Source organism: Citrus sinensis, chromosome 7 (assembly GCF_022201045.2).
Source record: "Citrus sinensis cultivar Valencia sweet orange chromosome 7, DVS_A1.0, whole genome shotgun sequence".
In the NCBI taxonomy this organism is placed as follows: Eukaryota; Viridiplantae; Streptophyta; class Magnoliopsida; order Sapindales; family Rutaceae; genus Citrus; species Citrus sinensis.
In genome coordinates, this window is record NC_068562.1 from 4,765,583 (window position 1) to 4,835,993 (window position 70,411).

At 35.0% G+C, this 70,411-nt stretch overlaps 8 protein-coding genes and 1 long non-coding RNA gene across 19 annotated transcripts; 3 read left to right on the forward strand and 6 right to left on the reverse strand.

Annotated features, from left to right (window-relative positions):
* Nucleotides 1-5,892: 5,892 nt before the first annotated feature.
* Nucleotides 5,893-7,602, forward strand: LOC102613011 (homeobox-leucine zipper protein HAT22). The gene is made up of 3 exons (XM_006466345.2): nt 5,893-6,656; nt 6,751-6,830; nt 7,011-7,602. The coding sequence occupies exons 1-3, from the start codon at nt 6,138-6,140 to the stop codon at nt 7,291-7,293; spliced, it is 882 nt and encodes a 293-aa protein (XP_006466408.2). The 5' UTR covers nt 5,893-6,137; the 3' UTR covers nt 7,294-7,602.
* Nucleotides 7,603-18,411: 10,809 nt separating this feature from the next.
* On the forward strand, nt 18,412-21,910 carry LOC102612512 (uncharacterized). 6 transcript variants are annotated; one of them, XM_052445020.1, is made up of 13 exons: nt 18,531-18,549; nt 18,695-18,757; nt 18,900-18,969; nt 19,135-19,205; nt 19,486-19,564; nt 19,639-19,713; nt 19,834-19,948; nt 20,040-20,097; nt 20,209-20,280; nt 20,732-20,862; nt 20,943-21,066; nt 21,547-21,621; nt 21,701-21,910. In XM_052445020.1, exons 5-13 carry the CDS (start codon nt 19,511-19,513, stop codon nt 21,705-21,707), a joined length of 711 nt encoding a protein of 236 aa, XP_052300980.1. In that variant the 5' UTR covers nt 18,531-18,549; nt 18,695-18,757; nt 18,900-18,969; nt 19,135-19,205; nt 19,486-19,510; the 3' UTR covers nt 21,708-21,910. The 6 variants fall into 6 exon arrangements, with proteins under 6 accessions (XP_052300978.1, XP_052300976.1, XP_052300977.1 ...); XM_052445018.1 differs by lacking the exon at nt 18,900-18,969 and having other exon boundaries at nt 18,412-18,549; nt 19,480-19,564; nt 20,732-20,829; XM_052445016.1 differs by lacking the exon at nt 18,900-18,969 and having other exon boundaries at nt 18,424-18,549; nt 19,480-19,564.
* A 2,073-nt stretch (nt 21,911-23,983) lies between these two features.
* Nucleotides 23,984-25,694, reverse strand: LOC102612213 (probable xyloglucan endotransglucosylase/hydrolase protein 6). Its single transcript, XM_006466342.3, has 4 exons — nt 25,381-25,694; nt 25,108-25,208; nt 24,777-24,973; nt 23,984-24,652 (listed from the first exon to the last, which is right to left on the reverse strand). The coding sequence occupies exons 1-4, from the start codon at nt 25,559-25,561 to the stop codon at nt 24,268-24,270; spliced, it is 864 nt and encodes a 287-aa protein (XP_006466405.1). The 5' UTR covers nt 25,562-25,694; the 3' UTR covers nt 23,984-24,267.
* An 8,967-nt stretch (nt 25,695-34,661) lies between these two features.
* Nucleotides 34,662-37,020, reverse strand: LOC102612002 (uncharacterized). Its single transcript, XR_008056375.1, has 2 exons — nt 36,545-37,020; nt 34,662-36,354 (listed from the first exon to the last, which is right to left on the reverse strand). It is a non-coding gene; the product is annotated as an uncharacterized LOC102612002 (long non-coding RNA).
* A 13,221-nt stretch (nt 37,021-50,241) lies between these two features.
* Nucleotides 50,242-52,093, reverse strand: LOC102611712 (cysteine desulfurase, mitochondrial). Its single transcript, XM_006466341.3, has one exon. It carries the CDS (start codon nt 51,990-51,992, stop codon nt 50,619-50,621), a length of 1,374 nt encoding a protein of 457 aa, XP_006466404.2. The 5' UTR covers nt 51,993-52,093; the 3' UTR covers nt 50,242-50,618.
* Nucleotides 52,094-52,675: 582 nt separating this feature from the next.
* LOC102611240 (uncharacterized) lies at nt 52,676-56,237 on the forward strand. 3 transcript variants are annotated; one of them, XM_052444365.1, is made up of 3 exons: nt 52,676-52,962; nt 53,881-55,456; nt 55,613-56,237. In XM_052444365.1, exons 2-3 carry the CDS (start codon nt 53,902-53,904, stop codon nt 55,987-55,989), a joined length of 1,932 nt encoding a protein of 643 aa, XP_052300325.1. In that variant the 5' UTR covers nt 52,676-52,962; nt 53,881-53,901; the 3' UTR covers nt 55,990-56,237. The 3 variants fall into 3 exon arrangements, with proteins under 3 accessions (XP_052300325.1, XP_024952858.2, XP_015388598.2); XM_025097090.2 differs by having other exon boundaries at nt 53,872-56,237; XM_015533112.3 differs by having other exon boundaries at nt 53,881-56,237.
* Nucleotides 56,238-58,686: 2,449 nt separating this feature from the next.
* LOC102610939 (cytochrome c oxidase subunit 6a, mitochondrial) lies at nt 58,687-61,731 on the reverse strand. The gene is made up of 4 exons (XM_006466338.4): nt 61,561-61,731; nt 61,100-61,206; nt 60,923-60,965; nt 58,687-59,005 (listed from the first exon to the last, which is right to left on the reverse strand). The coding sequence occupies exons 1-4, from the start codon at nt 61,670-61,672 to the stop codon at nt 58,965-58,967; spliced, it is 303 nt and encodes a 100-aa protein (XP_006466401.2). The 5' UTR covers nt 61,673-61,731; the 3' UTR covers nt 58,687-58,964.
* Nucleotides 61,732-62,743: 1,012 nt separating this feature from the next.
* LOC102610208 (agamous-like MADS-box protein AGL61) lies at nt 62,744-66,328 on the reverse strand. Of its 4 annotated transcripts, none has more exons than XM_052431536.1 (4): nt 65,993-66,328; nt 65,824-65,910; nt 63,565-63,648; nt 62,744-63,487 (listed from the first exon to the last, which is right to left on the reverse strand). In XM_052431536.1, the coding sequence occupies exon 4, from the start codon at nt 63,483-63,485 to the stop codon at nt 62,910-62,912; it is 576 nt and encodes a 191-aa protein (XP_052287496.1). In that variant the 5' UTR covers nt 63,486-63,487; nt 63,565-63,648; nt 65,824-65,910; nt 65,993-66,328; the 3' UTR covers nt 62,744-62,909. The 4 variants fall into 4 exon arrangements, with proteins under 4 accessions (XP_052287496.1, XP_006466399.2, XP_052287495.1 ...); XM_006466336.4 differs by having other exon boundaries at nt 63,565-63,653; XM_052431535.1 differs by having other exon boundaries at nt 63,565-65,910.
* A 1,986-nt stretch (nt 66,329-68,314) lies between these two features.
* Nucleotides 68,315-69,905, reverse strand: LOC102609906 (uncharacterized). Its single transcript, XM_006466334.4, has one exon. It carries the CDS (start codon nt 69,606-69,608, stop codon nt 68,478-68,480), a length of 1,131 nt encoding a protein of 376 aa, XP_006466397.2. The 5' UTR covers nt 69,609-69,905; the 3' UTR covers nt 68,315-68,477.
* Nucleotides 69,906-70,411: the final 506 nt, after the last annotated feature.

A 70,411-nucleotide genomic window follows, 5' to 3' on the forward strand; every position in this document is an offset into this window, starting at 1 on the left:
GTCAGTTGAATAGACCAAGAATAGACATTTTTTTTTTCTTTTTAGTTAAGATGAATGTTAAATGCTGTTAGGTATTGTCCTAACTTGTGAGTTAGTTGGCTATGTCTTATGCTTACCAATGCGGTGTTTTACCATTGTATTTGACTAGTAAGTAATGTACTATGTTATTTGGCCAAATTAGATTCATATTGAACGGGAGTTACTCACTTTAAGGGGGAGGAAAAAAAAGAAAAGAGTTTCAAAAACCAAAATACTTAAATCAAGGCTTAACTATATTACATATAACACGTAACATATATACAATAAACCCGCGAATTGTCATCATAACAAATCAATTGTTTTATTTTTAAGTGATAATTCAAGAGTTACAATATACTATATATAATGTAACGTAGCATTACTCTTAAAATCGAATATCTTGCATTCATGTTAAAAAAGTCAGTAATTTTATCATCGAATATATATATATATATATTTCTAACAAACAATCGTTGATGTTTTGACAATAATGGATGGCTAGGAAAGCGTACGCGAGAGCACGCTGAATAGGTGAGGAGCATGTGGACTAACAGCCACAACTCGAGAGCATGATTGATAAATAGAACGCTTTGTTTGAAATTGAGGGCATAGGAGGGGGAGGGGCCCAATTGCCTTAACTTTCCGCCACATTATAGAGCCGGCAATGCTTCAACTGTTTTTGCTCCTTAGGCGAGAACCAGCAAGTCAAATTTAGACCAAGCAACAGATACCCGAAAATGAATTCCTCATACAAGTCTCGTTAGTGGGTCCACGTAGTTGCAAGTCGCCATAATGGGGGTGATATGGGGTCATTGCTTTTTCGCTACTTTTAAACGCAAGCAATGATATATATATATATATATATATATATATATCGTCGCTGCTTATTGTATTTGAAAGCTTCATTTCGAGAGTTCTAGTGGGGCAAGCTAATATAACACCTTTTTTTTTTCCTTTTTTTTTTTTTTTTGTGCTTTTAGTGAAAGTCGGTGCATTTGTTGATGCTCTCTCTCCCCTTGCTCCCTTTGTTAAATATATATATATATATATATCGAAGAAAGTTCAAGATGATATTAATAACAATAATGAGTATCTTACGTCTTTCTGACTGGACACATTGGCTTGTTGTCGAATGCCAAATGATTCCATTTTTCACAAATTCAAACCCTAACAGGGTATTTGAAAAGAGAGAGATTTGATACAGAGAATTCAAGAGAGCCACTTGTTTTTCCGCTTTTCTTTTTCTTTTTCTTTTCGCGGGGTGATATTCGATTTTCTCATGGTTCTCTCGGCAATATCGATAGTGATATATACATATATAATTTTTTCAAATAAAGGATTTTTAAATTTCTCCTTTTTCGGTTCTACCTTTTTTTTTTTTTTTGGGGTAATATGAACAATAAAGATTGCGTACAAAGGGGATGCCCACCGTTCGCACGTGCGGCGTACGAATTCTCTCTTACAAAGGTTATATATATATATATGTAGATATATGTATGCCCATGCACCAGATTTTAGGTGCTTCTTCTAGAAAGAGGCCTATGATCCATCAAAGTTATGATCAATTCTCAAATACAATGTGATTAACGCATGGTTCAAAGATTCATTTTCTCTTCAATTAAATCAAAATCGAACGATTTAATTCCTTTTGTCAACTATGGGCCGTATCTAGAAGACTAGAATATTATTTGTTTTTTCGGCTACTTTAACATTTGATTTATAGGTATATATATTTTTTTTAATTAAAGTTCTGTTGAAGAATTGCTAATTTCAACATGACAAACACACACACACACCCACCCACACATATATGAATAGCACAAAATAATCATGAGAAAGTATTAACTCAATTTCGCTACTCAAGAATCAAGATCCCATATCTTTACCATAAACTTAGGTGGCAATTATATTATAATTTTTCTTTTTAATAAAGTTACAATAATATCTAAACTAGTGTGGCGAGATAATAAGACAAATAATCACTTAAAACATATGTATGATAGATTTTAATAATATCAAGTTATATGTAACATTGCCGTTAAGGCTTTGGCTAAGCGGTAGCCTGTGTCTTCCACTTTATTGAGAGCATTGGTTCAAGTTTATATGAGAATTCAAGTATTTTCTCTCTCATCAATGTGGATAGAGGTAGATATGTTTAAACTATTACCACTTTATTTATTTATTATTTTTTTGAAACAAACTATTACCACTTTATTGAGAGCACTGATTCGAGCATTTTATCTTTTTTTTCCCAAACTATTACCTCTTCAACGAATTATTCAAGGCATTAAAAGTCAATAAAATGCTTCTCTTTGGAAGAATTTTAGAAGACATCAAAGCTTACTATATAAATCATACAACAAACAAATGACCATGCAAGTAGGAGTTATATTAATACATACATTAATTAATTGTATTATCTATGATGTATTTTAGAATTTCTCTTCTTTTAAAACACTGCTACACATCTCAAATTTCTACCACCTATGGTTTATTCTAGAATTTATTCTCTTTGTAGAGTACTGCTACACATACTAAATTTCTATTAAAAATTTTATCCTAAATAATGTGGCATTTATTAATTAAATGGTGAAATAATGTAATTGATTCACTTAAATCTTATGAAGAATTATAAAAATTTAAGACGTGTAGTGATCCTTTTTGTAAATTTTAAGTTGGGATATATTGGCTGCTAGCTAAACAAGGAGAATATAAAGGGTCGTTTTATAAATAGTAATGCTACTGTTAATTCACCCCGGGAATTGGAAATATTCCTTATCCTCCTAACAAGTGGAGGAGATCTTGATTTCGGTATCTGTTCTCATGCAAAGAATGCGCAGCAATGTAGACACAACTACCACAATTCGGTTTCCTTGATTTTGACGGTTGGTATAGTGAGAAACTAACACAAAAAAGGCACAATAAGTATGATTTTTTTAATATGTATAATTATAATTTAATCACCCATTAATTTAATAAAAAAAAAGGAATAAATGTAATAATAAGCAGACACGAAGCAACTTGGTCGGCTAAGCGTAAAGGAAGGAAGACAAAGGAACAGAAACCTTATCCCCTCCATCATTGCCAAATTCTACGCTCCATAATCATCAAACCCCCACGGAATCAAATGCCCATCATACCAAATCATTGGTAGGCCCCACCTGTCTCACACTCCTCGCCTCCATTCCTATCTCTTGCCACCTGTCCAATTCCCTATTCTTAATCTACAGCCTCTGTAGTAGATACCAGATAGACTGTCCCTTGCTCTATCTACTCTACTGTCGTTTTGTTGTGACGTTTTTCAAATTAAATAATAAAAAGGGGAGAGAGAGATAAGGTGCAGATTGATTGGTGATGACCTGAAAACCACTAATTAAAATTATTTGGTCCCTTTATTGTACGGACGAGATTTGGAGATTGATTAATCTGATGGCAAATTACTTTAATACGTAATGATTCCCAATCATCTGTTAGAAAGTGAAAGTTGGAGAGGACACCACAACAACAACAACAACAAAAAAAAAAACATATACATACACATACATATATATATATATATATATATATATATATATATTGATTTTCTCCACTGTGTCAAAGTCAATGTCTATCTATTTAGCCCCAACAAATAATTAATGGTTATTATGCCATTTTCTTTTGACATTCAGCCACTCACAGACAGCAGATTTGGATAATTCCTTTTTTAACGCCCAACCCATTACACTTGTTCTTTGCTTTATGATCTATATATATATATATATGGGGAGCCTCTAAGTTACATTTAATGTAACATACATAACTCATCTCAATCACATAAATTGCGGGTCCCATAACGTGTATAACTGTAATAACGTGTCATAGTTACATTCAGTCATTTGATGCACTTGAATTATTAAATTTTTTGAAAAATCAAGTTTTCGATTTTCCTCAACCGTACGTACATATTATTTGAAATCTTGAATGGTGCAGATAATTTGCCAGGGAAAGTTCCGGCTCGGGTCAACATTTATCGATCATATAAAATTGGGTACCTAATTATTTTCCAATAAGCACACCGTGTTGCAGATTTCTTCCTGCCTGCAATTTCTTTGTGGTTACGCTCGTTTGTTTATTTAATTATGAGGAAGAAAAGGGCAAAAGTTTAGAATTGAAGAAACATGTAGCGTCGTTATATTTTCTGTACCGGCAATGATGTTGTCCAGAGAAATGGAATAGGTGGAGAGGCATTAAAAGCCAAGCCAAATTAGGCCCAAGTCGTAAATCATGCTTCTCACGAAGCTTAAAACAAGTCGTGATTGGCGTTCCCTTCGGCCTATCAATCACTGGCGCGTCACGGCGCATATGTACCAAGTGCACATAAGCCAAAATTAAAACCAATATTGCTGGTGTATTAAGACTTCTCAATTTCTAATTATGTAGAAATTAAAATATTAAAAAATAATGTTTGATTAAATCTCGTGGAAACAGGTGCGCCACACTTTTCTGATAAAATAATTAATGGGTTGGGCAGGGGACCATCGAGGGATCGATCGATGGTATGCTGTAAGTGTACGTACATGAATACAAAGAAAGGAAAATAAATGTAGAAGCTCGTGTAATTTGTTGATTTTATTTTATTTGGTGTTTATCATGTTTTATGGGTGACCTAACTTCTCATCAAACATTGCCGACAAAGCATTATTGGAAGTGCTTACACAATGTGTGTGTGCGTGTGTGCGTATAGAGTAACTAGTGGGTCCCATTAATACTCCACATCAACTTTCTAGTTAAGCAAAGATGAGGATTCTTGCTGATGAATCATATTCTGGCAGCACCATTATAATCTCTTTGAAACTCCAATGGTGGCTTCTACCTACTTTCCTGTTTCTCTCCCCTTCTTTAATTTTTCTTTCCCATGAAACAAACAAAAATTAAAGAAAGCCACTACTCATGCATCGTGCATCATGCATCATGCATCATGCATCATCATCTATCATAAATGAAAACCCCTAGATAGTGCACATCCCTATCTAATCCTCACATCCATAATAAGCAAGAAAAAAAACTACCCACCATCCTCAATTAATAAAAAGAATATGCAATTGCAATATTGGTAAGCAAGGTGACATGATAACCCATCTCTAGCCACTTAAAACCAAGGCATGGAGTGGGAGACAGTTCATGTGGTCTGTCGTAAAGGGAACTTAATTGTTAATATTCAATGATGCCTTTCTAATAAATAAAAAAAATTTTCGATAACCCTTTTAATGATCATCACGTTCGCATAGTACACATGCCCAACTTTTAACCAAAATTATCAATATAGGCAAATCTTTGAGCGCATATTGCAAAAAACATGGGTTAGCTATTTATTAATGTTTCGAGAAAGAGTGACCAAAGAATAAATTAAAGATGATAAATTATAGGCGAATATTTCTAATAGGAAAAGAATATTGAGAAATCAAAACTATCACTGGCGCCTACTGGAACAAGTCACAAGAGCGAGATAAACAAAGCAAAAGTTGGCCAATAATTGAATATATATTTAGTGTGAGACACGAAAAGTAGAACTGTATGTATACAGAAAAAAGCAATTTTAAAGGTAAAAAAAATGTAAGTGGTAACAGTTAATCTTGGTACGTTAACGGGTGGCCAAGAGCTGACGAATCATGCTCTTGATGTGTTTCCCCACTCCCATGTGAACTGTAGTAGAATTCTAGTGAGAGAGAGAGAGAGAGAGAGAGAGAGTTGCTTTTGCTTTTTTTTTTATAATATTTTTCTTGATTAATTTGTTGTGATGATGAGGATAAAATAGTAGTGGGGTTCAATTGGTCAACCTTTGCAAGAGAGAAAAGGGGCTTTCTTAAATCATAATTTCACACTCCCAGATTCGTTTCTCTACTCAATTCATTCCTTTGATTTATAATCATAGCCACCCACCCACCAAAAAGAAAAAAGAAAAAAAAAACAAAAAACAAAAAAGTCTTACTCATTCTCTCTTCTTAATAAAGAGGCCCGTTTGCTCCCCCATTTCTCTCAAACTAAACTCTCCAAATTTCCTCTCTTTTTTTCTTTATTTTTCTCTCCTTCGCTTCAGAAGTCCCGAGTGTTTCTCAAGACTCTCGAATCTCATATCTTAAATGGGTTTTGATGATGGGTGTAACACGGGCCTCGTGCTAGGGTTAGGTTTCGCATCAGCCATAGAAACTACTCCAACAAATAAGGCGAACAATATAAATATTGTCAACCACCAGCAGCTGCAGCTGCCTAAGGGTACATGTTTTGAGCCATCGCTTAGTCTGGGCCTTCCTGGTGAGATTTACCCTGAGGCTGCTACTGCTACTACCAAAAAGAATAGTAATAGTATTGATGTGAACAAAGGTTATGAGGAATCCGCAGCAGCAGGCGTCGCCGAATATCAAATACTAAATCGTCAGGCTTCTCCTCACAGTGCTGTTTCTAATTCCTTCTCTAGCGGTAGAGTCGTCAAGAGGGAGAGAGACCTTAGCAGTGAAGAGATAGAGGTTGAAAAAGTTATTTCCTCAAGAGCCAGTGATGAAGATGAAGACGGTGTTAATGCCAGAAAGAAACTTAGGCTCACCAAAGAACAATCTGCTCTTCTTGAGGAAAGCTTCAAACAGCATAGCACTCTCAATCCGGTAATTATCTCTCTCTCTCTCTATTGATGGTTTTATTATGGTTTAATATTAATCTTCTTTTTTTTTTTATTAATAAATTGTGATGTTTCAACAGAAGCAAAAGCAAGCTTTGGCAAGGCAACTAAACCTACGGCCAAGACAAGTTGAAGTATGGTTCCAGAATAGGAGAGCCAGGTAATTATATTTATTATCCAAACGGCCCACAAGAATTATTCATCTCAAAAGTACTTGTACCTGCAATAACCGTGAACATAATAGATGATACGTTATATATATATATATATATATATATATATTTGATTCTTAATTCTAACTAATGATGATTTATTATTCTAAATTTTTCACTTTTTACAGGACAAAGCTCAAGCAAACAGAAGTGGACTGTGAATTCTTGAAGAAATGCTGTGAAACACTAACTGATGAAAACAGAAGGCTGCATAAGGAGCTACAAGAACTCAAAGCTCTGAAGCTAGCTCAGCCTCTTTACATGCATATGCCGGCAGCTACCCTGACGATGTGCCCTTCTTGTGAACGGATCGGCGGCGGCATCGCCGATGGAAACTCGAAGGGCCCGTTTCCCATGGGTACTAAGCCTCACTGCTATAGTCCCTTCACCAATCCTTCAGCAGCTTGTTGATTGAGTTGTTAGATAGGATTAGGAAAAGAAAATCAGATTAAATTAAATTATAAAAATTATATGGAACACTCCAACAAACCCCGCTATTTTTTTTGGGTCAGGGCTTGTAGTGATCAGAGATATTAGTGTGATTAATTAAACTGTAGAAATTATTACTAGATGCTACAGATTATATATAGTTTTATGTTAATTGCTAATTAATCTCCTTTTAAAATCATCTTCTTCTTCTTTTTTTTTTTTATATGTTTGTAAATTGTGAAACAAATCAAGTTATATCTATGAAAGCAGTTTTAACTATGTTTCATTTAATTTATTTTCCGTCTTCATTCTTTCTTTTTGTGACTTTATCGTACTTTGTTTTTTTTTAAAATAAAAAAAAAAAAATAGAAATAGAAATATCCTTTTAATCATCTTTATCCCCTCAAAAGTATGGTGTTTGTTTTGTATATCGGATGATTGGATTTGTATGGACAGCGAAAATAGCATGCACATGCGTTGTCTAAAGATAACGTTGTACCGGTTTGTTTCTTCGATCTTCAATACTGGGACAGCCTTATTAGTTTTTCTTGCATGACATATGGATGGAATCCGTATAGTTGTTGTAGCTTTGTTGCATAAAGCATGTGACCACCTCAACACAAATGAGAAAACGGGTGGTCTTAAATTTGACTTTCAAAATCAAAAGTTAAAGATCTGCCAAGTTTTTTCGTGCGTTCAACTCAACTTCTAGATATGGCCCTAAAATTATTTAATAGATAACCAGGTGCGCATAAACATATGCATACAAGTCCATTCACTATTATTGACTCCTAGTTATTCAATCCGTCTACTCAAATTAAAAAAAAAAAAAAAGATCAACCCTCTGTTGCTTTGAACTGCCAAAAATGTTTTGATGAACAACTGATGTGTGCAGCTGTTGAGTAATCATATAATATAAAATCAAAATCAGAGGGAAAGTCCTGGAAACTTTCTATATAATGAAAACAGTTAAAAATAAGTAAATGCTGAAGAATTAAAAATGGGTTGATGATAAATCAGGTGGAGGTTGATTGAGGGAGAAAAGGGCGTGGGGGAAAGGAGGTTACCTCACGTGTATTGCCTTTTAGTTCAGTTGTTTATTGAAAAGAGAGGTTAGAAAGAAAGAAAGAAAGAGTCAAGAAGCGTGTAGACAAAGAAATTAAAGAGTGGATTATTATTATTCCCCCCCAAAAAAAAAAAAAAGAAAAAGAAAACTAAAATGAAGGTGGTCACGTGATGCGCCCAGTGTTTACTCTTTTGGGGGAACTGGTGGGTCAAGTCCACGTGATGGGCCAATGGCATTTCGGGTCCCTTTTACTTTCTCAAAATTTCATCATGGTCATAGGGATGACATTTCTGATTGAAAAATTCCAAAGACAATTCAGAAAGCTAGATATTCTACGCAATAATGGAACGTATCTTAGGTTGGATAATCATTCATCAACTCCAACGGACGGTCCAGATTGATGAGGATTTCTGAAAGCAACACATCACACTGATCATGAATCATGAACCATAGTCCTCGTCATAATTTGATGCCCTGAAAGTATGGTGTGGAGTGTGGACCAATAAATGATGAGATATGCTTTCCATTGAAAAGGCGAACTTTCCGGGAAACTACTCAACCTGAATAATATTTTTATTTTTATTTTTTTTATTTTTTTATTTTTTTCATCATCGCTTCCATCATCACGTTTACCATCAGCATCATCCTTATGAACTCTTCAACCTCCTTTCAGCTTTTAATTTAAATTAATAATGACAACCCAATTGCATTTTCTTTCTTCATTTGGTGTCAAAGAGGCGACTTTTGAATTAGGGAAATAAAAAAGTAGTGGTGGTGGTGGGAGGAGGAGAATTCAGATTATCAAATTGTTTCTTATAATTAATTCATTAGGGATGAAAATAGGGAAAATGTTGGTTGAGGAAAGGTGATTTCCAATCTTAATCTGCCCTTTTTGATGATTACAGAGTTGGTTTACGTGTGCACCCACGTAATTATGTTCTTAAAAAAAGAAAAAAAAAGAAAGACGTGCCTTCTGTTGGCTAAATTGTCGGCCTGCTCCGTTTTGTTTTTATACCAAATAAGATTGGATGTGCTATTATGCATCAGATTGCCTATTATTTATTATTATTGCTCTTTGTTTGTCTTCATCATTGAAGTTTTGATATTGAAAGCTACCGAAACTTAAAGAGCCGATACTTCAATTTTACTGCCAAAAGATACTATTACGAGCATGAAGGGAGCACATAAAAATTACGTGTATTATTTATGGTGAGTGAAAACAATTAATTTTTATTATTTTCATACATATTACACGGCTGAAACCAAACTAGTCCCCCCGGAGAAAAGGTCTCAATCAAGATAAATTTTGTGATAATTTAATTGATTGTATCCGACGGTTAACACAATTTGCCTAAATAACGATTTAATTAGTGCTTGATGAAAGATCCAAAAAACACCTTCAATAATTCTGAGTATATAATTGACAAGCAACACAAAAGATATAATTATACTCGATTGTGCTGTTAAATTGGATTTTGTTCTTTCTTCTTGAGAATCCTCACAAATTAGGCACTTCAACACTTTTGTCAGTACTTGTTTTATTAATTTTATTAATTTAAATTTTAAATTTGTCTTAGTCAAGTGAGAAAATAACTAAAAGGTTCATTCTCAATCATTTTGGCCTGTATTTGTAGACCCAAAAAAATAAAATTGGTACAAAATTTGATTTCAGATCTAAATCTCCAATATCCATTCTTTTATTTCATTTTATTCCGTTAGATTTATTAACCATTTTTGTTCGTGTTCAAGCTTTTGGCACATGATTCCATTAGTAATCAAATGATGTTTATTACAACCATTCTGGATTGGATCAATGATCTCTTCAAGACTTAGATATTGGCTGTCATGTGATGTGTTATCATTTCTCGAACTCGGATCCAGAGTAATGTGAAATGTTTCATCACGTGTTTTCGTTATATTTTTGAACACGCTGCATGGTGTAAGTGGCTAAATAGTTTGGCGCTTACACTTGATATCAAAACATTTGAATTTCAATTCATATTCTAATCATACTTGTCACTTATCTATTAAATAAATAACCCATTTGAAAATTAATAAAGTTGCTATTCTATTATCCAACAAAGTGAATACCACATTAATTAAGTTATAAATTGAAATCCAAACATTAGGATTCCTAGAATCATTCTCTACCTAAGTGGATTTGCTTTGCTATTCGAAATGAACTGATATTTAATACAATTCGCCTAAAAGATCGAAGCACTGGGCGATTTTAAATTTAATTTTTTGTAGGGTGGGCTTTATTCCCTTAGTTTTCTACACTTTTGTCTTTTAATTTAATTTTCAGATTACGTAAATATATATTTAAAAAAAAATGAATAAGGGGATGATGAGGTATCATCTCCAATTGTTGATTGAATCACTTTCAAGTTTTTGAATGATTTGTCCCCCCCCCCCCCCCCCCCAAAAAGGAGTATAATATAACCAAAAGCAAGCAATAACAAAATGCATGAAAACGCTATAATTTTATCGGAAAGTAATTCTCATAGAATTACTTGTACAAAGCACACATATTGAGCGGCACCAATTGTGGCTTGTTTTGTTCACAAACTCGTGCTTAGACCAATTACAGAACGTCACGTAGTCAATTATGAAATAATTGTATTTAGTTGGACAAATTGCTTGAACAAAAAGGTCATTCACCTAATTAATTAGGTTGTTAATCACGCTTGTGGACTTGGTATCAGCTCATGTACAATAAATTAAAAAAATAAAAATAAAAAAGTCTGTTGTTAGGTGCGATTAAATCAGTCAATAAACTAGACTTTGGGCAATTTCTAATAGGAAAGCTGACCTCTAACGACTATTCGAAGAATATTTTTTCTAGAGTACATTCTTATTTTAATAAAATGTAAATAATATTAATAGATAAAAAAATATAATTTTTATATATTTTTAGTAATATCAATTTAATAAAATAAAAATATCTTCGATAGAATAAAAGTCATCCAAAGAAATCATTTGAAAGAATATAATAAAATAATTAAGAGCACAGTAGATTTCTATTTATGCACAATACTTTGGCACAAAATGTCAAAAGCAATTATGGAAATGCCCATTTCCGCTTCAACAGTCACCGTCATACTGAGATCAGATCATTGTAGATTTGAGTAATTAAAGCAGAAGATATGCATAGCATGTGCCTTTGTTGCCTTTGTTTGGGACATAATATTGTTCATGATTGACTTCGTCTAGTCATTCAAGGACGTAGTCATTAGCTCGTCGGCAAATACACTGTGGCTTCAACTTAGGTAGGTATTTCTATCTGAAGCTTCCGTACCCTAAAATTTCTAGTCAAATTTAAATAAATTTAGGGGTGGTTGATTTGCATTATTGCCCAAAGCTTTTAGACACCTATGATGTTAAATAAGGGTTATTTTTATTCGCGGTCTGGTTTCTTTTATAAGCAATTTTAATAAAATGACTTCCATGAATTCTTCTTTCTGAAAGTACTACTTACATCGTTCCAATCGTCAAATTATGGCCACGATTTCCCTTTGATTGTCGCTTGGGGTAAGAAAGAGAACCAACAGACTAATTGAGGTGTCAACCTGTTTTTAGTTTTTTTTTTTCAATCATACAACAAGCACATAATGTCACGACATGTGTGCATTTATTTTGTAAACCATCATGCAAGTGGTTGCCATCAGTTTATAAAAAAAAAAAAATTGAAACTAATCAGTTTAACTAATAAATTTTTTTTATGATTATAAAAAAAAATTGGAATTCGAGCAAGTGCGGGCCAACAACGGCCATTGCCTCATATACATGCATATGAATTGGCCAATCATAGTAATTTTAATACCTTAATATTTGCTTTCTCCCTCTAGACTTGACCATGAAAGATATATATCTGCGATCCCCACCCCATCCTCACTCTATTTGAAATTTTAATACACGGAGGAGTAATCTCATCATATTCAATTGGAATGACATCATGCTGCTGGCTAAGAGAAGGCAAAATGACATTATTGTCACCAAAAACAGCCCCTTGAAAATCATGATTTGGTCCATTTCGGACCGCGAAATAGTTTAAATTTCCCTTGACTGCAACCGACACAAATTAACACTCGAGCATCCAACAACTTGAACAAGTTTCTTTGAGGAAAAAAGGACCACACGCGCTTGACGAATGATGATTGTCCACAAACCAGAGATGTTTGGAACGGAAGGAAGTTTCACGATGTTTTGTCAGCTTTAGAGTTTAGACAATGACTATTTCACGGTTCGTCAGACATTTTCAGGCGGTGTTTTAACAGACAACTCAAGGTTTGACCCACAGCATTAATTACTTATGGCTTCATTATGTATGCTATTAAATATACCGGGAACTTATTTTTCATTGTACGAGGCTTCCTGAGATAAACACTTACTTTTAACTTTTACCATTCCGATTCGGAACACTTGCGAGCGGGGGCCGATTAGTAAGTACAACTCTACAGTGATGGCAGTGGAAGCAGTGGAGGCCCATTTATCCCTACAATTGGTGGAGCCGAGCATTAAAATTGAGACTGGAGCTTTTATTTTTAACGCCAACATCCTTGTCACGCCCCTTTTAAATGTTATTTTCTAAAATATGCTTTTAGTTGAATTGATAAAATACAAATTTATATATATATCAAAGTTAACCATCTTCTCATAAAATAACTATCTTCTCATAAAATTTTATTCCAAAAAATCTTTATTTTTAAATTACATATAAATCTTAAAATCTTGAATTTAGTATATCTTTTTTCTTATTATTATATATAATTTTTTTATCTTCATAACTCTAAACTTTGATAGTTTTCTTTAAAAAAATAATTAAAATATTAAATATAAATTAAATAATGAAATGGGGTGGCTATTAAAAGTTTATTAAACAAATGATCTATCTAAGTGTTTAATTGAATTTCTATTCAAAATAATAAATAATATAATTTATTTAAGGTTATTTAAATAATTTCAATTAAAAAAAGGAGTTTTATGAGGAATTGTAAAGTGTCAAGAGGCCTATTCTAAAGTTGAAGTTATTAGCTGGGCTCTGGGTCTGGCTCATTAGTTGTTATGACATTCATAGGGATGGCAATGGGCACCGCCCGCAGCGGGTTTGCCATTACCAAACCCAAACCCGCACAAAATTTGAATTACCAAACCCACCCGCAACCCGCAGCGGGTTTTAATTTTTTTAAAAAAACCCACCCGCAGCGGGTTTTAACAATTACCAAACCCGCAATGGTATCCGGCGGATTTTTTGCGGGTTTCCGTATTTAAAATCACAAATGTTTAATATATAAATTTATAATAATAACCTCAAATTTTATATAACATACTCAATTTTATATTTAAACAATGTAAATGAAAAATTAAAATTTCCACATCAATTCAACACAAATTCTCAAATTTAAGTATAAATTATACAAATCCATTTAAAAAACACAAACTAGTATCTAAAAATAATAATTACATTTCATATTATCATTTAAAACAAGCTCCAAGAGAAGATATTCATTTCATTCACCACCATAAGCACACATCCAACACAATGCCTATAATAATAATTAAGATTAATATTTTCAAACACTAATTCGAAGGGAAATGCCTTTAATTTTCTTTAGGTTATGACTTTAGAATAAGAGATGGGTCACATACACACATATACAACTTTGAGTCTTTAGCTATTTGGTAATTTGATTAATGACATTATTTTCTTTATACATTTTTATATTAAAATTAAATTAAAAATATTTGGAAAAAATATTGCGGGTTTGGTGGATATCCATGCGGGTATCCACCGGGTATAAGGTTAATACCAAACCCACCCGCATCCATGTGCGGGTTTTAATTTATAATACTAAACCCGCCCGCAACGGATAAAATTACCCGCAACGGGCGGATTTTGGCGGGTGGGTTTGGGCGGGTTTGCGGGTTTGCGGGTACAATTGCCATCCCTAGACATTCATTCCTTGCATTATGAGATAGAGATCAGATTAACAAATGACTTTACAACTTTGTTAATAACCAATGCCACCTAAAATATAGGGATACTATTTGTAAGGGTGATGCTATTATTTTTTCTATGACATTAATATCGTAATAAATGTATATTTTTAGATTTTAATTTGATCAACCGTGTAAAATATATGTATAAATAAAAAGATATAAATTCTTTAGAAATATTATACTAGTTAAGTTAAGAAACTGATTAAAAAGATTATTAATAATTTTTAAAAAAGAATTATAATAGATTACAACTTCCCTCTTTTGGTGTTGAACTCATAAGTATCTCTATTTAATTTGAATTCATCAACTTAATTTCAAGATTATCTATTACTTACTAAATAACTTATTATTTATCCATTTAATTAAAGTAATAGTAGAGATTAAAATATTTAAATCCAAGTATCTAAAAATAACCCCATAAAAATTATACCACACCATTGAAAAATCCTACTTGTAAAATGAAGGACTTCTCTTAAGTTTTAATGAACCATGTTTTACAAGTGATAACAAGGACGGCACCAACACAAAGACAAAAAAGCAAAGCACATATCAGGGTTGACTTTAGAGTATCTAGGGCCTTAGGCGAATTTATTTTATGAGGCCTCTTTTTATTCAGTAACTTCAATACTCAAATAAACGTAAAGAAACTCAAAATTCATTTCATCTTTAATTCCTGAATTTCAACAAATAATCAAGAAGATCCACAAAAAAAAAAAAAAATTGAACACAAAACCTAAAATTTACTTCCTTTAGAACTTTTACAAAAATAAACAAACAAATAAATGAGAACAACACTATTTTCAAATAAAGTATTTAGAATGGTAACACATAGAAAGTTAATATGATGAATTGATAATCAGATAATGGATATGAAATTTGTATTTCAAGAAACCAATTTTTACTTTTTTGAATGAACTAATACATGTAAAAATTTTCTTTGCAACAAATAGAGCAAGAAATTTTTTTCATCTATGATTTTTTAGATTATAAGGTTCTTAATAGAAATTAAAAGAAATACTCAAAGTTAAAGATTCTAATGTTAAATAATTAAGCTTTTTTAAGAAATTGAAAAGGTAAAAATTTTATTTATTTTTCTTGGGAAAACTAATAATGATTGAATCAATGGCTATACAATATTATTAATTATATCTATTTAACAATAAGATTACCAAATATATATATTTTTTTATAAAAAAAATAATTCTTAATTATAAGATAATCATTAATTAGAGAGATGTATAATAAGCTTTACTACCATACATACATATATATATATATATATATATATATATATATATATATATATATATATATATTTTAAAAAAACTCTTATTAATTAGAGAATTATTAATGAAATACTCAAAAAATAATTTCTTTCTAAAATTTGAGGTATGAGGCGACCGTCTTATTCTTCTATATTTAAAACCACCGACGGCACATTTTGAAAATTCCATTCGTCTTTTTTTTTTAGTGGAAACCCATTTTGTCTAGGGCAGAAGTTTATGAGTTTGTTTCATTTATAAATCAACAAAACCAACACGCTGCTCGGGTTTCATCTGTTGTCCATAAAGACGTAGCAATACCCGTAGCCTAGAGATTGGTGATACCGTTGGAGGCTCAGGCAAGTATCATTTGATTATTAACTAGCCTCAGAATATATGATCATTAATTCACTATAATATATGTTATGTGCGAATGTGCCCATTGATCGACCACTTTCTCGCCAGTAAGATTAATAACTAAGCTAATACCAGATTATATATATATACACTCTGTCCAATAAACTTGTAGACAAAACACATACCAGACGTCAAGAAGCAAGACGATTCCTGTCTCTGTACTTAAACAGGAGGTTTTTCTTCTGCATGTTATTCGCCTGCTAATTTATACAAAACTCTCTCTCTATATATGCATCTACCTACTCTTCTTAACTACTTTCCGTTGTGCACCGGGCTTCTCTCTCTTTATTATATAGTTCCATCCCAGCTCTCTTGGCAATGCTCATGATTTGCTGGTAGCATTTTTGTTGATATCAGAATTAAGTTTTTTGCTTGCATGTTTCACCAAGTAGCTAGCTAGCCACGGTGGCAAGAATTTCAAGCCAGGTGTTTTAATTGCTTGGTCAGCTGGGGTCGTTTCTTCTCTGCCACTCGTCTTACTGCGAGGCATTAATATGGAATTTGAAGGGTTTCAGTAAATTAAGGTTTAACAAGTGATTCAAGTGAGTAGTCGAGTTGGTAAATATGGGTGGAGTGCTAGCTGTACTACTAATGATTCTACTTATTATTTTTGCAAACTTTGGAGCTGTTCTTGCTGGTGCTACGAGGGTTTCTAATTTTTCTCAGTTTGATTCTTCTTGCAACACTTCTTGTAATACCCCTTTGGAAGACAAGAGAGGTATTCCTACAGGAGCCAATCCTCTGCACAACAGGTAGAATATCAGATTGATTAATTAAGAAACACTTGCTTCAGTTTTAATTAAGATCTTTTTTTTTTTTTTTATAATTTCAATGGAAGGCATATGATCATTTTGTATTCAGTATACAAAGATTAAAGATGATCCTTTTTCTAATTTATTAATTAAATAAGGTTCTCTGACATCTTCTTGCATGAGTTGTCCCCCTGGTTTGTTATCATCTTATGAAATTCTCGCATGCCCGATTTTCTTCTATTAAATTATATATTAAAGTTTTTCAATGATGAAATTAATCGTCATCATGTGCCGGCATGCATGTATTGGTTGATGTCACGTTTTGCAAGTATGCTGAATAAAATTTTATTTTCGAATTCGGATAACACGCGTGGTGATTTGTCAATTATAAAATATTGTGCATGAGATAAGCCCTCTGCAGTCGAGTTAGCTGTTGTCATGTTGCTGTGGATGCTTCCATATGATTGTTCACTTTAGCGTTGGAGTTGTTCAGATGTTGTCTTTCATTGTCTCATTTGCTTGTCCGATTTTGCAGCTGGCCAATTCTACCAACTCCATCATTTTTTATTTTTTTTTTTGGTCATGCATGTTTAGGAGGGAAGTTATGAGAGGATCTTATCTTAACCGCAAAGTTAACGGCTGATTCATTTTAGGCGCAGGCAGGAATCTTATATTTTCAAACGAAACTGAGCGGAACCGACAATGCGTTACCATTTCTTATTTTGGAAAACAAAACATCGGACATAGATGATTCAAGAAAAAAAGGTCTACATAACAATTCAACAATAATGTTCCATCAACTCTTATGGTCAATATACTTCAAAAACATATTTAATTAGATGGTGTTCAAATAGCTTTCTTTATTTGTTGGCTGCTAGAATTCGAATCATATATATTAGCGTAATGAACTGAAAAATTGACATCAGTTTTGTCCTCCCATACATATTACAAAAATTACTACCATTCTTTTTATTTGAGGTTTTATTAATTCAGAAGCTAAAATGTAATATGAAACAGCAGACAAAAAATAGCAGAACGATATTTAACTTTTTAAATTATTTAAAAGTAGTACTAACCAAATTCACTTTATTTGAATGTTATTTTTAGTTGCCTCTAAGGTAAAATAAAATAATGAGAAGAACTAACAACATTGAATACCTTATTAATATTTAACACTTTATTGCAAAAAAAAAAAAAGAAAAAAGTAAAAGTTAATTATTATATCCAAAAGGAGCAAAATATTGATAGAAGTACACTTTACAAAAATATCTACAATTATTCTAAATTCAAAAGTAATTTGCTTTATACATACCAACTACCAAGTGTAACATCTCCTAAAATTAAACGAATCGATATAATACAAACATAAAAAAGGAATGAAAAGAACTAGAATGTATAAATCCAGTGATAATATATGTAAAACTGATTTACCTATACATCATTTTTACATTTAATTTAATTATTTTTCATAAACAGAAGTAGAACTCCATGATAGAAGTAAAAATTAGACGAGTTTGGACCCGGCAAAAGTTCAAGGAACCGAGTTCAACCTAATTTTTAGGGGCCGGATAAAGCAAGACCATCTTTTAAAGACCAAATCCAAATTATGCCCGACCAGGCCCGACCCATTTCCACAGTGAGAGTGGGAGCTTGATGGCAAAAAGGAAACGCCAGAATGCGGACCGAATCTACATTTGGCAGCCGGATTGTTTTTCATTTTTTTTCCAGCGGAAATCAAATGGTACAGTATCCAATTGAAGACACTTGGTTACTTCACTTCGAATTGGTCACATTAGCTGATTATCGTTGGTTTGTTTATTATTATATAATTTATGAGAATGTACATGTAGTCACTCAGATCATCATCATTATTCTTTTTCTCTCAGGAGCAGAGTAGATGCAGAGAATCGGCCGATTCCTCGTCATTTAGCCGCTCGGTCTACTCTGAGGTGATTTCAAGTGTCTTCTTTGCAAAATAATATCAATGCTAGTATCTTCAATTTTTACTTGTTGAAACTTGAAATTTCTTCATTTATTTTGTGTGTATTTTATTTTATTTTATTTTTGCCCTCATAACATCTTTGAACGTAGATTAAAATGTTCCGACTACTATGTGTGATGTGTCTTCGTCGTTGCATCACGCCAGCCAGTACAATTGATTGTAAAATTTGTGTTTAGTTTTTCTTTTTTTAAATCTTATTGGATATAATTGATTAGTGGTGGTGGAAATTCATAGTACTTGTTCAAGTTTGTCATGACCAGGAACTTCTTCTTTCAATGATGATTGTGTTGATGCTTATGAATTTCAACTATTTCATGCGTACAGATAGAAGAAGTTGGATGGGAACATCTGGTGAGGTTGAGCGAAGATCTGAAGTTCCTTAGTTTTCGTGTTATGTAAGGTTCTCTTGTTCTGTTAATTTATTTCTGTGAAAACAAAAGAGCTCGGGTTATGCACATGACATTAGCATATAGGAACTTGTATTTTTGCAGTACACCGTTCAGCTGCAAAAGTTTATATATGTGTCTGGCATTGCAACAATAGTGTGTTCTTTTCGGATACTTCTGTGTTGGCTCTTTTGCCTATCAATTGTGAATTGTTTGTTAACGTTTCTTCATTGTTATAGTATGCTTTATCTTTGTACTTGACTCGACTGTTTGTATAATTGAGTGCCAGAGATAAGAAGGGAAGAGTGCATTGCATGGAAATTCAATTGGATAAGAATTATCCTAGAAGCCCTCCTTCAATTTCGGCGGTGGGTATAGAATAGTCTCTTTGATCTTTTAACTTGCCACTTCAGCTGCAATGTCTGTTTGAATTTTTCCTCAGGACGTGCCATATATATTTAATCTAAAATGGTCAAGAAAATCAAGATTGAAAGACTTGCTGCAGCAGTTCAGGGAGGTATTTAACAATTTAACAAATTTCTCTTTCTGTGCCTCCAGTTACTGCTAGAGGCCACGGTTTATGTTTGTGAGTCATTGCTTTTAATAAGGTGTGTCAACTACTTACTCTCTTACCCAGCATCTGGAGAAGCTTCAGGAAATTTGGAATATTTTGGATGAGATTGATAAATCTCTTTGGGTTATTGACCTGAAGAACCCATCTCGTGCCAATGTTTGTCGCCAAGTTAATTTGGGTGGGTCATTTGTTGATAAAATTTACTGAGCTTGTTTCATATTTTGGTCTGTACTCTTTCTGGTTTATAGATCTTTTTTATTCCCCTTCAGGTTATAATTGCATCATCATGTTGTCTATTCACATTGATGATCCTAGTTCCTTACCTGAGTAAGATTTTTTTCTCTTTTTTTTTTTTAATTAAAAAAAAAATCCATTTGTTATTACTCTGCTGTTGCTAGCTCCTTCTTTTCATTCACTACTGAATTCAACTTTTGCTAGATGCCGTTTTATGGGTTCTGATCCGATGGTGAATTCCTTGAGAAAGACGTGGCAAAGAAATAGCAAGAGATGGTATGTCTGGCAATCTCTATTTTTGGACATATAATTCTCTATCCGGTACTTATCATGTAAAGTTATGTAAAGTTTGTTGATGTATTTTTCAAGAGAAACAGTCCTTTTGATGGATATTTTGGCTTCACCTGTGTCAAGTATTTGTTTCTTCTAGCGCAAGCTCAAGCTCATTTTGTCTCTTGAGGGTTCCGATTGGCCTCAGATTAAGATGTAGACTTTCAGTAACTGAGGGAGAATGCAGGTGCTATTGTTTCAATAAGAAAAAGACCTCCACCCTTCCCCCACCCAAATGTGAGACATATTAGTTATATTATTATTTGTCCTGATGCCTGAATGTACAACCATATTATTCCAGTAATCTTTGTTATAGTGGACCTGTTTACCTTATTTTCTGGAAAAGTTGATTTTGCTTGATCATCCATTCATAATTAGGTTGTATATTTTAACATAGGAACAAGGACAAACCATTTGTGGAAAATGTTGCAAATCTTCTGGAGACTCAACTACCAAGACCCCCAGAGCATGAGAATAATTATCAGCAAGTTGAATGTGGGATTTGTTATGCTCAATTTCTTCCTATTGGTATTGCTTTGTACATGGGATTAAATGCTTATGAACTTATACTTTATTGATCTATCATTGACCTTGTGATGTCGATGTAGATGAAGAGCTTGGAGCTAAGAGTGGAGGCGGAACTGATTATACATGCGATAATTCCAGTTGCAGCAAGGCTTTTCATAGCGTTTGTCTTGGGGATTGGTTGCGTTCCATCACAACAACAAGACAGTACGTTTACTCTCTCTCTCTCTCTTACTCTTCTGTTTTTTTTTTTTTGGGGGGGGGGGGGGGGGGGGTGTGGAATTTGGAGTGTGGGCTTCCTTAGAATACGGGGACTTGTGCTGTTCATATGGTTCACACTGCACAGAGGAATACCGATTTGTTTGCCATTTGTTATTGTGACTAAGAGTTGGGAGTTGTAAGTTGAGCTTGTTTGTGCCATTTCCTTGGTCTGGCGTAGTCTCTATTGTTATTTCCTATTTCTTGATTGTGTCTTCATATACAGCACTTGTTTATGCAAACAAACAAAACGAAGCATTCAAGTTCACTAACCTCATTTATGTTGTAGTGAGGAGTTAAATAAAAATAGTTTGGAGGTTTTTGGAGTCATAAATAGGACATGTCTGTATCTCCTTTGAAAATTATATATTTTTCTTGTCTTTCTACTAAGCTACTTGTTTTTGGATTCGGTGTATGTTTGTTTTGCAGGTCATATGATGTTCTGTTTGGGAATTGTCCATACTGTTCAGAGCCGGTTGCTGTCAAAATCAGTATTGCAAGGAAGTAAATTCTAAGTTCCATTATATTCTTGCTGAAGTTCTCCAGATGATCCCATTACTCAAAAGGTCTTCTTGAATTCCAGGGCATGATAAGTGATATTCATCAGCATCATGGATTGTGAACAGACGAGATGGATTGTGAATAGACGAGGCTTGTTATGTCTTGTTAATGCAGCTATTGGAAAACAGCAACTGATGTACGAACATACTCTCCCCACTTGTTTCAATTCTGACCCGTGTGTGTGATTCAACAATAATATATTGGTTTCTATCATAATATACTTTTGTTCCAACCTTATCCATTGCCGTATGCTTTGATTGCTGTTTTTCACATCTGATGGGCCCTCCCAAAGAAATGGAGGTTATCTCAACTCTATGATTTATATTATAGGATTTTAATTTTTCTTGACCACGCATCTATATCTTTAAGAGTAAGGTGCGCGATTCTGCACGTGGCGAGCTGTGGGGCCCACAGACCCCACAATCGGAGCTCGCCGCGCGCCATTTCACGCACTAGAACAGCACCCTTCTATATCTTAGTCGATTTATGCACTCTCTGCTTGAAGCTTTCAATGTGGGTAGCTGTTTGGTTGAGTCATCATTGTGTGATCCGGCACTTGTACTTATCTCAGAATGACCTTTCCTTTATATCTCATTGTTTTGCTATCCCTTCTGATATTTATTTATTTATTTTTTCTGAAGTGAATTACGTTTGAAATAATTAACCAACTAAACATAATTCAAGTCTTGAAATATGTTTACGCAAAGCCACACTTTTAAATGATAAGAGTGTGAGCCACACTTTTAAATGTTTGAGTGAGATATTAGATGATATAGAGTATTTACTGTGCGCGTTGAGCCAATGTATCGTGATTTTATTAGTCATGTTGGAGGCACTAGTCAATGAAATCGTGAAATGTGACCCGTCATGAACAGTTGATCAAAATTTATTAGATATTAAACAATGTTATATTTATAACTGTATCACTTGTCTTAAATGACAGTGGCATATAATATGAAATCACTCAAATATAAGGCAGTTTCTTATTTATTTCAACGTTAGTACAATATTTTTAAGCACGAAACAAGTAAGAAAGCCACGTGACAATATTTAAAAATAGAGCACTGATATTTGAACGCTATCAAAACACCATCAGTACAAAATATGAAATACTATTCATGTTACGATAATATTTTAGCACACAAAACAACAATTACAAAGTTGTTCACATACAGTGCAAAATTTCATGATAGTATTTTGTTGGCGGCCAAATATCATTTTTCCTAAAATATTTTGATGCTGGTGGTAGTTTCAGTGGATGCTCCCCGAATTTTAAAATATCTCAACTCTAGCAATTTGGTGAATGGTGAGTGGGAGGAGGAATTGCCTAACTTCTAATTGCCCGTTACATCAAGCTCCTGAGTCCTGCCCACGGCCATGCTTACATTAATGAAAAAAAAAAAAAAAGGAAAAAAAGAAAAGAGAAGCAAGTCGGTGTACAAAGCATTGCTTTCTTTTTATTTCAGAGAAGCTTTTTTCTTTTTTTTTTTGGGTTTAATATTATTTTCCTGCGTACGGTGTGTTTCATTAACAAAGAAATGTCATCAGTTCGCTTTCTCTTCGCAATTTGCCTTTTCTGTTAAGCTTTTTAAGAGCACGTACGTACGTATTTGCCCTCTTGCAAGGCCTTTCTACCCGGTGGTAATAACATCCATTTCCTATTTTATTGTATGAGAGAAAATGACATGCCGGTATATATGGGACACATCTTGCCTTTTCACCCATCCTAAGAAGTTAGATTGTAATATAATTTTTGAAAAAAGAAAAAGAAAAAGAAAAAAACAACAAGTACATAGTAGTTCGAACAACAAAGCCATTTGAAAAATTGGGACCCCATTATATATAGAAACTCTTCTGGGCTCTTGCAACCCAATTCTGTCCTTACGCGGGCAAGTGCCAGCTCTCTCGCAGCCCTTGGCTCGTATCTATCCCGACGGGACCATTTCCTTTTGGCGTGTATATATGTAAGTATCAGCTTCACAGGATTGAAAGCAGCAATAAATAGAGCTTAACCATGAAGGGACTATTCACAAAATACTAAACGTCGGTCGTCGGTGACAACTAATTCCTTTTTTTAAAAAATAAAAAATTCTTTGAACTCCCTATTGGCCGTAAGTAGTAAGAATTCAAATAATTATATAAAATTATTAAAAGCTTTTCTTTTTCCCTCCTCCTCATCTTCTTATTATTGCTTGCATCATAATGTAGCGAACAGTAGACAAGACTTCTTTCCTTTGTTTCAACACCCAGCAGACAACACTAACCAAAGTTTTGAAAATGGAATCTGAATATATGCGAGTAATCATTTTCACAATTATGAAGAGGCTTTTATTGGCACAGAATACTGTGCATCAAATTCAGACTTATATATGGTACAAGCGGAGCAGAATACCCACATATTTCCCACTCCCATAATCACATTTAAAAGCACACAATGTTTATTTTCCCTCCTGCCCCTCCCTTGATATGCGTATAAGTCTTTTCACACGAATAGGGAATAATACAAAGGACGTGTACGTGAAGTAATATACATGATATGATACGGATATGGAGTACCGTCCAACTGCTTAATTAATTGGCGGGTTGAATTTATATGCCGGCAAGGCATTCCGGTGGGGGTACTGGGTATCTTGATTTATCAGTGCAATAATCATAGATCATGTGGTTGAGACGAACCCATCTGTATCTTCTTGCTTCCATGGCGGTGAGGGCTTGATAATTATTTGCCTCCCACCAGTTACCTGGGTTCGAGGCACAGTTTGCTGGTCCAGGAACTGGGCAGCCCTCAATATCAAAGTCTCTGTAATAAGCATAAAAAGGAGCTTTGCTCCAATCTATTTTCTCTAGACCACCTCTTGTTGCCCAGTCATCTGCTTCCCACAGCGTCGAATACACCCCCATGGGTTGGTTCATTGGAAATGGAGCCCTTCCACTGTTTTTGTAAACCCTGATGGGCACATCATCCACATAGAAGCTGCAGTACAACGAAATAATTCAGTTCAAAATTATTACTATTATTATTACGAACACATTTTTATGCATTAATAACATATGTATAGAGAGAGAGAGAGAGAGAGAGTTCAATGATAACAGCTTACACAATATGGTGATGGTTCCAGAGAATAGTGTAAAGGTGATAATCTGCAGCAGGGTCAAACCAGAGGTTCACTCTCTGTTCTCTATCGCCTTTTCCATTTGCATAGATATTGGTCTGGACCGTGTAAGGCTGACCCGTTCGGTTTCCCAGGAACTCAAAATCAAGCTCGTCTCTCACATTTTCGGTGTTGGAATTCATCTTTTGAAAAATTAATTAAGAAACCAAATAAAATAATTAAAAGTTAGTATCTTTCATGTGCCAAAATTTCAACTTTTGAAACAGAGAATTGCACAATAAATTAAACGCTAACTATACACAGTTAACTAACACACATAAAATGCAGTGACAGTTCCAGCAGAGTCTCCAGGAACGAGCTTGATCTTCATGCTTACACGCCCGAACAAGTACTGCCTTTTGGAAGCAAACCCACATCCTAAAAATGCTTTTCTTTTTAGTATGTAGCACGATGATCAATCATATGCATAATTGGAACATAGTAATTATATTCGTTGATCAATCATGTGCACGATGAACAAAAGAAATAAAGTTGCTAGAAAGCCCATATTAAAATTTACTTGAGATATAAAACATAATTGGAACCCCACCTGAATTTTGGTCTAGAACTAGCTGGATGGCCCTCCCTCCCTCGATTTGCCTGAGATGGGCATCGGACCATGTGACTTTAAAATCCTCAAGAAAAGTAGCCGGTCGCCCTAAAACGCAAGAGCAGGATACAAGACAGTAAAGCAACACAAATAATGCTATTGCATTTCTTAGGATAGCCATAGCTGTAAAACAAGCCGTACAATAAAATATTATCTGTTACTAATTAGAAAGAGAACTTTAATTATATGTTGTGGTTATGTATGCCGAGTGTGGTTTAGAAGCGTCGTGGGAAGTGTGTATTTATATATACGCGGGAGATCAACGAGGAGAAATAATTTGATGTGGACTGCTGAATTCGATTCAAATAGAAAGCTCCATTCATTTCACTGCCCACTGCCAAGCTTTCCATCCAGCTAATCACAAGCCGTCATTCGGCCCCACCGAACCCTACTCTCTTGTTAATTATTTTCCTCCCAGGCCCCTCCATTCTGATTCTTTGTTTACCATCTGCCGTATAATATTAATTCCGCTCATCTTTTCTTTAAATGAAATAGGGATCTACTTTTTTATGTGCACGCAATTCTCTTGATTCTTCTTACATTACACAGAATAATATCATCTCATTTTTTTTTTTTGGGGGAGTTACTGCTCAAATACATATGTTCACATACTTACAATGCCTGCCATTAATAAACGAATAAAGTAAAGGGTACATGTGCATCTCTATATATCTACATCTAACTACTATTGTTGTTGTCTGGATGCTAAAGTTGTCTAACTCTTTCAATCATTCGCAAGAAATTCCAAACATTGATCATAGTAAAGTTGATAATTGAGGTTTGTGGAGACATGATTTAATTGATACCCGAAATAAAATTTTACTTGCACCTAACAATCTCTTTATGTAGTTAAAAAAAAAAAAAAAAACTCGTATTTCATAGTGAACCAAGCAGTTCCCGTGCTACAGTGTACTGTTGTCAAAATAAATTTGGTCAACTAGCAATAATTGGGACTTTTTTTTTTTCCTTGTTAAAAGCTTCAATTGGGAATTTAAGGTTACAGCTAGCCATCACTTTAAAATGGGAAAAAAATCATTTTTGTTGCTAGAGTTTGATGCAATAATATATTTCATTCTTAGTGACTATTTGGTATGGCTTATTTAATGACTATAAGTATTTATTTAATCCCATAAACTCTTATCATAATTTTTGTTATTGTATAGTTATTTTTCTAATAGAGCTTTTGAAGGTTAAATAAGTTATTTTACCTCTTCTAGCAAAAACTCAAAATTTGAGATTTTGTGAGTAGAGGTTGAAAAGTTTTTTTTTAAACATCAAAATATCTAAAATATCATCTACTTATTTAACAATCTTATTTATTGTTTTCATAGTATAATTTTAAAAAATTACCTATTAAAGTAATTTCATAAATTTTTAATAAAAACTCTTATTGACAATCAAATAACTAAACTTTTTTTTAGTAAAAACTCTATTACAACAGCTTTACTAACAAAAACTCTACTTAAATAAGCTATACTTGAAAAGCCGTACCAAACAGACTTACTACTTAAATAATAAACAATAGGTTAAAACACACTTCCATTAATTTACCATAGAACAAAATAAAATTTTCAAATGAGGAGATACAAACTATTTTAAAATAAAACTTCTGAACACAATTAAATAACATCTTACTTTATGCATAAACTTAAAATTTAGGGCTAACTTAAAAGTAAACAATAATAACATTAAATAATATATAAAATATATATTTAGGACAAAATTAAAAAAATCATAGATTTCAAACATACATGAGTATGTATGTGTATGTGTGTGTTTTGTTGTCTTTTAGTTTGTCCTTAACTTTAATATGATCATAATAAACAAATAAATAATTAGTTAATACTGTTATTTTATCAAAAGTAAATGCATACCCCTTCTTTTATTTTAATAAAAAAATAAAAGATATAAAACTACATATTTAATATATTACAGGATAAAATATATCGTATTAGAGTGGATTTTTTTTCTTTTAATTTATCATAACTCAATATGTCAACAATCCCTTCTTGAAAACTTATTATTTTTATGTTGTATATATCTATTAAAAAATTTAGTTGACTTTGTTAAAAAAAATTAATAAACACAAACAGATGTATATATTGTGCGTTATTTAGTATTATTTTTATTTTATTAAGTTATTTTAAAATTTTAAATTTATGCAGAAATTAAAATGTTATTAATTGTACTTGAGATTTTTATTTTAAAATAATTTACACCTATTTAATCGAAAATTTTATTTTATCTTTAATAAATTATACCATAAATTAACTATAATTCATAAAAATAATCTTTTAAGTTATTATTAAAAAATATAGATGAAATAAATTATTATAAAGAAAAAAAAATAAAATAAACTATCCCATCAAATTATATGCGTGGAAATGGCCTTTCTTAAGTCTTAACACTAAGTCCAATCACAACTCGCTCTGTATTTGCGGACAGCCAAGAGAGTGTGATTGACATGGATCGTTTGATTTGAATCTACTGCCGCCGTGGGGAAATTTGTGGGCCCTGGTTTACAGTCTGGATTGACGCTGGAACTCCCTAATGAAAAAGTCCGTTAAGTTCAAGTTTAATTTTTGGCCTTTTTCTTCTCCTTCTCTCTCTCTCTCTCTCTCTCTCTCTCACAATTATGTCTTTCACATTCGCCTGCAGCTAGTTTTGATGTGTCTGAAAATTGAATCTCACAAATCACAATGCCTAATGGCTAATTTTAGTTATGTAGTCTTCTTTATATATGTTGCCTGTAAGTGTTGAGCTATACTACTTTTTTTTTTTTTGTAACATACTCATGTCAAGTTGTCAACTCTATTGAATAACACACGGTGATATTGAATAAGATTTTTTTGTTTTTTAATTCTTATTCACTATTAAAATGAAAAAGTTGTTAGATTTATTTAGTACTTTTTAAAATTATTTTTTTATAATTTTACTTTTATTTAACATTAGAATTATGTCAAGGGATCAGGCTACGGTGCAACAGTGGCATCGTGCCACAGTTGCACCTAGCCGTTGGATACAGTTAGATTGATGGGATCCACTGACATCTACATCCAACGATTAGGTGCAACTGTGACACGGTGCCACTGTTGCACCTAAGGGGAATCCTATGTCAAGACCTTAACTATAAATCTATATTATGACACAATCTAAATAGTAAAAGAAAATTTTCTCTTAGAAGACATTTAAGAAGTTGCTTTGAATCACTCCCATTTGTGAAACACAGGAGTGTTTTCAACCAATCAAATTAATACGTGTGGTTTCCGATAACAAAAGAAAAAAAGAAATAAAATAATGTGTGTGGTTCCAGCTTCTGTAATTCTTGATTTTTATGTATCATTTGACTTTTATGCTTTAACTTATTGAGTCGTACGGCATGCAAAATTCAGAGTGCAATTGAGATATGCAGTGGACACGTGGCTCATTGAAATGCCAATCAAAGACACAATCGGTTTGTAATCATTTAGCTTGATGTACTTAATGTGGACTCTGTGTAGAGGAGTAGGACCTAGGCGTAGAAATTTTGTACAGCACCAGTAGGGAATCTGGTACTGTGGGGCAACTTAAGTCGACCGGGCAAAGACTCCAAGATTAAGGACAAACAAATCGCTTTTATCCTTAGCATGATTGAAATGTGTCAATCCCTCCGTCAAGCCCAGTAATTAGGTGCCACGTGGATGTCCTGACCAACTTCAGAGACCAAACTGACCACGTTATCTTGAAATTCGAGTACCCTAACAGCTGAGCCTAGTGTCCAGGTGGGGACCAACCCGTTCTACTCGTGTTGGAATTTGGCAGCACAAATCAATAATGGCCGTGCTTAGTTAATTGTAAAGGGTGTTGATGAAGTCATAAATTTTGTTTTAATTTTTTTTTATAGATGTAGAGAATCATATTGATTAAAATAAATTTTGTGAGTTATTAAGTATTTTTATTTAATTAATTTTGCAATATGACACTAATTTACACAAAATTTATGATTTATCATTATTGAACTGTAAATTAATTCTTGTATACATGTGTTTTTGGAAAAAGTCAAAACATCTTATTTTGGCCTTTTTTAAAAAACAAAATGGGATAATGATAATTAGCATGTTATGGATGGTGAAGTCGGATGGACAATGGTCTTGTTTTACCTCTGTGTATGTATGTATTATTACCAACACATAAAAAGAAAAACAAAAAACTTACTTTTGTATGTTCTCTTCTTGTCTATGTAAACTATGAGGGAAAAGAGAAAAGATCTTCTTGTGATTGCTCATCAATTCATGCACAATATGATGCACCATTAATTTTAAGCAGATATATATAGGCAATGACCTAACAATATTATCAAAGCTGAATATTAGCAAATTCTCTCACATGAAATATAAACTAAGATTAATTTGAGAGGAGAGGACGTGGATAGTTTGAAAACAAAATGTTCAAAAGCAAAATAAGAAATTAAAATAGAGTTTGTAAGTGGAGAATCGAACTTGAGACCTTAGATTTAATGCCATGTTAGTTAACAGCTCCAGATATTTCATAAATTGATATGCGAGGACTTAATGGTAGTAATTAATATGTATATTGACTAAAAAAGGAAAACTACTACCCGAAATCTTAAATGGCAGAAGAAACCATACAGATGTCAGCATTTATTTATATCTTGGAAGATACCTTAATTTCAACTTCATGCACGTACATCTCAAATATTTTACCTGATCTTTATAAGATTCCCGTAAATGGCCATTTAAATTTTACTTGTCTATAATAATAATGAATTAGTGCTTCGGCTAGAAACAAATTATCATTATTTATTCAACAATTGATTTTGGGCTATCAGTTTGCTTTAGTTCGACCATCAGATGTGTCTTCTTAAATGAACAATCTGTATAGTATTTAAGGGTGGCTCGATCATTAATTAGAGATGGGCTGTTCCGTAAGAACACATCATAATACTCTACTTTGTGATTACTCTTATAATAATGGAGGGTAATTTTTAAAAACCTCTCCTGAGGTTTGGGCTTGTTGCAAGTAGATGGCGATAATTTATTTATTTGTAAAAAATCCCCTACCGTCAGTTAACTTTAACATTGACTGTTAGTTGACTGTGCAAAGACAATATTACCCTTAACAACAGTTTGTAGACAGAAATAACTAAAAAAAAATTAAAATTGTTGGCGCAAAAAGCACAAACCCTATTTTTTGACAATTTTATCTTTGTCAATTCCAAAGATTTATAATATCATAGGTAAAGATTATAACTATTTCATTTTCAAGTTTTTAATTTTATATTTTTTGTAGAAACTTTAAGAAAATATCAACAATTTAAAGAAGATTTTTCAAAATTTTAATTTTATTTTTTTTGTAGGAACTTTAAGAAAATATCAATAATTTAAAGAGGGTAAAATAGCCAACAATTTAATTTTATTTTTAGTTATTTCCGTCTACAAACTGTTGTTAAGGATAATATTGTCTTTGCACAGTCAACTAACGGTCAATGTTAAAGTTAACTGACGGTAGGGGGTTTTTTACAAATAAATAGATTCTCGCCATCTATTTGCAACAAGCCCAAACCTCAGGGAAGGTTTTTAAAAATTACCCAATAATGGACAAGTGCGTGGTAGGCTTTTGTGGTAGGCTTTTGGTTATTAGTTGGTTATAGAGTTCCTATCATACTTGGAAGCTGGGATTAATGTGTTTTGTAGCCTTTATGTGCATTCATAGATTTCTTCAAATAAATAAATATTTAATGAACAAACAAACATTCATAGAAAGACGGGAGAAAAAGAAAAAAAAAAAAAACAACAGTAACTACTACGGCATCGACAATAATATGTAGAAATGCTCATCGACGGTCCTTGATTATATTTTTTTATCTTTGTTCTACTTCTAGCCTGTAAGGAACTTTTACGATATATATATATATATTCATAACACTTACCTGACATCGTACTGTTACAATTAATATATTCTGTAAGATCTTTTAATAAAAAATCTCTTTCTCTCAACTAAGTCATCACAATTTATTTGTCAAAGTTAAGTAATTTAGTAAATAGAAAACATTATTAAATTCATATATTTGGCTAATTGCGTACATTCGCAGACAGCCATCTTAATGTTTATCGAGTTTGCCGATAATCGGGTGATTGGATTTGACTCAACCAACAACAATTAGACACATCAAAGACAGCTGAGTTGATATCTCATTGTTAGAATATTTAATCACGTTTTAGATCTCAAATGATAATAATAACACAAAAACTTTTGCTTGTAATAATTCTTAGATTTAAAAGTAGCTTTTAGGATCGTCCTTCAGTCAAGCTAATTGAAATAATCTAAAGTACAATCATCACTCAATCAGCCAGTTATATTAGTTTGAACAACGTGTAATTAAATAACCACCCAACTTGCCTTGTACATCTTGTTCGTCGGAGCTTGCTAACTTACAGATTCTGTAAGTTACAGCTCACTCACAAACTTGGCTGTGGATCCCATACGAACCCACAACCAAGCACTATTCATGTGAGGGGTGTACCTTACAGAATCTGTAAGGTAGCCCTCTCCCTTGTTCGTCTATATGTATATAGAAATCAGGTCGTGAAAAATGCCGTCGACGAGTACGTGGAGTTTAAAAGAGTAGACATTGGGAGAAACGTATATGGGTACGAGAGAATGAGTGGAGGGCATTTGCCTAGCCGACGTGGAACGATAAACATTCGCAACTGGTACGGGGTTAACGTCGGCCAGCAGGTCAGGTACGCGAGTGGACTAGTGGTAGCGATCCATTGATTTGGCGCACACAACAAACAGATCCATTGATGTGGAGCACAGTTTGGAAGCTAGTTCGTTTCCCATCTTTCCCTGTCCATGCGCCAAGCTGACATGCAGACCCACAAGAAATAGAATCATTTACGTGGGGGGTTCTTTATTTTACACATAAAAGCAGAAAGCAGCCGACAAAACAAGTGAAATTTTGAAAGCCCTAGACTGATTTTGCAATTTTTGTTGTTTCATTTGATTGTACCTCCTAAATCGAAGTTAAAACCGATGACCCATTATTCACGTTTTCCTTTCCGATTTAATTAATGTATCTAAATTATTTGCTATTAAATCATGCATGGTGTGCATATATAATTATATATCTATATATATATATATATATATATATATATGATGACGGATAACCACCTTATATTAATTTGATTTATGGTTTAGTAATAAACGACCGACAAAATTTGTGTTAGCAATCTAATGAATTTACTTCGTTTTTGGTAGTTTGGCAAACGTTACTTTAGATTATATTGATGACGATGGTCAAGCTAGATAGCTATGTTTAGGAGGGAAGCATTCAACGGTTAGAAGTCAGTCCTGTTAATAATTAAGCAGCTAGATAATTGTGAGTTTTTCTTATCCCTACTCATTAATGGATACTCTCTATAGTTAACAGCCAGACTTTTGAATATCAACAAGACAATAACTCACCGCATATACGAATCCAAATTCGCTCATTAAATCTCCTTTCGATGATTGATGTAGTCATTGTGAAATCTAGCACAGGCACATGCTGTGCATCCACGTGTGGCCACACGCTCTGAGAGAGACTGCCTGAAAGTAAAATATTTCTTCAGAATCAATTAATTCTAGATAGCCGATACCGACTCAATTATGTCAAATTAATTCAAGTCCTCATCGCAAAACGAAAACTGCTTTCCACAGTAAGTTGATCCAGATAGCCTAAGTAATTATTTGGTTTTATTTTTCACAGAATAGCCTGCGTGATTTTATAAGGATTCAGGGTCTGGTACTATAAAATAAACATGTAAATAACAAATCATATGACTACATATTTTGTGAGCAATGTGGTCTAAAAATTACAACTAATACTTTTGAGTTACTTTATAGTAAATTGTAGCGGTAGCAATAAAGAATTAGACTCCGTTTGATATAATTTTTCAAATATAATTTATTTAAATAGAGTCTTCATTAGTAGAAATTTTACCAAAATAATTTTAATTATTTAATTGTCAATGAGAATTTTGATTAAAAATTGTTAAATTACTTTGGTGTAATTTTTTTAAAAGTTATGTTATGAAAGAAATGAAATAAAATTATTAAATAAGTAAAAGATATTTTAAATATTGTAACATTAAAAAAAAACTTTTCAATCCCTACTCCTAAAAACCCAAAATTTAAACTTTTGCCAGCAAAAAAAAAATAGTTTATTTAATCTTCAAAAACTCGTCAGAAAAAACAACCAACAATAACAAAAATCTTGAAAAGAACTTATGAAATTAGATAAGTATTTTTTATCATTAGATAAACCATATTAAACAAACAATTAATCCCACAGCAGGAGTAGAAAGAAAGAAATGATTTTAACAAAACCAAAAATTATCATGTCGCATTGATCAACCCAAGTCACCAAGACACCATGTAAATTCAAAAATTGAGTGGATAAGAATCATATATCTTAATCTCCAATTCTCCATTATTACTCTGGACCTGTCTATGGTACAGATTCTGTACCTAACATCTCCCGTCATCCCACCGTCCCATTTTCTATGGTTTAATTTCTCACTCCACATCCAACCTCATCCAACGGCTGATGCTGCAGTCTGTCGCTTACAGATTCTGTAAGCTAGTCGAGTCCTATTACTCTATTTTGAAATTGCGGCTTCAAAAATATATTACCCAGCACTTTAAATGTACCATCTAATTAACAACTCTGTAGATGCTTCCCATTTGTAGTTACCACCGGCTACGTAACATTTGAAAATATTTTTGTGGCTAATAATGAATTCAGATGACTATGAGCAAGGAGTCATCTAGAAGTTTGAAGATTGTCAATGTCATATTATGCAACATGTGTAATTTTACGACATGTACGCTGTTAAGAAACTTAATTATAAGCATTGGATTTAAACAAAGTATAGCTTAATTAATGCACCAAGGAAAGTAGTTGTATACACTCACAAACTACTCGATAGGCTGACACTTGTTATTTACTATAGAGGTATTGTGATAAGATAAAAAAGACAATATTTGTAAGCATTATCTACTTCGCAATTCCAGGACCACACGACTGAGATAGAAGATTAAGAATCTTGACTGCAATTAGTTGTAATTAGTATCAGTCATCATTATTATATTGTCCCAGGTTTTCCATTGTAGTTGCCATCTGTTTTGTCTAATCTATGATTATCCTGCATTATAGAGATGTGCAAAATAGGAGCTAATAAGTTAATCAGAGCTGTAGATAAACAAAAGATGTGAATTACTAAATGAGTTCACTTCTGTTATCACCAATTCAGACTTATTTTGGGTTCTCAAAGTTACTAGCATAAATTCAAACAATGCTCTACGTGTTGCAGCAACATAATTCAGAACAACGATGCAAAAAATCTGACTGTACAATGTAACTATTGAAGCAGAGAGAAACACTGTAATGGGCAGAAAGCAGCTACAAAGATACCTCTGAAGAATATATGAAGATCTGGACTACGATCACTGCAGTGTTCCATCATGCAGGTTAACTCAAGGCACATCATGAAAAAATATATAAACCCACATGGAAACATACGATGAGAAGATGACAAGAAGCAGTGAAAGGTTTCTCTTAAAGACCAAGGAGATTTGTTTAATTTTGTGAATTAATAGGTTTCATAGTTCTGATATTTGATATATGAAGTCTTAAGAATTTGTTGACCACTTGTAAGAGTTGATTCAATCTCTTATAATTAAGTGATCTCATGTTCCTTCAGTAATCAATCAAAAAGAACGATGACTTCAAACATTTTTTTCAACATATAAATTTCTCCCTTCAACTAAAGTCTTTTATCTTTAGAAAAAATTCTAACTAGTATTGGTCACTGTACATCTTAATAAAGCATAACCTCCTCTGCAAAAGTGATAAAGAAAGAGTAGAAAATATCCAATCTCAAACCTGCAATCAATCCCTAATAAGATTTTCTCATATGATCATAGCCATTTTTTTTTTTGGGTTCTTGTACACAGGACATGAAGTTGTACAACAAAAGTTTAAAGAAATCGGGAGTTAGCCAATTATGAACATTAGGATTTGAGCTTGTTTCCAGCAATGTCACATCACATTCCGGTGGTTGATCAAGCCCAAGTAATACTAGAACTTCGTTGAGCTAATTGCTTCCAATAATCAAGTCCTACAAAATTATATGTATTCTAATCTCATGTAGTAAAACATCTCTGTAACTGAAAATTCTTCTAACAAAATGAAATTTATCTTAATAAATTTGGCTCTTACAAAATAAACCTGATCTTTTTCCAAATGGATTACATTTTGACTATCACAAAACACTGTCATAACCTCTCAGAAATGTTGAATTTATTAACTATAATCTAAAACAAGTAGGTTTCCTTCATAAGGTCTTTGCCATCCATGACAAAGACACAGAAGAATATGACATCGACCTTTCTCCACAGAATCCCAGTTAGTATAGACATAAGATTGTGCCCGATATACTTTTATTAAAGACAGCATATGATCTGAATCTACAAAGCCAATAACCTTCCCATGAGATTCTTAAACATTGTTCATCTTATACATCAATACTATATTTGGAGTACCAGAGCATGCCAATTGGGGATTTGTCGGGATGATGTTTTAAGACAATCCTAGTACTGTTTATCTGAAGCAAAACTTGGATCATCAAGCCCATACATTCAAGCTTTTAATTTCCAAAAAGCAGTCATTTTTAACTCAACTTTCTTAGACCGTATAGAATCTTTAAATTTCCATTTTGGATGGAACCCACTGTTCTGCAATAGAACCTCTCGAGAGATTGACTCAAAGTCTGAAGCAAAAGAATGTATGAGAAGAATAAAGTCATTAGCCACCCAATCACCATTTAAAATTGGAACAGGAACAGGAACCAGAACCAGCAACTACACCTAAATATAAATGCAATTCAGTATGAAGCAGATCAAAATTAGTACAAGACATAAAATTTGACACGCTTGGGTTAGAAATTCATAACTCAACCCAAAACCTTCCAAAGGAAATCCCTAGAGTTTAAACACGATCATAGGAAATACAAATAAAATTCGAAAGTTGGGCTTGCCATAAAAATAGTAAGCTTACCTCTACTCTCTAGAGAACCGTCTGCTGTGGCTAATTTGGCCAACGGCTAGTTCTTTCCCGCCTGCCTTTTCTCTTCTGCTCTAAAGTCGGGGCGGAGTTTACCACAGACGGTTTTAATCGTACAGTTTGTTAAGTGATGGATTTGTTTTGGGCCGTAATGGGCCGCAGAACCGCACCCAGCTGCATTGTTTGAAAGATTGTACTGTATACTTGAAAACTGCACAGTATCAGTAGGGACGGAGATTGCCGCTTCCAATTTTCTTCATGGAGGAAAATAAATATTTCCAGATCAATCTAATATTGTAAAGGGATATATAATAATTATATGTTCTGGATATTTTCATTTTGTGAAATTAATTTTTCTTAGAAAAAAAAAAAAAAATCTAGTAGTATATTTTACTCTATTTTGAAGCCACGTTCTTTGTAATCAACAGATTAAGTTCGATACACATATACACCTATTGCTTACTCCTAAACTCCACTCTCTTTGGGTTCTTGTTCTTGCAATCGCTGGCTTAACTGCAGATATCTTTTCTCGGAAATGAATTTCAAATATTCCCGTGTTTTCAAAAAGAATAATGGTGTTGCTGAGTGTTTAGTCAATCCGGGTCTTCATGGCTTGGACCTTTTATTTGCTGGTTGTCACCTCAGGCAGCTGTTATATATATATGGAGTACACACACACACACACTATTGGCTTCCCTATCTTTCGCTTCTGGTATTTTTTATTTTTCTATCTTTTAATTTCTTTTCCACTCCATGTGTGTTCTCAATTTTGTTGTGATGAGACTCATTTTCATAGGACTATTAAATAAATAACACGACATATAACATGTTGCTTGAAATTAAAATTTTATAAAATCAAACTATAAGCATATCATTGTGACCGTATCCAACCGAGGAAAGAAATTAAAGTTCATGTCCAAAATAAAGTTGAAATATTTGTTGAATCAAATGGTAAATTAATTAGGAAAGTGATAAATAAATGAAGAAATTCTCACGTTCAAATATTTACCCTCACGAATATAGAAGAGATATTTATTCCACTTACGAATTAATGAAAAGATATCCACTCCTAACTAAATTTTGTAATTTTCTTTTTAAGGAAGACACGAGTCCCGTAAACGAGGATTCAGACACACGTGGGGGATCTGCAATGCACCTCTCGATCGGCTGAGTGGCCTATGCCCGTTAGAGAATATGTTCTTTCTTTTTCTACAGTTCAGAGAGAAGAAGATATGGCGTGATAAGGTGGGATTGATTAGACCAATCACGACAAGAAATCTCAAAACTTATTTCAAAATCCCCATTTCAATTCCACATCTTTTATTTATTTATATATAAAAAAGTATATACTTTTTGTTTTCTTGCTGTTTGGGTCCTTGTCATCTTTTTTTAAATCTACCTGCAATCTCCAAATTTCGGTGTATAGTGTTGTTGTTGTTGTTGTCGTCCCATTTCAACATCTCATTCTTGATATATCTTGATTGTGCTAAGTGATAGCTCATAAAACGAGGCCATCTTTCTTCCTTATTCTTTTAGCTATGCTGCAGCAACAGCAACAGCAACAGCGACAGCATTCTCTCATCTGTCTTTCCACCGTTCCGTCACCTCACAGAGAGTAGACAGTGAAATAACTCACCCCCCATTCTCCTGTCATTCAATTACCCAACTCCATCTGTACTCTTTTATATTTATATTCACACACATCAAACTCAGTATTATTACTTATTTTACTCTTTCAGTGGGCCACCAGTAGCTGCACTGAGCTCATTAATATTTGCTCTGTCTTCTCCCCACCTCCTCAGTCCTCACGCCTCACAAACGTATTTTGCTTTCAAGTTTTCGGCTTTTCTGCTTTGGCTCAACTCTTCTCTTCAAAAAAATGGGATATTGTTGCAATTACATAATTCGCCGCAGGCTTTGCTCATTTTCAAGTTTTGCCTTCGTTGTTTTGATTCTCAGCTCAATCCAGATGAGATTCATGGCTGAAGGTAAGTGGGTAGTTGTTAAAACTTCAAACGATAAAACAAGTCCAAAAAAGTTTTGTTGATTGCTGCATTTGGTGGTGAAATGAAAGTCTTAACTGCTTCTTTTCTTTTCTCTTCTTGTGTGCAGCTGGTAGAACAAATCTCAAAACTTCTGATTTCTCAGAGGTGAGCTTTAATGAGTTCTTCCACGTGCCTTTTTTCTTTTGTTGGATAAATCTTCACACGTTGATCTCATACATACACACGCCCGCGTGCGCACTCACAAACACAAGAACTTATATATGTATAGCAATTATCTGTTAACACACTAATTGGTTTAGCTATTATTTTTGTTTAAAACAGATCGGAGAGGAAGATAAGGCTATACTAAGAGCGAGGATAGGATCAAGTCCACCTAAATGTCAGAGAAGGTGCAGCTGGTGCGGACCCTGTGAGGCGATTCAAGTGCCGACAAATCCCCAAGTACAAAATGGCAAGACAGATTCTTCAACTGTCGATGGTGTTGCTTATGCAAGAGAAGACAACTCTAACTACAAGCCTATGAGTTGGAAATGCAAGTGTGGCAAAATCATCTTCGACCCCTGATATGTAATGACACTATCTGCAGCGTCAATTAGCCAGCTACATCAAGACTATCAATATATATATATATATATATATATATATATATATTTTTTTTTTTTTTTTTTGTGGGAGAGAACTATATTATTATTGTAAAGCTGTGATACTCTAAAAGAGAAAAAGCAAAAATTCTCTTCTTGGGTAGTCTTTTTTTTTTTTTATGCCTATTAATGATTTAATGATCCGGAAGGATTCTTTTGCTCCTTCTCATATTCTCTTATTATCGCATTATTCCAATGCAATGTGACGGCAATATTCATCTTTTTGTGTTAATTATATTTTTATATATGTGAAAAACAGTTGCACTCTCAAAGCAAAATGCAGAAAGATAAGAGGAAAGATTTCGGTAAAGAAAGCAACAAAAAGAACTTCATCATAGGTCGCTGTTTTGGTTTTTCGAAGAAATTTGTGTAAAAACACAAGCAACCAATTAAATTTATGGACAATGACTATGTATTACAGTGTGTTCTCGAAGGTCTCACCCACTGAATCTCTTTCACCGCCAAATTTCGTTTGTCTTCCCAAAACCCTTGGCGTGCAAGAATCATATTAAAACTGCTTCCAAGAATTCTCTATTAACTGGTGGTTTCTCCTTAGGAAATATCTGCTGGCATCGGATTATTGGTTAGAAAGTTAAAATTGTCAATATTGGCATTCATTTAGAAGCTTTGAATAAACAAGTTTTTTGCACACGGTTTTGAAGATTGAAAATGCTGAAATTGTTGAGGAAGAAAGAAGACTTTGGCAGCTGCAAAAGAGGAAGAAGAATGAAGAAAAATCAAAGGCGGTTTAAAATATAATAATATTTTATAAGCCAATTTTGGCTATATAAAGGGAGCTCTTCATTTGGTTTTAATTATTCAATTCCATTTTGAGAGGCATTCAATTTTGTAGAGAGAGTCGAGAGTTGTGAGAAATAATTCTTGCAGAGCAGAGAGTCTAGTGAGTGAGAGATTGGGTGTATTGGGGTTTTGGGTTGTGAGCCAAAATATTACAATACTTGTAATCCTTATTTCACTAGTAAAATATTTTCTTCTGTTTTCGCCCGTGGACGTAGGCTAAAAGCCGAACCACGTAATTTCTGGTATTCTCTTTTGTGCTTGTTCTTTATTTTCTTATAATTTTACTTTAACTGCGTGTCTGCTTCACCCACCAATTTCCTAACAGTGGTATCAGAGCTATTGGTTGTATTTTTGGAGTCAGGAATTTTTCACGTATTCACGTATACGGTGTACGGCACTATTCACGTATACGGCATACGATACTATTCACGTATACGGAGTACGGCACTATTCACGTATACGGAGTACGGCACTATTCACGTATACGGTGTACGGTACTATTCATGTATACGGTACTATTCACGTGAAACGGTGGAAGCGATCCAAGAATTTTGCGGTGCAAAGCAGGGAATAGTGGTGTGAGTAAAGCAACTGTGTGATTCTGTACATGTCTAGGAAAGTTCTGTCACAAAGGCGATAAGAGCTTAAGGAGTCTGGGTTTTAAGTGGGACCATTGTGACCCCTCCAGTCTTTCCTGGGAACTTTCCTGGTGTGCATTCTCACACATACTCACAACTATTCAAGGTGGTACACTAGCTTGTGTACAGTATTTATCAATAAAATGGCGGCAAAGTATGAAATTGAGAAATTTAACGGAAATAATTTTTCGTTGTGGAAAATGAAGATGAAAGCTGTATTGAGGAAAAATAATTGCTTGGCAGCAATTGAAGAAAGGCCCATGGAGATAACTGATGACAAGTGGAACGAGGTAGACGGCAATGCCATTTCTGATCTACACTTGGCACTTGCGGATGGAGTATTATCCAGTGTGGCAGAGAAAAATACGGCGAAGGAAATATGGGATACTCTCACAAAATTGTACGAGGCCAAGTCACTACACAATAAAATCTTCTTGAAGAGGAAACTCTATACTCTTCGAATGGCGGAATCTACAATGGTGACCGACCACATCAACACATTGAAGACTCTATTTTCACAACTCACAACGTTGGGTCATAATATAGAGGAAAATGAACGTGCAGAGCTTCTACTTCAAAGTCTACCAGATTCGTATGATCAACTCATCATCAACCTGACGAACAACAATCCAGTGGAGGGTCTAGTTTTCGACGATGTTGCAGCCTCCGTATTAAATGAGGAGAGCAGGCGAAAAAACAAGGAAAACAGACAAGCAAGTTCGCAGCAAGCGGAGGCGCTATCGGTGACGAGAGGAAGATCAACAGAACGTGGCCCCAGTGGGAGTCAAAATCATGGTAGATCAAAATCCAGAAGTAAGAAGAATGTTAAATGCTACAACTGTGGCAAGAAAGGGCACGTCAAAAAGGAGTGTTGGAGTAACCAGAAGAAAAGAGAGGGCAAAGAACCTGAGTCATCAAATGCTCAGGGGTGTGTAGCAAGTACCTCGGATGATGGCGAAATTCTCTACAGTGAGGCAACAACTGTTTCAGAAGGCAGAAAACGACTTTCTGATGTCTGGCTTATAGACTCAGGAGCTACCTGGCACATGACCTCTAGGAGAGAATGGTTCCACACATATGAACCTATCTCAGGAGGATCTGTATATATGGGTAACGATCATGCCTTGGAGATCGCTGGTATTGGTACTATCAAAATAAAAATGTTTGATGGTACAATTCGCACAATTGGGGAGGTACGACATGTCAACAGCCTAAAGAAAAATCTATTGTCTTTGGGACAAATAGACAATCATGGGTGCAAAACTCATGTGGAGAATGGAATTATGAAGATTGTTAAAGGCGCGCTTGTATTGATGAAGGCAGAAAAGATCAGTGCTAATCTATTTATGCTTAAAGGAGAAACACTACAGGAGGCTGATGCGTGTGTCGCATCAAATGGAGAAGAGTCAACGATGATGTGGCATCTCAAACTTGGCCACATGTCGGAACAAGGTTTGAAGATTCTCTCTGAGCGAAAATTACTTCCGGGGCTCAAATCGGTAAGTTTACCATTTTGCGAGCATTGTGTTACAAGTAAGCAGCATAGATTAAAATTCAGTAGATCTATTGCTAGAAGTAAATATATTCTAGACTTGATTCATTCTGATGTCTGGGAATCACCGGATATATCCATGGGAGGTGCAAAGTACATGGTGACTTTCATTGATGATTATTCCAGAAGATGTTGGGTGTATCCAATTAAGAAAAAGTCAGATGTATTTCCAGTGTTTAAAGAATACAAAGCGCGGGTGGAACTTGAATCTGGTAAAAAGATCAAGTGCTTGAGGACAGATAATGGTGGAGAATATACAGACGGCGAGTTTCTTGCTTTCTGTAAGCAAGAAGGTATTCAGAGACAGTTCACGGTGGCATACACTCCTCAACAAAATGGAGTGGCAGAACGGATGAACAGAACTCTTACAGAAAGAATAAGAGCTATGTTGAGGACTGCTGGTCTACCCAATTCATTCTGGGCAGAAGCAGCCAAAACTGCCTGTTATATAGTAAATCGGTCGCCATCTACAGCTATTGGGTTGAAGACAGCGATGGAGATGTGGACTGGAAAGCCAGCTGATTATTCCTACCTACATGCATTTGGATGTCCTGTGTACGTGATGTACAATGCCCAAGAAAGAACAAAGCTGGATGCAAAATCTAGAAGATGTATCTTCTTGGGGTATGCTGATGGAGTAAAGGGGTATCGTCTGTGGGACCCCACTGCCCACAAGATCGTCATCAGCAGAGATGTTATTTTTGTAGAAGATCAACTGCAAAGAAAAGATGAAGATGATGGCACTGTAAAAGAAAAGTCTGAGACTGTGCCAGTATATGTCGAAAATAATCCAGAAAATTCAGATTCTTCTGAAGCAGCACCAGAGCACGAGGAACAAGAACCAGTCGAGTCCGAGGCTCCAGAAGTTCGTCGGTCAACTCGTGAGAGACGACCGCCAACATGGCACTCGGAGTATGTCACAGAGATCAACGTTGCATACTGTCTTCTAACAGAGGATGGAGAGCCTTCAACTTTCCATGAAGCTTTAAACAGCTCAGATGTTGCTTTGTGGATGACAGCAATGCAGGAAGAAATTGAAGCTCTACACAAGAACAAGACATGGGAACTTGTACCACTACCACGTGGAAGAAAAGCCATTAGAAACAAATGGGTCTACAAGATCAAACGTATCGTGCGAGACTGGTAGTGAAAGGATATGCTCAGAAAGGATATGCTCAGAAAGAAGGTATTGACTTCAACGAGATATTTTCTCCGGTGGTTCGACTCACAACAGTCAGAATAGTCTTGGCAATGTGTGCTACATTTGACCTACATCTAGAGCAGTTAGATGTTAAAACTGCATTTCTTCATGGAGAACTTGAAGAAGAAATTTATATGCTCCAACCAGAAGGTTTTGCAGAAAAAGGAAAGGAGAACTTGGTTTGCAGGTTGAACAAATCTCTATACGGTCTCAAACAGGCGCCGAGGTGTTGGTATAAGAGATTTGATTCCTTCATCATGAGCCTTGGATACAACAGACTCAGTTCAGATCATTGTACATATTACAAGAGGTTTGAAGATAATGATTTCATCATTTTATTGTTGTATGTGGATGACATGTTGGTAGCAGGTCCCAACAAAGATCGAATCCAAGAATTGAAGGCACAGTTGGCTAGGGAGTTTGAAATGAAGGACTTGGGACCAGCAAACAAGATTCTAGGGATGCAAATTCACCGAGACAGAAATAACATGAAGATTTGGCTCTCACAGAAGAATTATTTGAAGAAAATCTTGCGGCGCTTCAACATGCAAGATTGTAAGTCAATTTCTACCCCACTTCCTGTTAATTTCAAATTATCCTCAAGTATGTGTCCTAGCAATGAAGCAGAGAGGAAGGAGATGTCTCGAGTACCGTATGCATCAGTAGTGGGAAGTTTGATGTTCGCTATGATTTGTACTAGACCGGACATTGCACAAGCAGTGGGAGCAGTCAGTCGATACATGGCGAATCCTAGTGGAGAGCATTGGATAGCTGTGAAGAGGATTCTGAGATACATCAGAGGAACCTCAGATGTTGCATTATGTTATGGAGGATCAGAATTTACTGTCAGGGGCTATCTGGATTCAGATTTTGCAGGAGATCTTGATAAAAGGAAATCCACTACTGGTTATGTGTTTACACTTGCGGGAGCAGCTGTAAGCTGGGTTTCGAAACTGCAGACCGTTGTGGCTTTATCTACAACAGAAGCAGAGTACATGGCAGCTACACAAGCTTGCAAGGAAGCTATTTGGATACAAAGGTTATTGGAGGAGCTCGGGCACAAACAACAGAAAATTCCTGTGTTTTGTGACAGTCAGAGTGCCTTGCACATTGCAAGGAATCCAGCCTTTCATTCCAGGACAAAACACATAGGAGTCCAGTATCACTTCGTTCGTGAAGTAGTGGAAGATGGAAGTGTGGATTTACAGAAAATCCATACGAAGGAGAACCTAGCAGATGTTTTGACCAAGCCGATAAATACTGATAAGTTTGTCTGGAGTAGATCCTCTTGTGGCCTAGCAGAAACGTAGGCAACATGATTATGGCGAAGCAGAAAGGATGGTGTGGAGATTGATTGATTTTCAATTTAATCTCCAAGTGGGAGAATGTCAATATTGGCATTCATCTAGAAGCTTTGAATGCATCTAGAAGCTTTGAATGCATCTAAAAGCTTTGAATAAACAAGTTTTTTGCACACGGCTTTGAAGATTGAAAATGCTGAAATTGTTGAGGAAGAAAGAAGACTTTGGCAGCTGCAAAAGAGGAAGAAGAATGAAGAAAAATCAAAGGCGGTTTAAAATATAATAATATTTTATAAGCCAATTTTGGCTATATAAAGGGAGCTCTTCATTTGGTTTTAATTATTCAATTCCATTTTGAGAGGCATTCAATTTTGTAGAGAGAGTCGAGAGTTGTGAGAAATAATTCTTGCAGAGCAGAGAGTCTAGTGAGTGAGAGATTGGGTGTATTGGGGTTTTGGGTTGTGAGCCAAAATATTACAATACTTGTAATCCTTATTTCACTAGTAAAATATTTCCTTCTGTTTTCGCCCGTGGACGTAGGCTAAAAGCCGAACCACGTAATTTCTGGTATTCTCTTTTGTGCTTGTTCTTTATTTTCTTATAATTTTACTTTAACTGCGTGTCTGCTTCACCCACCAATTTCCTAACAAAAATAGGGTCAATTAATGTTTAAGCACGAGTAAAAAAAAAAAAATCAAAATCAATCCGTCTAACGTATATGAAGAAAGTCCTAGATCAAATTTCAATTTTTTTTTCTTCTTTTGATCAACTCCGCGACATTAATATCAAATAATCCTAATTAAAAACTGACTTTTTTTTTCTCATTTTCCTGAAGCTCGTGTCCCTGTTGATTGTGTTAGTTTAACTCAATAAGCAACCTCAGAAAAGAAAATAGGCCTCAAAATTTTAAGCCAAGCAATCCTGAGAGCACTCTTTTTCAAACAAAGCTGCAGCATGAAAGCTGAAATAATAGAAGAGGGAAAGAGTGTCATTATGACTAGTGATTCAGTGAGATTTGCGTCTGCTGAAAGTTAAGAAGAAAGTAGCTGAACAATTGAAATGATGGGATATTGGGATATTTCATTGGCTACTTTTCATTATTATTATTATTATTATTATTATTATGATGACGATGATGATTCTCTGATGATGCTCTTTTCTCCTTTCCTAGTTGTTACTACAAAGGCCATGCTGCATCTATCTTCCAGAAGTGATAGAACGAGAGTTTGTATACGGGCAAAGTACGAGTTTCCAGCTTAAATCAATCACATAAACAGTTGAACTACTGTTCCTGAATGACAACTCACCTCATGCCCATTGCACGGATAAAGAGACAGATCATAGAGACGAGATAAGCAAAAGGTCCTTTGCGAGATGAAGCAGCAGGAGCTCTCATTTTTTCAGTTCTATTTCTTCGTCTGTCCTCACTTTAATATTTGGGTTATATATAACTAGGGATTAATAGGAATTCATTGAAAAATTAAAAAAAAAAAAATCGGCCTGCAGTGCTGACGGTTAGAAATTTGTAAAATATGATTTAGGTTAAGTTTATTAAACATTTATGTTATTCCAATAGATTATGATTATAAATATCAATGTTAAAAAAAAAAAGTAAAAAAGAATTTCTCAGAAAATTATCAGTGCAAATTATAATATGAATATGATGGGTTAACACGTGTGATATCAACTGTAATCGGACACCAAACAAAAGAAAACAAATAAATGTCATCCAAACACGTTCTTATCAGTTGAGCATGCACATTTCAATATTTCATCCTCTTGGGACTCTATGACTTGTACCAACATTCACGTGGGGTGGGGGCATGGAGGAGGCTCGCTTCGCTGTCCAAAAGTCCGAACTTAGAAAGAGAATGTTGTTGTAGAGGTGAAGACAACAAGGCGACTGAAAAGCCGAGGGGCCACAAGAACCAAAACAGTTTCTGGTTCCCAACACTTTCTCATCTTCAAAATAATTTGCGATGTATTCGCACTGGAATTTTTTCTTCCCTTTGGTTCTGGACAAAATGTTATTGTACCGTATCATGCATCAGGCCTCAGCCGCACAAGATTCTCATTTTGATGCAGAGATCAGATAGGCATCGATAGTCAAAATTTTGGACTTTTTAGTGGTGCGCACGCCGTTGAATGGTTGTACCAGCTAGCCTTTGTTAGGGAAGTTTGATTGGCTTTCGAAAAAGAATTGAGTCTCAGGTTTTGGAAGACCGGGGTTGATAATTAATGTGAATCAAGACAACGGGGAAAGGGGTGCCTGTCCTTTGCATCAGTTGAATTGAATGGTCCACCCTGTAAAAGTTGCTTTTACTAATTTTTCACTCTGCGAAAGCGCATATATCAATTACGTCACCCCGTGAGACTTTATGATCTGGTCACCAGGTGTGCTCCATCTTTGAACAAGACTTGCATAGGTTAGGCAGCTCGAAAGAACTTTTACTGCAAAGGGTGATGGTTGATGAATATCATGATTTTATTATATAATAATTGTCTAATTGAATTGACCAGTTGATTTGAGGCAATGTACTTGATGGATGATGAGCCTGACTCTTCCCCACTTACAGAAAAATGCGCATGCTTTTTCCGAGAGAAGAAAGTTTTTATTTTTTGTATGACCTCTGGTCCTCCCATCAAGCTTACCTGAGGCAAGCGAGGCTGAAAGTCTCTGTTATCAATCATTGAGACACCGGAAAGAGTAATTGCTCACATCGTAAGCGCCATGAACTAATTTTCCTAAATCAACAAGTGTTCTAAAAGGGCTTGAAAAATCAAAATGATGCCCAACATTAGCGCCAGGATTAAGGAACTTTTCACTGCAAAGAATGGGATAGCTACGTGGATGAAGTTATGGGCCGTGCAGAAATTCACACTTCACTCTCTCTTGATTTTTACTCAAAAGTCGCAACTAGCCTTCAATTATATGGACTCATGGATTCAATATTTAAGCTTACAATTGGACCTTCACAAATAGGGATGGCAATGGGGAGGGGAGGGGAGGGGACCGATCTCTCCGTACCCATCCCCGATATTTTGCGTATGTCCCCGTCCCCGTCAGAATTACTTGAGAGAATCATCATCCCCTTCCCGAATAATAACAGGGGATCTCCGATGGTCCTCGATCCCCGAATAACTAATACATTTTTTTTTCGATTTTGAGTTAATCATATTAAAATAAAAAATTTAAATAAAAGTAAAGTTCGAAATATATCTTACATTAATATCTATTACAAAAGTCACATACATTAAATTAGTAAGTAACGCAACATGCAAGGGATACAAACTTCTTTTACAAACTATCATGAACAAATTAATAGTCGAATATAAAATTGTTACAAATAAAATCGAATTTAGATTCAAAATTAACTTTTTCAATGGTGGCGTGGGCACTTTATAAATGTGGATTATTCCCTTTACAACACAATAGTTAAATCGGAACAAATCAAAAGCAAATATTACATTAGATATTAAAATTGTGATTCATTGTGGGCAATTACAACATCTAAAAATAAATAAAAAATAGATTTAAGTTTAAAATATTTAAAGAATATTAAAATTTAAAAAAATATTTGGCATTAGAATCTACTCGGTCTTTTTAATGTCCTAAATAAAAATTTAGAACTTTAATTAGTTAATTAGACCTAAAAATTTAATAATATAAATATTTTAATATTTTTATTTTTACCAATATTTATAATTTTATAATTTAAATTTTATTATTTATTTACTATTAATTTTAAAAAATTAAATGGGAAAATGGGTAGGGGATGGGGATTCCACCTCATCCCCGTCCCCTCCCCGAATACGAAATTGGGTAAAAAAATTTTCCCGTCCCCTCCCCAAATAAGAAATTGAGTATGAAATTATCCCCATACCCTCCCCGAATGGGGAAAATCCCCGAGGATACCCGTCCCCGTGGGGATTTTTGCCATCCCTATTCACAAAGCAATTGGAGCACTCCAAGCTCCAAAAAATCCACTTCTCTGTGACATCCATAGGTGGGCTAGAAGAAGGTTATGCATAGATGGTCTATGTGCGTGTGCTTACTAAATGTATAAGAACTGAGATTCCTATGTTCTTGAGCATATCCAAATTTTCATCCACTATCAACAAATGCATGCATGCGCAGAACAACTTTACTTGCTGATAAACTGTGAATTTTCTGCCATGAAGTTCTTGAGCATCAGCACAACCTCCAGATTCCTTTTTGTTTATCTAAGTCTCTATTTGTCTAAGCCTCTATTTGGTAGTGAGGTATTGTGACTGCAAAGCTACTATTGTTGGTTTTGGGGGGGGGGGGGATTGGGGGGAAGGATCAATATTCTCTCATGATCTGATCATGTCCTGAACAAATAAATCAATCACTGATTGGTTATTAATAAATAAAAAAGTAAAAGAAGTTAAATCTTACCCATACACTACCACTAAAAAACACATAACAAAAGATCCTTAAAAATTCAATAGTGCTCAGATCATGAGACGATCTTGTTCCGTTGGGGAAAGCTATTATCAATTAAAAAAAGAAAAAACTTTATGGGTGTATAAAGTGTGACTGTTTGACCAGTGGAGTTCAAGCAACTTGGCTAGAGGTACTAAGGCTTATAAGTAGTTTAACTATGCATCATGTTGTTCAGTGGAAACAAACAGATGAAAACATTCCCCGAAGAGAAGTTGAAAAGCTATAAGACTAATGATGGAATGTCCTAAATAACTATGAAAAGATCATGATACCGGCCTCACATACAGTAACAGAGCTGAAAAGGACAACCTCAAAACAAGATTAAAATTGTGCCTTACTAGAGCTTTTTGGATTTTGTTGGATTGAAAATCTGAAATTCAAAAAGTATATCTACTCCCACATCTCTACACAAGGTAGATATCCTTACACAATTTCCCCTGTCCATGCATGTACGAAACCATAATGTTGCTTACAGAAGTAGACTACTGAACAATCAAATATCAATTAAAGATCAACTGAGTCCATTTGTTATACTCCTTAATAAATTCATAATTCTCTAAAACTAACTTAGGTAAGCAAGACTCTACAATAGTACCATTCGAACAAAGACACCTTCACATTCTTGAATCCCTTATTTTCAGTAAGATCTTCACAGTCCAACTGTCTAAGCATATCACATTTCTTTGTTGGAGCCATGTTGAAAAACACAACAACACATACATAATTGTTAGCCGTTGACAGACTGGTGTACTCAGAATGATTAGTAGTAAATCTAGACACGAGACAATTTGATAGTGAATACCTAAGTAGGCACAATGAATGGAAGCCGGAGTCCTCAACCAAACTCATAACAAAAATTGCCAACAGCAACAAGAAGAATATAGCAATATTCTAAAAGCTCAAACTCGTAGTTTTTTCCCAGCTGACTTGTCTCTACACATATACATTGAAAAATAAGATTACTACTTTCAAATACAACTAATTACCAAGAACACTCCACTTGTTCTCTACCCATATATATAACAGGTAGGGGGTAGGCTCTGGGCAGAGCCCAAACCGTTTGTTTAAGTTACACAAATATAATTATATGACCCTAAAAAAGTATTGACGTACCTCTTTATTCCAGTGAGTAAAATAGAAGTAATGATAAGGAATATGTTACAAATCCAAAAGGCAGTATAACCAGTTAACCACCACAACTACATAAAAACCAACAAGTACATTACGCCCCAAGTCTAGATGGTAAGGCATAAAGTTTATATCAGCAACAAAGAAAAATCTAAGACAGCATCATCTTTCAAAATTATATCATAGGACACTATGAAAGCTCTCATCAGATTAAGGCATGTACAAGCACGACGGGAAGAAACCTGGATTAAAACTCAAAGGTGGTTCTCTGCTCTAACTCACAGGTCTGCCTTTTCACTTGACACACATACAATTTCACATCAACAACCGCCTCAGTGTTGAGCCCATTGTATCTGCTTTATATCAATTCCTTCTTTCACCATCTCATATAGCGGGCTCATTTCCCTCAACTTCTCAACCTGCTTCACTGTAAGCTCCATAGCCCTATCAACCTCCGCCTCCGTAGTAAACCTCCCAATCCCAAACCTAATCGAAGTATGTGCCATATCCTCGTCCACACCTAATGCCCTCAGAACATATGATGGCTCCAAACTTGCACTTGTACATGCACTTCCGCTGGAGACTGCCACCTCCTTCAACCCCATCAACAAACTCTCTCCTTCAACATAAGCAAATGACAAGTTCAAATTCCCTATGTACCTCCTCTCCATACTCCCATTTACCACCACTCCATCAAGTTTTTCCTTAATTCCATTCAATAACCGGTCATGCAAAGCAGTAATCCTCTTATGATCATAGTCCATCTCCTTTTTTGCAATCTCACAGGCCGAGCCAAATCCCACAATTAACGGTGTAGGCAAGGTGCCACTCCTTATCCCTCTCTCCTGCCCACCTCCATTGATCAACGGTTCAACTCGAATTCTTGGCCTTCGTCTCATATACAAAGCACCGACTCCTTTCGGGCCATAAATCTTATGACCACTCAACGACATCAAACTCACATTCCATTTCTCGACATCAACCGGAATCTTCCCCAACGCCTGGGCAGCATCAGTGTGAAACGGGATTTTAAATTCTTTACAAATTTGCCCGATTTCTTCCATAGGCTGAATCACGCCAATTTCGTTGTTAACCGCCATAACAGAAATCAAGCCGGTGTCAGGCCTAATAGCAGCTCGCAATTTATCTAAATTAACAATCCCATCAGCTCCAACAGGTAAATAAGTAATTTCAAAACCTTCCTGCTGAAGATGCCGGCACGAATCGAGAACGCACTTGTGCTCGGTCTGAGTGGTGATGACGTGGCGCTTTTTATCCTTGTAAAAGTGCATGACTCCTTTGATGGAGACATTATTCGATTCCGTTGCGCCGGAAGTGAAAATTATCTCTTTAGGAGAAGCGCCGATAAGATCGGCGATTTGAGAGCGGGCGGTTTCGACGGCGACTTCGGATTCCCAGCCGAAGAGGTGGGTCCGGGAGTGGGGGTTACCGTAACGAGAAAGATAGAAAGGGAGCATGGCATCGAGGACACGTGGGTCGACTGGAGTGGTTGCTTGCATATCGAGGTAGAGAGGGCGGCCCGCGATTCTCACGCCTTTCAAGGTGATTCCGTTTTGGTCCTCCTGAGGTTCATACGCCGTAGAAACCGCGGCGGCTGTGGCGGTGGAAAGGGAGCGGACGCCGGCGGTCTTGGTGGCCTTAGTTAGGGTTTTGCGGAGAGTTGAAGCTATTAGCTTAGAGGCCATTTTCAACGGCTTCTTTTTCTCTTTGCTTTGCTTCGTTGCGTGGTAAAAGTCTGATTGATATCCTTGATCAAGGGCTGGCTGTTTAGGGTCACCTTCACCGACTGTTTTGGGAACGGATGTACATCATTGTAACACGTGGCATTTGGAGTTGAGATGTGTAAATCACATTTAGTAACCCATATGATCATGAATTATGCTGATAAAGGTCCGTCTATCACCTTTCTGAGAGGTAATTTCACTCCACCCCATACATCCCAAAATTGGGATAGGGTGCAACTAAAATGAATTAAAATCATAATGGAAAAGTGAGAGTATCAATAAGTTATTTATTTAAATTACAGAAATAGAATAAGAATAAGATATATTTTTTAATGTATTTATTTATTTTATAATCAGAATAAATTATTAAAATATGTTTAGTTATAATTATATATTTGTTCTCTAATAAAATAAAAATAAATACTTTTACGATAAAACTATTATCATTATTTTGAATTTGTTTAAGAGTAAAAAATGTCGATTTCATTCTTATTCGTCATTTTTATTCTCACCATATCTAAAATCCGTTTACCTTCTTTAAAGAAGGGGCGCGGTGTACCCTTGCAACAAGTTTAGGGGTGATTTGATAATTTTTTAGAAGTTAAAGGGTGTTACGTTGATTGCTTTAAGGAGCACGATTTGTCGTTCACGTGGCAGTGTCCAGATCCAAATCTAAAATAACACTTTACCGTAAGCATTCTCTACCCAACACTAACACGAAGAAACCACAAAATCGTTGGATTGCTTTCGGTTTCAAATAAATTCCCCCATTTCAGCATTTAAAATCACATTTCAGTCATGGTGTGTGTCCGTCTTTAACTAAATAATTCTCAATTTTGTTGATTGCTTAGATTCTATTTCTGTAGATAGAGCCGTAAAAGGCTGCTTTCCTTCTATATCATTGCCGAATCCGGAGGCTGAATTTTTCTCGGTAAGTCTCACTCATGCCACTGACTCACTTTTTGTTACGGAAATGTGAATTTAAAACACTGTTTGATCACATAATTGATGTTGCGCGTAACTCTTAAGTGTAGATCTAATTAAACTTCTTACTTTATTTGACTGTGCCCGCTTCTACCTTTTATCATCCTGTGATTTTGTACCTATTTCTTTAGTTAATCTGAGGAAAATTAGTACCGGGGTTTTGGTGACGGAGTTATACAATCATTGAATCTGATCATTCTTTGGAATAAGTGGAAATGCATATTGGCTTTTAGTCTTCAGTATCTTTTTGTTTACCATTTTCTGAATATGATCGTGTTGGATTATTGGCGGAAATGGTTTTTTTGTTCCTGATTAGGGGAGGATCTCTAATCATCTCAAATGTTAGCTCTTTTGGTACTGGCTTTTAAGGGTTTTTTATTGGTTTTGGTAAATGTTATTTTCTCAGATGTTTCTTGTTTCTATGGATCAGCTTAAGTGAGGACATGGTGTTTGCATACACTAAACATCTGAGGCAATTTAGGAAATTGTGCTGATTTTTTTGGTTTGATTCATTTTCTTTGCAGTGCATTTTTTTTATTTATTATTTCTCTTTTGCTGCCATCGGCAGAGAAGCTACCCTTTGTGAGTAATTCATGGATTCTAATATCAATTTGTAATTTACGAATTTCTTGAAGCCTAGATTTGTGGGTAATCCTGTGTTATTTGAGGTGGCTTCAATTATATGGGTTTGGGGTTCTTTTGGGTGGCTTTAGTTTTGCTGCTTCTTAACACTCGTCAGCAGTTTTGTGTTGAAATTACCTTGGAGTGATACGCTGTAGTATTGAATTTGGCTTAGAACGTTTCAACCTTTACCATATTATGTAATAGGAGTTGGAGGACTGATATAAGTTTGAAGTTTTGACAGGTGGGTTGAAGGAAATTCATAATGTTCAGGATATCATCTGGTAGAAACCAAAGATCAAAAGGTTTCAAGGTGAAGCATGCAGTACAACTATGTCTTTTGCTTGGTGTTTGCATCTGGCTGCTTTACCAAGTCCGACATTCTAATGAAAAGAAAGCCGCATATGAAAGTGCAGAAGCTGGGAGCAAAATCATAAAGTTAGGGAGGAAGGACGTGCCTCAAGGACAGGACACATATATTAGAGACGCAAGGCACAAGGAGGATGAAGAAGAAGAACAAAGCAAGATTGAGGAGAGTGATAATGCTGGAAAAGGGAGTGCAGAGGATGAGACAACTGGCGATGATCAAGGTAAAAATGAAGAGGAAGCAGAGCATAAAGAAGATGCTGTAGTTGGAGAGAAGGATAGGGAAGATGCCAAAGAAAGTGAAGAGACCAAAGGGACAGATAATGAAGAAAGAAAAGAGAAGAATACTGAAGAAAGCAAGGAGACAGATGGAGAAGACAAACAGAGTGAAGAGAACAAAGAGAATAACATTGAAGACAAGGAGGGTGAACAAAGCAAAGAGAATGACACTGAAGAAAGCAAAGAGAAGGAAAGTGAAGACAAGGCAAATGACAATAACAAAGGTGAAGAGAAGGAAAATGTAGGGGAGGGTCAAGAAAAAGAGACGAGAGAGTTTGGAGAAGGAAGTAATGGGAAAGAAACAGAAGAGAACGAAGGTAAGAAAGAGAATTCTGGTACATCAGAAGAGCACTTTCATGATGAAAATGGCAGCAACAATGAGGAAGCAAGAGAGAATAATTACAAAGGAGATGATGCTTCCAGCGAAGTAGTCCATGAAACTCAACATACAAATGCCGAAAATGGGCAAGGAGGTCTACAAAATGCCAATGAGAAGCAGCAGCAAGAAAATAGAGAAAATCATGATTTTGAGCAGGGGAAGAAACCAGATAGCATTAAATATGTTCAACAAGAAAAATCAACATCGATTGTGCAAGAAACTGAAGCAACTGAAAAGAATGAGCCTAGAAATACAACATCCAGTGAGGAAGGTGTTCATGAAACTAGTCACTCAGAATCAAACAATGGATCAAACGACCAGGGCTCCAACTCCATGGAAGTTTCTGCTGAAACACATGATCCATCCCTGCAGAATGGGACAGATACAACATCTGACACAACTCAGAATCAAAATGAAACAGTGGATAGCACATTGAAAGAAGATGAAGGTACCCAGAAAAATGTTGAACTACAGCAAACTGAGAAATCTTTCTCTGATACCAATGGTCAGCAGTCAGAGCTGAAAACAACACTTCCCCCAACCAACAATGAACATACGGTTGATGCCAACACATCAATGAGAACAGACAACAATTCTAGAGGCGGGGCACAAGAAAATGTACTATCATCAAATGACAATGGAGAGACCAATCAGAAGGAAATTCCTTCTGATTCTTCAAACCATCAAGAGAAAGACACATCATCAAATGGAAATGGAGATGCCAGTCAAAAGGAACAAGTTTTTTCTGAGTCTTCAAATGCCCAAGAGAAAGACAAATCATCAAATGAAAATGGAGGTGCCAGCCAAAAGGAACAAGTTTCTTCTGAGTCTTCGAACGCCCAAGAGAAAGACAAATCATCAAATGAAAATGGAGGTGCCAGCCAAAAGGAACAAGTTTCTTCTGAGTCTTCGAACGCCCAAGAGAAAGACAAATCATCAAATGAAAATGGAGGTGCCAGCCAAAAGGAACAAGTTTCTTCTGAGTCTTCGAACGCCCAAGAGAAAGACAAATCATCAAATGAAAATGGAGGTGCCAGCCAAAAGGAACAAGTTTCTTCTGAGTCTTCAAATAATAATTCAGATGCAGGCCAAAATGGGAATGGCAATGCAGATGCAGCACAAAAAGATCAAACGGATTCTTCAACCTCTCAAGAAGAGAAAGAGGCATCCTCAAACACTGATGGTAACACCAATACAAGTCAGAGCGATTCTCACAATTCTTCTGATTCTTCTATTATTCAGCAAGAGAAAGAAGCTCGAACAGATGTGGGAACTTTGCCTGAAACTGGAACTGAAGGCAACAACGGTGAAAATACAGCTGCAGAGTGACATTTTTGGCAAGCTAGCTTGTACTATGTGTTATACGATTTTTCATTTCATATTGTTTTCTTTGTTTTCCAAGTGATGACCTGGCAAATCTGTAATGTTTTTTCTCGCCACATATGCTCCATTGCAATAATTGTACCCAGAAAATATCATTACCATCTTATTAGTTGATAAGGTTGTATTATGTATGATATTAGTCGATAAGGTTGTATTATGAATGATTCTATCAGTGATCTTGCTCTTTATAACCACTCAGTTTGTACTTTAAAGTAGCAAATCTGTGTTGAGTTGTCTTAAGTCATTGCTTTTGAGTTTGAAGCAGAGAGCCGGCATAGCCTTTTTCTGTCTTTTCCTTTTTCCTTTCTTCATGTTTTATTTCTTACCATTTCACTTGCAGGCAGAGACTAGAGAGACACTGTCCCCAGCAATCCACAGTATTTGCTGCAACGTTGAGAGCCTGATAGTGCCTCTGCAACTATAATTGATTGAATTGTTTTGTTGTTGGACGATTACCCAATGCCAACCTTTTCTGGTGGATCCCCCAAACATTCTCTCCTCATGACTTGGATTTGTAGCTCTTTCTCTTTTTGGAAAGTTTAGTTTAAAATAATAAACTTGAATAAAGGTTAATTTGAATATGTAGTGACAGTGTCCATTTTACCATTTGGCTTTGCATAAATAAAACCAGTGAGTGCTGCTTTCTAGAAATTGATTTTAGGCTTACAGGTATGGGCAACTTAAGCTTTTAAAGTTGTAACTACTAAGTGTTTGGTAAACACATGAATTATATTTATTACTCTTATGAATAATATTATTTATAAGTAATATTTATCTAATGCAATTAATTTTTATAAGATTAATTTTGAATTACCCTCTCATGACAATCTTTAAAATACTTTCAAACTATGGTAAACTCAACTTGCCTCCTATTTTTATAAAGAAATTAACAAGATGAAAACTTTTCATCAACTCACCCATATTTTTTCCCTAATTTTTTTTTTTTAAAAATAGAGTAAGTTAAAATTTACAATAATTTAAAGAATATTTTAAATATTATCATTTTATGAGAGTGTAATTCAATACCGAACATTTTCCCCAAATTGAGATCATTGAAGCGTATATTCAAAGATGGCCAATGGGCCGGGCGGCACGTGGCACGGCACGAGCACGTTTCGGTGAGACACGAGGCACGGCACGGCACGCACGTGGGCCGTGCCGGGCTTAGAATTTTAGGCACGCGGGCCTTAAAGCACGGCACGATAAGAGATGGCCCAAAGCACGGCACGCGAAAAAGCACGTAATAAGCACGGTTTATTAGTGGGCTAGCACGCGGCCCGTGAGCCATTAATAGCACGTGGGCCAAAATATATCTAAGTAAATTTTTTTAACAAAAAGTAAATATAAAATGTTATGAAATTAAAGTACAATATCTTGAAATTAAATGTTTTAATATATTTTTTAGCATAGACTTTTAAAAATTAATTTAAATCATTAAATCTTAGTTTAAATAAATATTCTAATCTTTTATGTTTATAATTTATTAAATGAATAAGTAAATATCATGATTTTAATAAATAAAATTATAAATATCATAATTTTATTTATGATATTTATTAAATGAATAATGTTATTTAATTTTATTTATGATATTTATTTAATTATTTATTTACGTTTATAATTTATTAAATGAATAAGTAAATAACTAAATATCATGATTTTAATAAATAAGATTATAAATATCATAAATTTATATATTATAAATAAAAAATAATTTTTTTTACAAAATTAATAATAAAATATTTTTCATATTAATATTAAATCATAACTTAATTAATATTTAATAGAGATATGTTTCATTTGTGAATGAAATATTTTTCATTTTATACACAAGAAAAATGTTAATTGCTCTCTTAATAAAAATTAATATGATTATAATTTTGAATATTATTATTATTATTATTATTATTATTATTATTATTATTATGTTGGTGGGCTTAAAAAAGCACGTCAGGCACGTGGGTTTGAATAAAGCACGTCAGGCACATGGGCTTTTTTAAGCACGCAAAAAAAAAAAAAAGTTGATGGGCTTTTTTTGGACACGGCCCACGGCACGGCACGAGAGGACTCGTGCCGTGGGCCGTGCCGGGCTCAACTGAAAAAAATGTGGGCACGGCACGGCACGGCCCACCCGGCACCAATTGTCGGCCCATAAGGGCTCGTGGGCCGGCACGGCCCATTGGCCATAGTTACGTATATTTCCATATCTGATCTCTTTCTCCGCCTCTCATGAACATAATTTTATAAGTGAAAACTTCCGTTCACCAGCGGTTATTTTGCTGTTATAATTTGAAATGATCATTATGATATAAGAAATTATTTAATCTAAAAATTGAATCAGACGGTGAAAGCAATCTATAATATATATATTTTTTAAAAATGTCAGAGAAGAACTTCAACAAATGAGGAGCAAACATAGCAATTCACCATAATATCTCGGCTCTGCACTAACAAGAGTAACATATAAATCTTAATAGCATTGACTGCATCATGCATTCATCTTTTGAAGACTTGATCTGACAAACAGTTTCTGACTTTTGATGCAAAGTTTGTAATTACTATCACGCTCTTCGAAATTACGGAACCCGAAATTATAGTGAACTCTATTTAATTCTCTTGCGCTTCTACACAAGGCAAATGAAATTGCGATAACTCCATGACATTTATTTTTCAAAGTGATAGATAATCCAAATCATTCATAAACCTTATTTGCACAGGAGTTTGACAAGCAGAAATAACCAGAAAGGCTGAATTTGCGGTATCCAGGCTTTCAACAATTACAAAAAGAAGTTTGATCATTAATATCTAAAGAAATAACAGTTGGTTGTTCAATTGAACCTTTTGGTGAGACAGGAAAAAGTGAGAACTGAGGTAAACAATAGTTCTGAGAAATATCTGGATGAAATAAGCCAACAAATATCCTAGTGGTGCTCGGGCTTCTTTTCAAAAAGGCCATCTGGACCTGAACATCACAAATCAGACATATCACATAGACTGTTAAAAGTTGAAAATAATTATATAATTAGAATTGAATTACAGTGTAGAATCATAGTCATCATTGGAGTAAAAATAAATTCATCCCAGTGACAAGCTATCAACTGGAAGAAGCAACCAAAAACTCGCCTCTTTTCTTAACCTTTCTACCAGAGATCCTATGCTCACCCAGTTCTAAATTGGGGACTACTGCTAGAAAACCTCGCAAAATTTTCTACACATCTCATAGAAATTAATTGAGAACCAAATAGATGTGCTACAGTGCTAGAAAAAGTTTGAACTCATGAACATGCAAATCTAATGAGGCAAATCAGTTTTATTGCCTAGTAGTAAACATTAATAAACATAACCCTTACTTGAAAACTCCAACAACATCAATTGCCAATTACTTTCAAAGAAAAAGGAAAGAAGAACTGCAGTAATTTTCGAAGTTGATATAATGTAACAGTTATCAACCATATGACATGCCAAGCAAACACTGAAACCATCTACCATTAGTGTTTCAATTTTTATCACTCTTCTCAGCTTGCAAGTATCTCAAATACCCAACAGAACAGAGATCATCATGAAATTACTCATTCATAATTTACTAAATACAACCAAAACAAGTAACTCCAACATAAGTTTCCCACCTCAAATTCTGAAACATTTCATTAAGGCCTGTTTTTCACCTCTTTTGTCTTACAGGCAATTTAATGATTTACATTACAACATAAACACACAAAACAGTGAACATTTAACGTACATAATCTTCACACACAACAGTGTTTGTCTAGGCTGAGATATCCAATCTAAACTTGCCAATAAATCAAGTCTTTTCAAAATTTGAGTGAACATCCGTCACTTTCCAGACACTGCTTGCACTGTCTGTTTTTCTTTTTCACAAAATGTCAAATAAAATCTTCCATAGTATCCTTAAACAACAGTTATGCTCCATCTTACTATAAAATCAGTAGAAAACATGCATATCCTCAGGAATAACAGAAAGATCTGCCATCATCTCTTCACTGATCATCCAACCATAGGTGGGGCATGTTATTTTATTTGTTTTGATAAGCCTTACACTGGCCTCAAATATCTCAAAATGAAATAGCATATTTGATAGCATAATGAGAGGTTGTGCCAAAGAACAGTAACAAAATGTTAGAATCCAAGCAAACATTCACAACACTGAAACAAAGGTCAGACCCAATTAAATTCTAGGCAAACCCATGCGGCATCCCTCGTGTTAAACTTACCATTTGAAGTTAAATCGACATATTTTTATTATCCAGCTCAAATGGAGGTGATATATTACTTAACAATTTGAACAGAAAATCTATCAACAGTAATGCTGTAACCCTCCCTTCAGATGACCTAAGTGTTTCTAAGGTTGTTTATTTACTAAAGAAATTCATTCCCTCTCCTGATTTGCTTGCGAATGCTGCTCTCACTCTCCGCTCAGTATGCCGACAAGTCAAAATGCAATCAACAAGAGAAGAGATGAACAGAGAAATAATTAATTAATACTACTAAGCAATTATAAACCACCAAATCAATGCAGCTACTTGACAAGTTAGCAACTGCAACAAATAATCAATAATGAATATCAGTTGATAAAAAAAGAACGCAGAAATGCCATCAGAGAATGAAATCAGTCGAATGACTATCACATTTATATATCTTATAAAAAAATTAACATGGCTTGACAAACACCAATTTACATGGGTATGGAAACATACCCCATGGGAATGAAATAATCAATAATGAATATCAGTTGATAAAAAAAGAACACAGAAATGCCATCAGAGAATGAAATCAGTCGAATGACTATCACATTTATAAATCTCATAAAAAAATTAACATGGCTTGACAAACACCAATTTACATGGGTATGGAAACATACCCCATGGGAACTCCTTATTGCGAATGTGCAAATACTCGTACCGCTGCATATTCACACAAAACCAAGACAAAAATTTTCAGGAGCCCAATAAAATGCTAATGGTAGATGCCTTTACAAGAAGCACACATAACAAAAGAAGACCCTTGATGAATAAAGGAAAAATAGAAGATATCTCACAGGTGGTTCTTCATAGTGGGGATGACCCTTCGAGAGGTTATAAAATGCTAAAACAGTGCATGTAGCAATGCCCAAATATGTTATCTTCTCCCACTTTGCAGTCTCATCTGATATAATTTTCAAGAAAATCAAACATGAGATTGAAATTATCAAGAGAAAAGCCCCCAAAAAAGTTTAAAATTGACAATATCTCAGAGGATGCATAAGAAAGAAGACTCATTGATAATTATAAACTTTGGATCATTGCTTTCCTTTTGCATTTTCACGTACTTAGAGACGCAGCTTAAATATTCCATAAGATCTTTTATCACATTCCAAAAATCGAAGTAAAAATAATAATAATAACACGATAACTATATTTATTAAAAACCTGAGACTCTCAAGACACCAAGAACAAATCAAATAAACAGAATCAGTAAATCATATCAAATAAGACTATATAGATGGAATAAAGGTCTTACAGGCATCATCGTGATGAGCAGAGGAAGCAAATCCACGCTTAGGAGGAGCCGAAGAGGCACTTGAAACTCGGCGAAGAGCCGTTTGCAGTAGACCAGATCGCACCATAGCCATCGACTTTTTTTTTTTTTTTTCACTTTCTTCAAACTCTCTCTCTTACCGGCGAAGAAGTGGAAATCAAACCCTTGCTTAATGATTTCAGCGTGCACGTGCCAAGTCCATGTGACCTTTTTGGGCTTTGGGTGGCGGCCACTAAATTTGGGCTTTGAGACTTTCTTGTTAAGTCGAGCTGTCGACACCCCAAATTTCTACCCATTAAAAAATTTTTAAAGTAAAAATAAATCTGATAACAAATTAACAACCTTATAATTCCAAAACTGCCATTCAGTTAAGTTCCTCTACTGTTTATTTTATTGAAGAGTGATGATACAGTCACAAATTTTTATATAAAATTATTTTATATAAATTGATGTGATATTAATTCATTAGTTGAATGAAAATATAAAATAATAAAAATAAATCATGTGAGCCAAAAAATATTTATTTCAACTAATTTTATCATACAACGTCAGTTTGTACAAAATAAATTTATACAAGAGCTCGTGGGTATATCACTGTGGGTATATCACTACTCTTTATTGAATAAGCTCCTTGCAGATTACTTCCCTGCACCTTGCAGCGCCCGAGTCTGATTTATCCGCGGTGACAATGCTTTTACACTATGAGCTATACACAAATGAAACAAAATGAAAACAAAGGAAGCGAAGTACATAAGAGACTAACTTGCTTTGCTTTTTAAGTCTGTAGTTTTTCTTTTCTTAAATCGGATCAAGTGAACTTCACAATCAGTGAGTTGTAGGACCGCAGACTAGCATGTTTTAATGGGAAAAAAAAATTTAAAAAAAATCTCACTCAAAAGTAGATGGATATCAATTTTTTCTAGGCTTGTACAGACTGAACGTTAAACACATGAATCCCAAAACTCTAATTGATGCATAGATGAAATGGTCATCGGCAAAGGATCATCCCAAACCAGAGTTCTAACTTTGTCATAGAAGATTCTCACAAGGCAGCAACAATTGTATAATATCGTAGCATATATAGGAAAAGGAAATCACACGATTGTGCATTATATTGTACCTTCAAACAGCACGTCAAGAAGGAAATAAAATTTAACATGACCACTTATTCAGAAGGAATGTTTTATTGATTTTTTTTGTCAGTTTATTTAACATTCTCATTCAATATAGGAGAGACTACTGACTATATCATGTCACATAATAAGACCAAACTCCTATATGGAGAAGGCAGATAAGTCCATATCTCTCCAACTTCGGCTACTCCTGAGAGATCAATTTCCAGGTTCTTTTTCATGACCATTGGGGTCAACAGAACTACCCTCAGTTGGAGCATCAGTCTGGGCCGAACGCTCTGCCAAATGCTTTTGTAGTTTCTCTTGAAGGTCTTCAATCATTGCATTCAGTGTCAGTAACTCCTCTAAGTTAAGCTCATCTACTGGCGTCTCCCACAGGTGACGGCAATAGCTCTGCTGGTTCATCATCTTCCTTTTCTGCAGTATCTTCCCACGCTTCTTTTCTGCTTCCAATTGCTCAAGCAGATCATGGTACTCCTTGTTAAGTGCTTGCACAGTGGCCTCATGGTCAGCCAGAGTGCGTTGATACGAACCAGGATCTGGGTTGCCAGTGCGAGCCAAATTGGTTATGACTGGCTCATCACCAGGATGGGCAAATGAGATGGCCTTGCCAGCAGGGAAGAAGATGAAAAAAGTGGTCTCAAGAGCACACAAGGTAGTGACTTCACTGAACTTCTTGAAGAGACCAGACCTTCGGATTGGAGGAACAACTTGACGAGCATCATTTCCCTGATTCATCTTCATTTGAGTCTTCTTGCGGCCCATGCCCGTCATTCCTGCAAAAGAATATATACTTGAACAAAGGAAAGCTTGTATTTCTTGGAGAGAATGGAGAAACTGGGAAAGCACACACCTATTTATAAGTCTTTCATGCCTCAGCTATCTTTGAACCTTAGCAACCCTCCTTCGCAGGTTGGTCTCCATTACCTTCTATAAACTATTCTATAGTTGTCATGAAATTATGAGAAAATTTTATCATCGGTTAGAAAATAATATGAAAATTGTCTATATCCAATTTCCTTAGTTGGCACACTTAACCACAGTTAAGTGTTAGCCTTTTGGAGAAAATAAGTAGTATTCCAGAGTAGGATACCAAAGTAACCTAAAAAGAAAATGTATGATTAATTTTATTGTTAATCTAGACATTTAGAAATTTCAAACTTTTTCAGCAAAACAGACTATAAACTAGTCACAGTAAAACCATGCTGACCATCCTAGGAGTTGAACGACATACATGAGCAGAATTCACATATCAACCTTCCACACTCAATTCTTTTGGTCCAAGCAACCATACTTACGATTTTTTCTAGTATTACCTAGAATGAGCCGAAGCAATCAGTAAGAAAATAAAAACTATTATAAAATAGATAACAATTCTCACCTCTATTAATTGCATAGAATTACGGTAATGTTCCCAAACTTAATTATGGTAATGTTCCCAAACTTAAATATTTAACCGAAAACCAACGCACTGAGAAATAAGACTAAGGCAGCTTCGTTGGCAATTGACAATTAAACAACTTTCTTTACTTGGAGAAACTTGTCATCTACAGAAGGGTGGGTGAGCACTGCAGTTTTAGCCAAACAAACACGTGTGTCTATCCATGTAAAAGATAAAATAAGAAGACATATTTTTAAAATTTTCACAAACAAGCCCACAAGTGGGCACATGTGCGTGTAAGTGTTTTGCAAGAGAACATGCCACCTTCTTGCTATAACTAATCACTTACAACTAATAAGAATGATACAAACTCAATATTATGGCTAACTGCACAACAATGTGATTCAAAAGTCCAAAAATGTACTCATTCTAAGTTGTTGGAAACCTGCACAAGTTGAAACTATTAATTTTAATTTTTCATCAAAGGACACAGAACTATTACGTATTAAAATTCTACCAGACCAAAGATGAAGAAATCAAATAACTCTCAGCTGTAACTTTTTCTCTACTAAGATAGTCTACTAAACAGTGGAGCCAGTTGGCTCAACTGGTCTTGGGATGGTACAAGAGCTGTAGCGTGAGCAGGAGACTAGAGGAGGAGTTTTAGTTTTTAGACATGTGATGCTTAAAAAAATAAAAAATAAATAAAAATGAAAGTGTAGTGATCTCCATCTATACATTTGAATGATTGAAAGATATGCCTCTTAAACTAACTTTCATAACTTTCTCATGCGCATTGTAATATGCAAACATATAACTGCCATAACTAGTACTGCAACCCAAAGCAAATAAACACAACTCAACAAATCATTAGACCTGGGCTATCCTATGAGAGATTTCATTAGTGAATGAGTTACAAACAGAAAAATGGAATACTTAATGCACCATTCTGATTCCAAATTTCCAATATGCAAGTCTGCTATATCAGCGAAACTTTGTACAAGCAGACAGTAAATGCCAAAACTAGGTTCCAACGCCAAAGAAAAATTTGGTAAAACATTAGTATTGCTACCACAAGTTTCATCAGCACAAACAAACTTGACTTATTTGTTTAGCACATTCCATAGGCCAAATGGTACACAATTCTATGATAAAAATAATCATTTGTTATTTATTTATAAAATATCAGATGATCCTATAACACTTTTAAAGTAGATATAAGATATCTTCTGTAGTTTGTTCGGCTCACATATCTATCACTTAATGGCCAACAGTTTAATGGTTTCACCCGGTACTACCATGAACTGTAAAATAATAAAGCACCAAGCAGCTGAAATGTTGTAATGCAACCAATCTCTTATATCATAGTGACAACAAAAGTTATTTTTCTACAAATTGTTATTTCAGATATATTCTGTGGTAATGGATGAATCTTTGGACCAATATCGAGCAGCAATTTGTTCGGCTAGAGCCAAAACAGAAGCTACAATCTGGAGTCACACCACTTAGATTCGAATTAAGCTTAACCAAAATCAAATTATAAATTCTATATATTTAAAAATGACGGCATTAGCAAACTGTCCCATTCGGCTATATCAATAAATAGTAAAAGCTGACCCAAAAAAAAGATGATACGAAGAATGGAGGGCAATATAGATAACAAGCACATAATTAAGAAGTAACGTGCGGGAAAATAAAATGATTAGACAAACAGAGATAAGTAACACTTACTAAATCAAGCGGTTCTATTCTGTAACACTAAAAGATTGCAAAAACTTGACCAAAATTTCAAGTCATTTCGTTGGGAGAGTATGTGCTCTGAAATGCAGCAGAGCCAATATCTTAGAATTTGGAGGCAAAGCAGAAGCCAGAAGCAGAGACCCGATTGAGACATGCTTACTTTATCGGGTGCCAAGAGGGCGTTCTCGATAAATACACGGGGCTAGGCCATGATGGGTATGTATAGAAAAAGAGTTGAACGACTGGCACCCCCTGAAGATCCTCTTAAAGCCATTTTGTTCTTTTAATTATATTACCCATAATATCAAAAATACCTTCTTCTTTTTCTTTCTTTTTTTGTCCCACGGTATTCAATCTTACATAACGAGTATAAAAAATTGTGAGAACAAAGTATCCACTCGCAAAGTCTTCTTTCGAGTTGGACCTGTAGGCACAGTAAAATTCCCAAACGATGAACAAAAAATATTTAAGTTTACGGTCCGCCTCTCCTGCAATGCTCGTGCAACTACAAAAAAAAATTTCTTTGTTGAATCCTCATATTGAATTTACTAATTTTATCCGTTGATATTGTTATATAACTTATTCTTAGATAAAAAAATATTGTTATATAACTAATTTTATAGTTGAAAAGAGAGAGAGGATCAAAACTGGTACTAGTAAAATAGGAGAGAGAAAATACAAATGAGGATAATTCTATTAATATTTATTATTAAACGTAAATATAATAGAGTAGGGGTTTAGTTAGAGTAATGAAGGAGTGTCAATAGTTCAACCCATATAAAAATTAGCTTAGCGAGGACATTCATTCCAGCCCGCTTCATAGTCTTGGACCGTCAACAGCCCAATTAGTACACACACACTCTTTCTTTAATAAAAATAATTTAATGAATTGCTCGCGTACAAAAAAATTTATGCTTTGATGGTTGATTTAAAATTTGAAGATTATTCCCTCTAAATTTCGATATAATTTGATAAATATAAATCACTACGAATTAATCTTCTTACGAAATCTTTGTATCTCTCTTATCTTAAAAAACCATGCATCTTTTTAATTAACATAAATCACCCCCATATTTTATTTATTTAGATAATGTTAATCAATGTAACTCGTAAGATTTTGAGAGGCCAGTACTCTCTCTATATATATATATATTAATGAATTCTCAGTTGTAACGAGGGTCGACGTGTAGAATGACCTAGAAAAGTCCTTGAACCTAAATGAATGATGAACCTCGTAAAAATCAAACGAAATAGAGACAAAATCGCAATGACCTCATGGTACTAAATTAAAGCAATGTGAACATGTTCAAGAACGTTGTTCGCGTGGCGAGACCAGCAAACTCATAACATAAACAAGCATAAATCGTTGTCTTATGTTCTTTTTTCTTTCTCCAAGCACGTAAGCAGCACTGGTTGATAATGACAGGACCAAATATGGCCGAAGGGACCGAGCCGAAGACAAATGCAAGCATTGATTTGTTGGGTCGGTGTTGCCGAAGACCAAGGCGGTCTTAGTAAATGCCCTGTTTTGACAAAGACCGTAAACCCACTTGGGTCAAGTCCGGCTGGCCTGGACCGCGTATTTCAAGGATTTGTTTGCATTATTGTGAGTCACGGAAGAATAATAAATGATTGTTTGCTGATGTTTGAGATTGAACGCTGTGTTTTGTAGCTTTTGGTAACGGACAATTAAGGACCACTAAACCTCTTTTTTGTTTAAATCATTGTGAACATCGCCCTAATATTGATTGGCCTGTTCTTTGCTAGTTAATTCCTTTGTTTCTTGACACGAGTTTAGCATACAATTTTAATCTCTTTTTTTTTTACATTAAATAAATCCATAATTGAATGTGAATTCTTCATTTAATTGGAGCCACCCATGCTTTGTTTGTTGTTTGTGATGATACCATATCTAATGAATATAGGGGTTTGTGTGACCATCTCCTCTCTTTTTCTATCTCCATGTGTAACTTGGATTTTTTTTTTTTCGTTTTATTTGCACTAGGCCTCATTTGTTGTCTCAAAAAAAAAAAAATTATGTTACTTATAGATAATATATAGATAAGATTTTCGGCCATATTTTACTTATTTCTTGTTACAAATTAATTTGCTACTCGTTTACATTATGAGAAATTTTAAAAATAAATTAAAGATATTATGTCAGTCATGATGTTACGACATACATGCATTTATTTTAGTACATTTATTTTGAAATATTACAATATAAATGATGATTATATTAAATTTAATTACACATATCATATATAAACATTAATTAATTATATTATCTCAAATATATTCTAAAATTTCTTTTCACATAAATGTCTATTCTGGTTTGAGTCAAATTTATATGGCAACCAATTCAACGTCATGAACTCATGATATTAGTTGTTACCCCACTATTCTCCAACACCAACATCTGGCAATTTTATGCTTCCATATTAGGTCAAACGCTATCGTGTACTTACATCACACGGTCCTCTGTTTAAAAGCTGAACCATTTCTTAGCAACAAACGAATAATTCAGGAGTGTACGTATGACCAAGAATTAATAAAACTAGATTTACAAATGAAGTCATTATCCTTTATTGACGTAAAAAGAATAATCTACATTTTAAAAAATGAACCAAAGTAAAATGAATAGCCTACCTTAATACTGCAAGAGGAAGAGCATGCACGTGCCTCAATTGCTTAACGCTGCTCTTTTGATGATCATCATCCCCTTCTTTAGAACATTTTCTTGGATGTTGAGGCTTATTGGACTTCCCTTCTTTAGAATCAAGACCATTGAAACTCCCATGGTCTTGTAGATTAAGCGAGTACACGACATCCTCCTTGCTCCATCCCGCACGCAACAACACTAGAGACAATAACCTCACGTGCCGTTCAACGCTCCCTCTCCCTGTGGAGTCTCCCACCAATTGGACCTCACTAGTCGGATCATCATGGCCGTCCACCACCATCATCATCTCTCTGACCTCCTCTTCTCTCCACCCTCCATCCCTCAATCTCCAAAAGACCTCGTCCATGCAGCACTCCAACCCCACACGAGTATTCTCACAACCCGCCCTCCACCACCTCCCCCGCGAGCCACCACGCGCCAGCACTCGCCTCCCTCTCTCCGCCACGTCCGTCCAGAACTCAATCGTCCGCGGCTCTTTGGCCGCCCAAGCAGGCATGTCAAGAACGCCACCACCACCGCCAGCTTTCACAAACTCATCGACTTGTTTGAAAAAACCAGCGAGATCAAAACTCAAAACCCTAACCTCTTCAGTATCAATATAAAAGACGGGATTCCCCGCCATATTCGGCGTGGACGGAACATAACAGTTTCTGTAGATAGGGACGAGAAGCGGAGCCTTGTCTAATAACTTCTTGATCAGAGACAGTGCATCATTATTGTTTTGAGGCCTTTGACCCCAGGAAACAGACCAAAAGTTGTTGAGGGATACGTTCTTCGACAAAGACAAGACAGGAAGGTTGACGAGAATGCGGAGCTGCTGATGAGAGGAGGATAGCCAGTTGGGGAAGGCGGGGCCCGCGGGGAGACCTTCTCGGAGGATGGAGCGGAGGTCCGGAGGGAACGTGAAGTTGAAGGTGGATTCGATATCGGAGAATTCGGCGTCGTTTAGGCCTGGGAGAATGGGGATGTTGAGAGATTTTAAATGGTCTATAAGATTCTTGGCGTACGCCGCGTAGGAGAAGCAGACTAGTTTGGTTGTCCTAGGTGGCTTTGCTCTACTAATCATTGTCTCTGTCGTTGTTGTTGCGGCCATTTTATTATTTTTACTGTTATTACGTTCAATTGCCTGGCGCCTGGATATAATTAAACTGAAGAAGGAGTGGAGTTAAGCATATGAAGAAGAGAAAAGAGGGATAATGGCATATTGATCGCAATCTGTTGAGATCCGTATGAGGTTGAGACACTAATGGAGAGGGAGAGTCGGTCTTTGACTAAGTCGGAGTCTCGTGGAGGGGCAGGCTGGGATGGGATTTCTAACTTAAAAGAAGACAAATTAAATTGTGCATGTATCATTTTTGTATTTTTTAGATTTTATCGCTGGATTCTTGACACGAGTATTTTTAAGCTAATTACGTAAGTATCCTAACTACACGGAGAGTATTTTAGACTCAATTTAGATGCTAAAGTACAGCTTTTTTTCCCGTCCGATATAATTAAAGCCCAATTACAATGATGAACTAGCTTGATACAATAATAAACTCTCGTAACCACTAAAGAAATTCGAACCTTTTACTCTAGAACTAAGTGGGATAATGTGTCAATTAATCCAATCAAAAGATAGAATATTATTTTTTATTATAAGGTAAAATATACCTTCAAAAGGAATGATAAAAATTTAAGATAAAAGGATCAATAAACACTCATTTTTACAAATTTAAGCAATAAACTTCGCCATGTCAAACACATAATTTTCATATAATTCATCAATTACCAAATTCGTTTCGCTCAATGCTCCTCTTCTAGTGACTGGACACCAAAGACCTTGAAAGGGTGCCAAGACTTAAAGAAATTCTACAATACCTCTGAGGTACCATGCCAACTACGTGAGAAGTAAAT

Excerpts from the sequence above, each read along its gene's own strand:
- LOC102612213 (XM_006466342.3), bottom strand. The coding sequence starts at position 25,561 with ATGGCTATCCTAAGAAATGCAATAGCATTATTTGTGTTGCTTTACTGT. Across the intron at positions 24,974-25,107 it reads GAACTGTCACTGCATTTTAT|ATGAATTCCAACACCGAAAA; the intron begins GTGTGTTAGTTA and ends ATTTTTCAAAAG. Across the intron at positions 24,653-24,776 it reads TGGAACCATCACCATATTGT|CTTCTATGTGGATGATGTGC; the intron begins GTAAGCTGTTAT and ends GTTGTACTGCAG.
- LOC102612512 (XM_052445016.1), top strand. The coding sequence starts at position 18,484 with ATGCGGACCGAATCTACATTTGGCAGCCGGATTGTTTTTCATTTTTTT. Across the intron at positions 19,949-20,039 it reads TTGTCGCCAAGTTAATTTGG|GTTATAATTGCATCATCATG; the intron begins GTGGGTCATTTG and ends ATTCCCCTTCAG. Across the intron at positions 20,863-20,942 it reads TGCTCAATTTCTTCCTATTG|ATGAAGAGCTTGGAGCTAAG; the intron begins GTATTGCTTTGT and ends ATGTCGATGTAG.
- LOC102611712 (XM_006466341.3), bottom strand. The coding sequence starts at position 51,992 with ATGGCCTCTAAGCTAATAGCTTCAACTCTCCGCAAAACCCTAACTAAG.
- LOC102610939 (XM_006466338.4), bottom strand. The coding sequence starts at position 61,672 with ATGGCTATGGTGCGATCTGGTCTACTGCAAACGGCTCTTCGCCGAGTT. Across the intron at positions 60,966-61,099 it reads CCCACTATGAAGAACCACCT|CGGTACGAGTATTTGCACAT; the intron begins GTGAGATATCTT and ends GTGAATATGCAG. Across the intron at positions 59,006-60,922 it reads CAATAAGGAGTTCCCATGGG|GTCCAGATGGCCTTTTTGAA; the intron begins GTATGTTTCCAT and ends TGTGATGTTCAG.
- LOC102609906 (XM_006466334.4), bottom strand. The coding sequence starts at position 69,608 with ATGGCCGCAACAACAACGACAGAGACAATGATTAGTAGAGCAAAGCCA.
- LOC102610208 (XM_052431536.1), bottom strand. The coding sequence starts at position 63,485 with ATGACGGGCATGGGCCGCAAGAAGACTCAAATGAAGATGAATCAGGGA.
- LOC102613011 (XM_006466345.2), top strand. The coding sequence starts at position 6,138 with ATGGGTTTTGATGATGGGTGTAACACGGGCCTCGTGCTAGGGTTAGGT. Across the intron at positions 6,657-6,750 it reads AGCATAGCACTCTCAATCCG|AAGCAAAAGCAAGCTTTGGC; the intron begins GTAATTATCTCT and ends ATGTTTCAACAG. Across the intron at positions 6,831-7,010 it reads TTCCAGAATAGGAGAGCCAG|GACAAAGCTCAAGCAAACAG; the intron begins GTAATTATATTT and ends CACTTTTTACAG.
- LOC102611240 (XM_025097090.2), top strand. The coding sequence starts at position 53,902 with ATGTTCAGGATATCATCTGGTAGAAACCAAAGATCAAAAGGTTTCAAG.